The sequence below is a fragment of the Coptis chinensis genome, chromosome 2 (genome assembly GCF_015680905.1).
Source record: "Coptis chinensis isolate HL-2020 chromosome 2, ASM1568090v1, whole genome shotgun sequence".
Classification (NCBI taxonomy): Eukaryota; Viridiplantae; Streptophyta; class Magnoliopsida; order Ranunculales; family Ranunculaceae; genus Coptis; species Coptis chinensis.
The window spans coordinates 74,613,237-74,683,440 of NC_141457.1; the positions used below are offsets into that span (position 1 = coordinate 74,613,237).

At 38.1% G+C, this 70,204-nt stretch overlaps 7 protein-coding genes, 3 long non-coding RNA genes and 2 pseudogenes across 13 annotated transcripts; 8 read left to right on the forward strand and 4 right to left on the reverse strand.

The window, feature by feature from the left end:
• Positions 1-3,006: 3,006 nt before the first annotated feature.
• On the forward strand, positions 3,007-4,241 carry LOC147517793 (uncharacterized; annotated as a pseudogene).
• Positions 4,242-4,592: 351 nt separating this feature from the next.
• Positions 4,593-11,723, forward strand: LOC147517794 (uncharacterized). 3 transcript variants are annotated; one of them, XR_015211564.1, is made up of 3 exons: positions 4,593-5,097; positions 5,181-5,556; positions 5,661-11,723. It is a non-coding gene; the product is annotated as an uncharacterized LOC147517794 (long non-coding RNA). The 3 variants fall into 3 exon arrangements; XR_015211565.1 differs by having other exon boundaries at positions 5,181-5,551; XR_015211563.1 differs by having other exon boundaries at positions 5,409-5,551.
• A 4,928-nt stretch (positions 11,724-16,651) lies between these two features.
• LOC147517795 (uncharacterized) lies at positions 16,652-17,598 on the forward strand. The gene is made up of 4 exons (XR_015213945.1): positions 16,652-16,714; positions 16,849-16,917; positions 17,056-17,152; positions 17,274-17,598. It is a non-coding gene; the product is annotated as an uncharacterized LOC147517795 (long non-coding RNA).
• A 15-nt stretch (positions 17,599-17,613) lies between these two features.
• LOC147517796 (uncharacterized) lies at positions 17,614-19,072 on the forward strand. The gene is made up of 2 exons (XM_086594702.1): positions 17,614-17,994; positions 18,081-19,072. Exons 1-2 carry the CDS (start codon positions 17,732-17,734, stop codon positions 18,853-18,855), a joined length of 1,038 nt encoding a protein of 345 aa, XP_086450828.1. The 5' UTR covers positions 17,614-17,731; the 3' UTR covers positions 18,856-19,072.
• On the forward strand, positions 18,990-20,006 carry LOC147517797 (uncharacterized). The gene has a single exon (XM_086593713.1). It carries the CDS (start codon positions 18,990-18,992, stop codon positions 20,004-20,006), a length of 1,017 nt encoding a protein of 338 aa, XP_086449839.1.
• Positions 20,007-20,375: 369 nt separating this feature from the next.
• LOC147517798 (uncharacterized) lies at positions 20,376-21,749 on the forward strand. Its single transcript, XM_086593714.1, has 2 exons — positions 20,376-21,521; positions 21,636-21,749. Exons 1-2 carry the CDS (start codon positions 20,376-20,378, stop codon positions 21,747-21,749), a joined length of 1,260 nt encoding a protein of 419 aa, XP_086449840.1.
• A 2,180-nt stretch (positions 21,750-23,929) lies between these two features.
• On the reverse strand, positions 23,930-25,600 carry LOC147517799 (uncharacterized). The gene is made up of 2 exons (XR_015211566.1): positions 24,321-25,600; positions 23,930-24,156 (listed from the first exon to the last, which is right to left on the reverse strand). It is a non-coding gene; the product is annotated as an uncharacterized LOC147517799 (long non-coding RNA).
• Positions 25,601-26,124: 524 nt separating this feature from the next.
• LOC147517800 (V-type proton ATPase subunit d2-like) lies at positions 26,125-29,383 on the reverse strand (annotated as a pseudogene).
• A 7,973-nt stretch (positions 29,384-37,356) lies between these two features.
• LOC147517801 (uncharacterized) lies at positions 37,357-37,830 on the reverse strand. The gene has a single exon (XM_086593715.1). The coding sequence runs from the start codon at positions 37,828-37,830 to the stop codon at positions 37,357-37,359; it is 474 nt and encodes a 157-aa protein (XP_086449841.1).
• A 20,592-nt stretch (positions 37,831-58,422) lies between these two features.
• On the forward strand, positions 58,423-62,844 carry CHX19 (cation/H+ exchanger 19). The gene is made up of 3 exons (XM_086594703.1): positions 58,423-58,784; positions 60,041-61,042; positions 61,473-62,844. Exons 1-3 carry the CDS (start codon positions 58,584-58,586, stop codon positions 62,676-62,678), a joined length of 2,409 nt encoding a protein of 802 aa, XP_086450829.1. The 5' UTR covers positions 58,423-58,583; the 3' UTR covers positions 62,679-62,844.
• Positions 62,845-64,307: 1,463 nt separating this feature from the next.
• Positions 64,308-67,579, reverse strand: LOC147517803 (DNA-directed RNA polymerases II, IV and V subunit 8B-like). Of its 2 annotated transcripts, XM_086589886.1 has the most exons (6): positions 67,440-67,465; positions 66,019-66,052; positions 65,690-65,771; positions 65,174-65,331; positions 64,740-64,828; positions 64,308-64,600 (listed from the first exon to the last, which is right to left on the reverse strand). In XM_086589886.1, the coding sequence occupies exons 3-6, from the start codon at positions 65,763-65,765 to the stop codon at positions 64,489-64,491; spliced, it is 435 nt and encodes a 144-aa protein (XP_086446012.1). In that variant the 5' UTR covers positions 65,766-65,771; positions 66,019-66,052; positions 67,440-67,465; the 3' UTR covers positions 64,308-64,488. The 2 variants fall into 2 exon arrangements, with proteins under 2 accessions (XP_086446012.1, XP_086446011.1); XM_086589885.1 differs by lacking the exon at positions 66,019-66,052 and having other exon boundaries at positions 67,440-67,579.
• VPS25 (E2F/DP family winged-helix DNA-binding domain-containing protein) lies at positions 67,527-70,153 on the forward strand. The gene is made up of 6 exons (XM_086589884.1): positions 67,527-67,667; positions 67,750-67,889; positions 67,981-68,034; positions 68,681-68,769; positions 68,843-68,918; positions 69,850-70,153. Exons 1-6 carry the CDS (start codon positions 67,609-67,611, stop codon positions 69,969-69,971), a joined length of 540 nt encoding a protein of 179 aa, XP_086446010.1. The 5' UTR covers positions 67,527-67,608; the 3' UTR covers positions 69,972-70,153.
• The last annotated feature ends 51 nt before the right edge of the window (positions 70,154-70,204 follow it).

Sequence of the window (70,204 nt, forward strand, 5' to 3'; positions counted from 1 at the left end):
ACTTTTTCATGTTTTACAAAAACTCTAACTCTCCCCTAGATTTATGCAATTTGTGATCAAACTCTATGCAAAAAAGCTTTTTTTCGACAAATAGAATTTCGGAAGCATAGAATTGTCACCAATACGTTCGTTACAGGCTTTGAGCATATGACAAATTGATATAATGGACTACATAGCATAGTCAACCTAAAGCGAAGGCAACATTCAGCAACAATATATATTTTTAACAGATTGCAATAATCACTATCTTGCACTTAAAGAAAAGTAATCAACTAAATATAATAACATTAAAACGTACCTGAACATCCTGGGCATTAACATCAAGCTGATCAACAATAAGAAACCGAAACTTCGAAGAATCAAGATTTGTACCCGACCCAATCACACGGTTAGCAGGAAACCCAATGAAACAATTCGCAAAGAGTAAGATACTGTCCCTAGCCATTGGATTGCACCATTCAAAAATATCCCTCCATATTCATGTGGGCGTCCATTCGAAAACCTATGAATTAAATGAGGAATGTCTTGAATCCTCTTGTTTGTATTTGTTCGTAGTGAGTAAAGATGAACTTCTGATTCATAACATTTAACAATAAAACCACCCACACGATCACAAAAGTACCTGATTCTAATCACTTTGTACTCATCATGTGCTGACTCGTAACCAAATCCATAAACAACATTGAAATATTTGCTTTGATATTTTGAAAATGCCTCCGGTAACTCTATGTACTCTTTAGTTGATGGATTCCAAAGGTAAAATGCCATAAAAACCAATATACTGTGGCGTTCTTTGTAGTCGTAGAGGCATGTATGTTCCCCTACCCAGAACTATCGTAAATGCCAATCAAGAATATCCCGTTACATGAACCGAGGATCATTGCAGCAGTTTGAGAAAACTTGAAAGGATAATCAATCTCTACCGCTTACCGCTTTTAATAACTTTGCAGAAGACGTATCGTAGTCGACCAAGAAGTGTTTAAAGTTACATATCATAAAACTGAAATTATCGTCCTTTCTTTTCATTGATTCATTGAGATGCATTATGACAAAATCAGGATCTTTTAATAGAAAGTACCATGACTTGCATGCGCACTTGAGTCGTAAAACAGACTTGAAGGGTAGTCTTGAAAAGATATCGTGGATGATGTCTCGTGGGAACTCCAGTGTTCTTTGTTTAGTTCCTGTATGAACAGAACTGCATAGAGACATACTTCTATAGTTCTATGGTGGTGTTTTTGATTTTTGTGGTCTAAAAGATTTCCAACCTTAAGGATATCATGAAATTTTTTATTATCCTGCCCCCAAAAATGAAGAAAACTATCCCCAATTAAAATGTAGCACCGAAGATACTTTTCTTTTTCTTTTTTTCAAAACTCATCAAAAATAGGGAATTGGGTTTATCCTCTTTACCCTATCTCTTTCTAATAATTATTTTTTTTTTATTTTTTTATTTATTTTATTCTTATTATTAATATTAATCATATATTATAAAAATAATAAATAGAAATAGCCGGGTGTTATAATTTTACTACCTCCTTTAACAGTTTAACCCATTGTTTTGTTGGTGTTAATTAACAAATTTCTCTAATATTTTGTATTGGTGCAGATGGATATTTAATATCTGGAATGTTTGCATTGGCTAATGAAGTTCATTGCATCGTGCGCTCCTCTTCTTAGGATTACTTGATCTGATGAAATTTATCGGTATGTTAAGTTCCAAAATACTAAAGAGAGTGAACCAATGTAGCCAGCTCGGTCTAGAATGATTTATGTGACTCGGCTTTTCTCAGACACAACAATGTCACATTTGAATCCACAAGTGAAGTGTTCACTATAGATGTGGTCACATGGATCCAGTTTGAAGTCCCATGAGCTCACACAAGATCCAGGAGTCACTGAAGAAGAATCAAATATCTTTTTCAGCTGTTTTAAGACTTCTATATCTCCCCAATGAGTTCTTGAATCTCGCTTTATGAACAGTTCTGAAACTGTAATCACTAACACTAGAATGATAGATAGAGAGAAGTATGATGTACCCATTTCTTCTCTCCCAATCTTCTTTTTGTTCTTCATAGATTTTCTCTTTTTGGGTCTGTTAGATCTATATAGATAAGAGAAAGAGAAGTCAAGAAATGTAGAGATAAGGAAGTATTGTATGCATCATACACCCATGAGTTTGTATGACAAATGCTAATGATCAGAAAAACAATAAAACTAAACTACAATGCTGATATACAATAGTGGTGGGCTTTAAAGCTTTCTCTGCTTTTCCTGTCTTTGTTTCGGAGATATTTTGAAAGCTTTTCAATAGAAATTGTCAGGATACTCATATTCAAACCCTCTCCAAGTGCCAAGTGCTGCTTATGTTTGAATTTCTAATATTTGTTCACCACGATACCCTTGCACATAGACTCAAGAAATGAATGCAGCTATATGGTATGTTTTGAGTGTTATATTCCTTGATTGTTGTATTATATTTTGATAGTGAATTGTTATTTAGGACAATAATAACCTAGGTGAGGATGATAAGAATTGTTATTTAGGATAATAATACTTTAAAAAAAAAATTAGAAAAACATAAACCCATCAAACAAAGTATATATATATTATAAGCAAAGAATCATTAACTATCAATATACATATGTTATTTATTCAAGTGGACTTTAGGTTTTTAATTCATTAGCTATCTATATAGCAAGTCCGGCCATAGGCCGGGCCAAATGGCTAGTGGTTGATTATGTTAGAGAGAAAATAAAATTATGGTGAACAACCCCTAGTGACTACCAGAAGCCTTTTACTGTATTTGCATCTTCCCATAAGCCCATAAACATCAAAGACTTCAACAAAAAACCCAAAGCCCGAGAAAGATCAAGAGCCCGAACCAAATCCAGCCCTGCCCAATTCATATTCAGTACTTCACCCCCTTCTTTCCTTTTTGCAACAAACAAACAAATCATGAATTTCTTCAAATCAGTTTATTCAGATGACAAAGATCCCTAAAATACCCCACCACAATCACCCAAATCCCAATCACCAACTAACCCAAACCCAGAATCCTCAACCCCTAGATGGAATTTCAACACATTAATAAAAAGCATATCAACAAAATCCGACACATTAATCTCAACATACAAACGAGATCTAGTCGAATTCCAAACCGGCTTAAAAAAAGAAACCCAAGCCATTACTCAACTCCCCTCTTCACTCGAATCTGTCTGGCGTGGCACGTCACAGATCATTTTAAATACTGAAAATAATAATATTTTAAAGTATAATAGATTTCGTGCAATTAGGAATGACACGAGTGCATATACTGATGACGTGGATTTTATGAAATGGAAACTTGGGTTTCAAGTTTACGAAAATGAGGAGGAGGCTGAGAGTTTGGTTGGGGAGAACGGGGTTATGAGAAAGTTGTGCCGAGTTTGGTGGATAGGGAAGTGTTTTGGGAGAGGTATTTTTATAGGGTGTTTAAGTTGAAGCAAGTTGAGGATGCGAGTCGAGTCTTGTGAAACGAGCGATTAGTGGGGAAGAGGAAGATTTGAGTTGGGATGATGATGATGATGATGATGATGAGAGTAATAATGGGTATGAACCAAAGGCTAAAGAGGAGAATGTAGTGGAGAATAAGCAAGTTGAGGAATTAGAGATTAGGGATGGTGGCCCAGAGTGTTTATAATGAGAAGGTGGTTGAAGGGGAAGAAAAGGCGAGTCCGTCCGAGGATGGTGAAGCTTTGAAAAGCAGTGAGTTGCCAGTTGTATCATTAGTTTCTAAAGAGGAAGAGGATGAAGACCTTGGGTGGGATGAGATTGAAGACATTGAGGGTAACCATGATGAGAAGAAAGTGAGTGTTGGTGGGAGACTCAATAGGTCTGATTTGCGGAAGAGGTTGAGTGGTGCTGATGAGGAGGAAGATTTGAGTTGGGATATTGAAGATGATGATGAACCTGTTAAGCACTGATCTTCGTCGGCAGCCGTTAGCAGAAGCTTGGCCACTGATGAAATGTACTCTCCATTTGAATCATTTTGTTCTTCTTATATCTATTTCATTCACGTCTTTGACAATGTTTGTTCATATTTTTTTAGTTGGGTTACCATGTAAATATTTTGATGTACCCTAGAAAAAAGAAAAAAGAAAGTGAAGCAAGTACATGCTTCTTGCTTATCTGTGTCACTAAACATCAATTTGGAGATTTTGCATATAATAAAAGTGCAATATACGTAGTGTGTTGTATCACATTTGTCTTGAGATATCCATGTTTTCATTTTCCTATTATAGCAAATTCTGAAAAGTTGCTACTTTATGCACCATATGAAGTTCATCTGTGATTAGTGTATTACTGGATAGTAAGTGTTATGTGCACAGCTTCTTCGGCAGGAACGTTGTTTGTTAAGGAATGATCGCAGGCATGTGCTTTTGAACCTAATATTGGTGTTGTTTTTTGTTGTGAAAAACATTTCCTAGTTGATATGGAAACATTTGGTTGTTTTTTAGTCCATTTTTTTTTGTCCTTCACCAGCAACACCTGTAGAACAGAAGTTGTTTCCTAGCAAGGTTGTTTAGCAACAAGTTACTAGTTGTGATTGTTTACCTTTAGCAAATAAATGAATTGATCTCTAACTACTTACTATTATACTACTACAGTACCTGTATGATGCCTTGATTTGGTTACAAACAGTTGATTATTATTATAGCTTTGTAAGTTCTTTCCGTTTGGCGATTTTCCCGAATGGTTCTATGGTCGTCACCCATTTAGCAGGCACCTCTAGCGGTGGTTTAGTTAGAATTGCTCATGGTAGAGAAATTGAATAATTAAGCGTTTCTATTGTAAATGATCTGGGAATGTTGAACAGTCAAGCCTTCAATCATTCTGAACCACAATGCTATAAGTAGAGATGGATTTATGGTGCAGTTTTTGTCTTTGTAGAGTATATTAGGTTTTGCACCTTAAGAGCTCAGCTCTTCCAAACGGGAGTGCTCAATAATAGATCAGTTCTGTGACTAAGCTTTGGTCTACGGCTCTACGCACACTAGCTTCCTCGGCGACTAATGCCCTTCAGCTGGTCTTTCGTCCATTTGTCTATGGTCTCCGGTAAGTAGTCTATATTTCACTTTCATCTATGGCTTGCCCCGCTCTCTTTTTAACTTAGTTATTAGTACTTCCGAGTGGTGCAGCACTCTCCGGCTTGGCTATAGAATGAATCTGTTGCTTGTAAGGTCCACTCCTGGGTCTTTCACTTAGTAGAAGTTATGATGTGATGTACGAGAACTCGAGAAGCAACTATATAGGGAAAAATACGAACACCGATTGTGAAGTCACAATTTATGAATGAGAAGAGAAAAGATTGCAGCAATCTGGATCTTGTTGATGAACTACTTGTTCTTTCAATTCTATATTTTCAGGGATCTAATATTTTGCACAGAGGAGAGTAAAGACTCTATGGAATACACAGAAAGACATCGAGACACTTGAAATGCCTGAAAATTGTATTTTGATAAAAACGTAGAGAATGGGATTCAGTTAGCTGTGCCCTCGGACATCTAAGGTAAGGTATTGTTCCTTTCATACTATATCATTAAAGAAGACTTATTTACTTGTAATCATGAGCAACTACTGCTATTGTATTTCTATCATTATTTTTCTGGACCCTACAGTTGAATTTGTTTTGCGGTCATTCCCTATTTGCTGAGCGCTCATTCATCAGCACGTCCGATGAGTGGAAATCATGCTTGGATTTGTGCTGTCATGGAGAAGAGTTTTCCATGGACATGTAACACGACAAAAACACTAGTACCCTCATTAGCTACCGGTCCTTCACTTCTTCTGGGACCTGCACCTACTGACCTACTGTTTGATTCAGGTAAGATCCTTTCCTATTTTTTTTGTTCTATGATATAATGAACATTGGATTCTGTGTGGTTTAAGCAAGTTTAACCAGACTACGGTTAGCAGAGCGCAAGATAAATGGAGATTGAATGATCCCAACACCCCTACCCAGATGAAAGTAGAAAATTGATCCTAGGACCCCCTTAAAAGTAAACTAGAGTTGGTGAATGTATATCTGGGCTAAAAACTCATGCGGAGAAGTACTTTAATTTGTATTAAGGAATAGATGCAGGTTAAGTGAAATTTTATAAGAATATGTTGGACAAACATCAGTAAGTAGTATGTGGACCTTGTTCAGTGGAAATTAAAGACCAATTATCTAGGGGCTGTCTTATCTTATGTATTTTGCTTTTATACTTTTCCTACTTCTTTAGGGTTACTTCATGCATTCCGCTGTTTTTGCTAATATAATTGATAGTATACCTATCAATTTTATAGGGGTTATCAACTTTTTTATTGTGGGTCTCCCTCAATAATTTCAGCAGTCTGTGTACGAGTACGTAATGAAGAAGGGTCCAATGGGTTCCACGTTAGTCTAAGTTCACAACTACTTGCAACAACAGTTCCTTCCATTTTATTCCTTCAAGCATTACTGCACAAGCAGTTTTCATTAACTTGGAACCATTTGCCTATGAAGAGAGGAGATGACAGCAAGTACTGCTCTTCAAGTGGTAGTAGCTCCAGTGCTTGAAGTGATTTTTGACAAAATCAGTTCTCCTATTCTCAACGAGTTTGGTTTGCTGTCTGGAGTCAATAAGGACTTTGAGAAACTCTCCGACTCACTTTCTATTTTTATGACCTCGCCATTGAGAGAGAATTTCCTTTTAAGCGAAGGGCTTCCTGAGAGTTGAGCCAAAGGGTTTAATGTATACCATCAGACTGGTTTGACTCTTGAAACACAAGTATATGAGAGAGATGAGGACAAATAGAAGATCATAGAAATGTTTATGAGCAACGAGAGCAGTTAAATTGAGCTTTCAGTTTATCCTATACTTGGTGTGGGTGGTATTGGGAAGACTACCCTTGCTCAATTGAGTTATCATGATGATAGGGTATTAAATCATTTTGATACTAGAATCTGGGTATGTGCTTCAGATGATTTTATTGTCCAAAATCTTTTGAAAATATTCATAGAATCGTTATCACGTAACACGTGCAATCTGCACAGCTTGGATGCTATACAAAACCGCCTGAAGGCATTAGTCAATGGGAAAAGGTTTTTTTACTTGCAGTGGATGACATCTGGAATGAAAATCCCGATAAGCCGGACAAAGTGAAATTTCCACCAAAATTTGGAACTAAATGGAGCTTCATCATTGTAACCACTCATCAGGGAATAGTGGCTTCAATCATGGGCACCCTTCATGCATACAAATTGTACACTCTTTCAGAGGACGAGTGTTTGTCTTTGTTCAAGCAACGCGCTTTTGGTGTTGAGGATGAAGAGAGTAAAAGCTTAGTTGAAATTGGAAAACTAATTGTTAAAAAAATGTCTGGCGTGCCTCTTACTGCAAAGGCTCTAGGAAGCTTACTCTGCTTCAAAAGGGACAGTGATATCTGGGAGCTGCCACAAGACCACGAAAGCGGTATTTTACCTGCCTTGAGATTGAGTTATAATCATCTGCCTTTACTTTTAAGGCATTGCTTTTCATTTTGTTCTATATTTTAGAAAGATTATTACATGGACAAAGAAGTATTGATCCAATTATGGGTAGCAAATGCTTTTGTTCAATCTAATGGACAAATGTAGTTTGAAGATATTGGAAATGAGGTCTTCAACGAATTACTACAGAGATCCTTCTTCCAAGACTTTCAAATGGATGGTTATGGATATATAAATATTGTAAGATGCACGACCTCATACATGATCTTGCTTGTTCAGTTATAGTGGATGAACGTTGTGTCAAGGAGTTTGAAGAGGCAAGTGATTTCCCAAAAAGCATTCGATGTATATCCCTGATTGTGGATAGAATACCAAGACCAATTCTCAATTCGATCTGTCTAAGTCCAACATGGGGTTGCATGGCCTTTTCCTACAGCAAGCCCAAACAGCTACACTAAGTTCCAAGAATTTAATTTCTTGCAAGTGTTTAGTTTAGGAATTAGATTTTCAAATCCGCCAACTTGAATAGAAAAAATGAAGCATCTCAGGTATCTTGATCTGTCCTAGACTGCTCTTACACTGTTACCTGAAATCATATGTAACTTGAGAAATTTGCAGTTCTTGAAATTAAGGGAATGTCGTGAACTTCAAATGTTGCCTAAAGACATGGGGAGGATAGTCAGCCTCAAACACCTAGACATCAGAGGATGTCAGAGGTTAACACAAATGCCAATTGGGATTGGTCATCTGAGTTGCCTCCACACCCTGAACTTTTTTGTTGTAGGCCAGGAGGGTGGAGGCTGGGGCATAAGTGAGTTGCATGGGCTGTAGCACCTTGGAGGAGAATTGGGAATAATAGGACTCGAGCATGTGCGAGACTTAAGAGAGGCTGAAGAAGACGATTTAATAAGAAAGTGAAACTGCTATACTTGCAGTGGAGTAAGGCTTTTGGATAGGAATGGAAGGAGAACAATAGTGAAGGGGTGATTTAAAAGCTTGAACCTAACTCGAGTTTGAAGAAATTGGTGATCAAAGGATACTCAGGTGTAACACTTCCTAGTTGGATAACCTCTCTTTATGATTTGGTTGAAATTAAAATTGTCATTTGTAACAGATGCGAAACTCTGCTGCCACTTGGATAGCTTCCCCAGCTTAAGGTTCTAACCGTAAATGGAATGGATTCAGTGAAGTGCATCAAGGAGTTCTATGGAGAAGGGAGTACTAGAGGAGTCCAATCTCTGGAGAAGCTCTGCTAAGAGAAGATGCCACATTTGGAGAAATGGCCTCCTCGGGACGAGAACCAAAGAGAAGTATACCCTCACTTGAGAAAGTTGACCATTGAAGACTGCCACAAGCTGGTATCATTTGCGGAGGGGATGCTAGAAAACCCGAGAGCACTTACATTGTTGAGAATTGGGAATTGTGGAGAGCCGGTTTTTCTTCCAGACGGGTTACAGAAGCTCACCTCTCTTGTACATTTGGAAATTTTAAATTGTGATAGTCTAAAATCTGTGCCTGAGGAATTGCAATACCTATCATCAGTGGAGATACTTGAAATTAAGTACTTTAAGCAGTTGGAGTTGTCAAAGTAGGATTTTCAGCATCTCATTTCCCTCCGACTTTGCGTCTTGAACACTTGCCTAAGTTGACAACATTCCCTGATAGACAAAATCTCACTGCGCTTCGATCTTTGGAGATTTTCAGCTGCAAGAACCTGATGATGTTCCCAGAAGGGCTGCAACACCTCAGATGTTTTCATCCTTATCTATATGTACAATGCGAGAGAGATGGCTGGCCCAAGCTTTCGCACAATCCTGACTCCAGATTGATGCAGTTAGGGATCTTCGACGTCTATGAGCTAGAAGAATTGATTCGTTGTCTGTTCTCCACATTCATAAATTTGAAATTAGGGACCCTTGCATCATCAAAACCAACAGAACATCATGATGCTGCTATTTATACATGTAATTTCTATTTCTTTTGATCCAGTTCAGTGAGATTCGTTCCCCTTTCTCCCGTATGAGCAGTTCTATATGCCTAAATATCTACTTTTCCTTAAATGTTTTTGCTAAACATATACTGGTACACCATTAGTGATATTTTGTCCACAATTTTCTTCCTCAAAGAAGCAAGAGCAACAGTCAAGTAGACAAGTAGACAAGTTCTTCGAATGCCCCAAGGATGGAATGTTCAAGCAATATATTAATGCTGATTGGCAAGCCAGAATGCATACTTGCGTACAGAAGAGGATTTTTTTTTTTTTCAGCAATCCGTTTCTTGCGGGTGAACTACTCTTTTTCCTTTTTACAAGGAAGCTATTATCTTGCACAGGAAAGTTGAGAGTGCGATCAATTACCAAGACAGTTCAAATTTTCAGAACGAATGATTTCAATGGAGATGAGCAAATGGGTTATGATCAGCTGTCAAGGAGACATCTATAATACAAAACAGCTCAGTTTTTAAGCAAAGTTATAAGGGCTTAAGTGGTGGTCCTGTTTTCCTCGGAATCTGTCCTGCTTTCATCGGGATCTGTGTAGTATCGCCCAATTTCAAAAATATCCGAATAAATATTAAAATTTTCGGCTTTCAAAACTCGAAAGCAGGAAATTATGGAAAGACATGGAGAAGGAGCATCTGCATATAAAGATATTTTTCATAATGGGCCATAGATCTGCTCTTGAATGTAGACCCCGAACACCCTCCACCCACCCCACCCCCTGCGTGATGGTGGTATGAACGATGTCAGACCTGGGTACTTACGATTTTAAAGGATGAAGAGGAGCCTAAACAGAGCATTTGTTTCTTAGGAAGAAAAGATGGCTTCTTCAATTAAGGTAATTGTAAAAATCTAAAGAAAACAATAAAAGAGACAAGGACAGAATAAAAGGTAATAACCAAGGCGCGGATTAGGCTGTCCTTAAGGAAAGATTTCGCCCCTTCCAATGGTACAGAAAGGCAACAGTGGCGTCTTCCTCACAGGATTCAATGGTTAACAGCAGCTTGACTTTGCACTAGAACAGACTATCCTCTAGAACAGCAATATAACTCTCTCTGGCGGCTGACAGGAAGAAGAGAAGAAGAATAAGATGGGTTCTGTTTCTCTGTAGGGTGGGGTGAAGGTCTGGTATACACGCACGAGTTCTGTCTCTCTCTCTACGTCTGTAATGGATACTCATCTATGGACGCACACAACAGTGTTTATATAGAGAAAGCATCCGGTTACCAGATGGGAGAAGGACTCCTCATAGTCGGTTTCACAAACAGCTAAGGAAGCAGAAACCAACTTAAAGTATGACTCCAACTGAAACTTGCTGCAAAAGCAAAACAAGTTTAGGCAATTGGTAAGCCACTACCCACTAGACAGTAAGCCCAAGCCCAAGCCCAACCCGACGTGGGGCGGGCGTGGCTTTGGGTGAGTCCTCCCTCCTAACACAAAAGCCTTTGTACCCTAAGGGCACGCCCTTATGGTAGAAGAATTCCTCATATACCTCACATGCTAGTGGTGGTTCACCAATGTGGGACTAAACACAATGCACTAAAGTGGAGAGAACACACATAGTTCATCTCCTCCACTTTGCACACACACACACAAGTATTTTGAAATACTCTTGGAGATTCCAACAATCCCCCACTATTTCAAAATACTAATAGTCCCCCACTATTTTGGAATAGGATATTATAAAAGAAAAGGGTTAACGAAATGCCAGAGAGAATCGAAAAAACAATGCATAAGATACTGGTGCTTTTCGGGCTTAAACCAGTCATAGGATAACATGTTTTATAATACGTGAAAGTGGTGGATTAAAAAATCTTTGAACCAACATTCCCATGTAGTAAAATAGAGCACATGCACCCACATTATTCTTTCATTATATGCCTGTTCTGTGGTGTTGCGCTTTTTGGCCCTTGCGCTGCCTGTGTTCCATGAATACTCTAGAGTACTTGCCTGAATACTCATAAGAACTGACCCAGTTCTACATTCACGTAGGTGGATATCCATCAAGTGTACATTGCAGTTAAAATACACTATCTCAAAAAATAATGGACTATGGATTCCAATAAGAGAAAAATAATTCATCATTTCTCATTGCAATTCAAGTTATACAAAGTATACATAAATGATATCTAGTCATAGGGTGGGACGTCTCAAAGAAAGACAATAGCATACCAGAGCGACGAGGTGACTTGTTTTTCCCTTTGAACCTACTTCATGGGATCTCCAATCACATAGGTGGGGTTCGCCGTCGATTCGCCTATCTATCTAAAGGCAAAGTCTCATCCCCTCGACGTTTCAACCACTTGTCTCATGTTAAGCGGTTTTGTCAGAGGATCGGCCAAATTTAACTCTGACCTCACATAATCTAGAGCCACAACTCCAGATTCCAGCAGCTGCTTTATAGACTGTAGTCTCAGATGGATATGTCTCCGCTTTTTCCATTATACAATTTGCTCTTTTGCCTTTGCTATTGTGGCCCGACAAATCCAATGCATATAGTACAAATACCGAGGCGGTTTTGTACCAATAGGAAGATCGCCAAGAGGTTTCTAAGCCACTCACCCTCAACACTTGCTTTATCTAAAGCAATAAGCTCGGACTCTATGGTTGAGCGAGCTATCAAGGTCCGCTTAGAAGATTTTCAAAGATCGCACCTCCACCAAGGGTGAAAATATAACCACTAGTGGACTTGATATCATGAGAATCAGATATCCAGTTTGCATCACAATAACCCTCTATCACAGGTGGAGTTTGTCTAAAACGTATGCCGTAATTCATTGTTCCTCTCAAATACTTGGCTAGTCTCTAACAACACTCCAATGTTCCCGCTGGGACAATGAGTGTATCTGCTTAACCTGCTAACTGCATAAGCAATGTCAGGTCTAGTGCAATTCATCAAGTATATGAGACTACCAATAATTTGGGCATATCTAGACTGAAGGACACTATGTTGATCATTTTTCTGAAGTTCACTAGTTGCCTCATAAGGTGTCGACACAGGCTTACTATCATAAAAGTTAAACTTCTTCAAAAACTTCTCAACATAATGCTCTTGTGAAAGCGTATAGCCATCACTATTTTTGATAATTTTAATTCCAAGAATCACATCAGCTTCTCCCAAATCCTTCATTTCAAATTGGGAGGATAAGAACATCTTGGTGTTTCTCACAACATCAAGGCTAGGACTCATGATTAACATGTCATCCACATATAGACAGATAATCACATATGTATTCACATCAAAAGATTTAAAGTAAATACATTTATCAAAGATCATTTTATGTGATATCCATTAGACATCATGGCATCAAACTTTTCATGCCATTGTTTTGGCGCTTGTTTCAACCCATATAAAGACTTAACCAATTTGCATACTTTTTGCTCATTCCCTGGTACTATAGTACCCTCAAGCTGCATCATATATATTTCTTCATCAAGATCACCATTCAAAAATGCAGTTTTTACATCCATTTGATGAATAAATAAATTATGAATAGCAAATGCCGAGAGCCATTAGAACTCTTATAGAAGAAATCCTGGATTCAGGGGCATAAGTATCAAAATAGTCAATGCCTTTTACGGGAGAATCCCTTGAGTAGTAGTCTAGCCTTGTATTTCTCAATGGAACCATCTAGCTTCAGTTTCTTTTTGAAGATCCACTTGTAACGTATAGATTTCGCCCCAGGAGGTAGATCAACTATTTCCCATGTGTGATTAGCTATAATCGAATCTAGTTCTGAGTATATAGCATCCTTCCAAAAAGGTGCATCTCGAGAACTGATTGCCTCATTATACGTCACAGGATCATCATCAAGAAGAAACGTGTAAAAGTCATCACCAAAATTGGTGGATTTTCTGTCTCTTTTACTCTTCCGAATTTCTTGTTCAGAAATTTCAGGATTTGTTAATTGTTGTTCACTAGGAGCAACCAACCTCTCAACGCCAATTTTCAAAGGAAACAAATTCTCAAAGAAATCAACATTTTTACTCTCTATAATAGTGTTAGCATCGACAAGGTTATTATCAGATTTTACTACTAAAAATCTATATGCGGCACTATTATGAGCATAACCAATGAACATACAATCAACAGTTCTAGGTCCCAATTTTCTCTTTTTAGGTTCGTTCACTAGAACCTTTGTAAGACACCCCCACATTTTGAAGTATTTCAGGTTAGGTACATGACCTTTCCATAATTCATATGGTGTCTTATTCCCTGTTTTCTTGTTGGGTATCCTATTCTCTATGTGGCAAGCAGATAGGATTGTTTCCCCCCACAAGTTTAGGGAAGCTCCAGAACTTACAAACATAGCATTCATCATCTCTTTTAGAGTTCTGTTTTTCCGTTCGGCTACTCCATTAGACTCAGGAGAGTATAGTGGAGTAGTCTCATGAATAATGCCATTCTTGTCAGAAAAGTCCTGGAAGGGGTTAGACTCATATTCTCCACCCTTATCAGACCGAAGTCTTTTGATCTTACAGTCAAGTTGGTTTTCAACTTCAGCTATATTAAATAATGCTCCAATGGTTAACTCATTCTCTTAAGATACCGTACTTAACAATGGTTAACAATGGTTAACAATTGTTGGTTAACAATGATTCTCTGTTTCATTGGTTTTTTGTTTTGTGGAAAATATATTTTCTTAACTACAACTGTATCTGATAATTTATTGTACATTTGTACCATATGACTTCCCAAGTATATTTTGGTAACAGTATTTACTTACACATTGATCTACATTAGCTGAACCATATGACTTCCCAAGTATATTTTGGTAACAGTATTTACTTGCACATTGATCTACATTAGCCTAGATTCACACCGTTGACCTTTCACATTTTTTGTTTAGGTGTAACTTAAATGGTTATTAATTTAGAGGATCCTTGCCTTTACACATTCATCTGACTTTATTTAGATTCGCCAGTGTATACTATGAGCCTTTTAAGGATATACGCAGGTCAACATCTCTCCCAACAGAATCAGTGTCAAAGGCAGTGAAGGCGCTCAAGGCCGCTGATGGTGATATTGTTTCTGCCATCATGGAGCTAACAAACTAAGAGAGCCTTTTTGGAGCATATTCTCACGGTTTCCATTTTGAAGCTTTACACATATAGATATATTCTAACTTTATACCACTTTCAACATATGATATTTGTTATCGGCAGTGAGCATTGCGAGAAAATTTCAGCCTAGGGTCAAAGTAAACACACAGCCAAAAGACAAGTTTCCCGCCTCACATGCTATTTCTGTGGTAGCAGAGGGTTCCATTAATCATGATGAGGCTCCCAATTTTCATGCCTCCAATGTTAAGGACTTGGAGGGAGGACCTGGACTTGCATCACTTTTGTTTGGCTGAGGGAATCAGTCTTATAGCCTTTTAAGGCCTTTTGTGTCAACATCTCTCCCAACAGAATCAATGTCAAAGGCAGTGAAGGCGCTCAAGGCCGCTGATGGTGATATTGTTTCTGCCATCATGGAGCTAACGAACTAAGAGAGCCTTTTTGGAGCATATTCTCACGGTTTCCATTTTGAAGCTTTACACATATAGATATATTCTAACTTTATACCACTTTCAACATATGATATTTGTTATCGCGGTGAGGAGCAACTTGAGAAAATTTCAGCCTAGGGTCAAAGTAAACACGCGACCAAAAGACAAGCTTCCTGCCTCACATGCTATTTCTGTGGCAGCAGAGGGTTCCATTAATCATGATGAGGCTCCCAATTTTCATGCCTCCAATGTGAAGGATTTGGAGGGAGGACCTGGACTTGCATCACTTTTGTTTGGCTGAGGGAATCAGTCTTATCTATCGTGTTGTATTATTAGCAAATTTTCTGAGTGCAACTGTTTGCTAAAGATTATGGGTTGTTTTCCAAATTGCATATTTGTGTTGGCACAACACAAAGTTCTGCGACTCCTGCACCCATCTGTTAGTTATCGTTGTGGTGTTGTAGCCTGTAGGCCCTGTAGTTAATTATCTAAAAACATTATATTTGTAACGGGAGTTTCAGTTTCCTTGTGTTTCAATCGGCTGAGGCGGAGGCCTATTTTCATGTATGTGTTCTAAAAGATTTCTGAATAGATCTATAAATCCATTGTCTACTGACAAAAAAAAGGTCTTAGTATTGAACTAAAGGTTATGTATTTTTTAAGGATTGGAGCTTCAACACAACTGAAAATGCTTTGATCATCTCTTAAAAAGATGTACGTACAGGTACTACTAAATTGCATATTTACATACTCAGATTTTTCAGTTGAAAGGGACACAAATAAAGAGAATGGTAAAAACTAAAAAAAAAAAAAATCATTACCACAGTTGGTTCCAAGAACGTACAGTTTTTCCAAGTTTAAATGTTGCTCTACTGCTCTTAATGCTGCAGTCATAAAGAAACCACTCTGCATTAAAATTGTGAAGTTTGTAACACGAAAATTTGAACATACAAAGGAATGTTGAGAACATAACCCATAACCTTGCACTTGGCACCCTACACCACGTAAGAGAAGCCTCTTTACACTGCCACCGACATTGGAATAAAAGACAAAAAGGTCATCTTCAAGATGTTAAAATATATCCCACATTATTGAATTGTATTCTTAATGTAATTCTTTTCTTCCTATCTAATGCTAATTCTTAGCATTATCCTTGAATTTAGGAGAAATATGTGTAGTTAGAGTTTCCTAATATCTATTAGATTCTGATCGTATGAAGATTGCTATTAAAAAAAAGGGGATCGAATGGAATTGGCGACATTAAATCCAATTAAATTTGATCAGACAACTCTTATTCTAACGTAGTCCAATTAAATTCTTAATGTAATTCTTTTCTTCCTATCTAATGCTAATTCTTAGCATTATTCTTGAATTTAGGAGAAAATCTAGGTAATATATTAATACTTAGTTCTAGGATAATAGAGAGTCCTAGGAAATAGAGAGTCGTATGAAAAGTTACTACTGTCACCCAATGAAACAATCATATCTTGCCACTCATCTTCTATATAGACCTCCAAATATCCACACATATTCATCAACTTTAGCTGCTACTGTTAGTACTGCTTTTCCTGCTATTGGTGTTGCTGCTTCGTCTTTGTTTATTTATTCATCAACTTTAGCCGCTAATCGATGATAATCGCTTCTCCGCTATTGGTGTTCTTCGCCGTCTGTTTATTTTGAAGCTTGCTGTCTCTCTTTCTTTACTGCGATCTCTGCGCCTGCCCCATCGAGGTATTTGCACTTTTACATTATGGAATCGGCGTAGTTCTGTTCAAATAAGTTGTGTACACAATTACTGATTATATTGATGTAAAGTTGGCGTCCACAATGTCCACAATGTAACATAGAGTGTTTCCGTTTGGCAGGTCTGAAGGTAGTGAAAGGGATGAAAGAATCTGGCTTGACTCTGAAAGCCCTGGGCCATATCCCCATGGGTAAGTCTTCTTACTTTTCATATTGTTACGTTCTCTTGAATGAAACTTTTATGCATATGCATTATTAGTTTCTAATGAATACATGAGATAATGTACTCAGTACTTGGCTTGATAGGTTTAATTACTTTTGACTTTTAGAGTGTAAGACGAGGTAGGATTGGAGTGAGGTTACAGAGAAGAGAAACCTTCAAAACCTTCAAACAAACTTCACTAAAATCTTCAAGCCAAAGCCATGGTATGCGAAGTCCCCGATTACGTGCTATATAGTATTGTGTTTGTTTCGTGCTTTAACAATTTCTGTTTGTTTATACTTTGCCTAAGTTGCATTATTATTTCAATTTTGCAATAAACTATAGGTTGTTGCCCAAGATGGAAGACACCAAGCTGAACAAGAACCACTAGCTCATCCTTCTAACCTTCAATTACCTTCCAAACGCCAATTGGGACAGCGTGTAAGAAGACAACAGGAGCATATACAACGCACTGCAGTGTCCATCAACTCTGTACCTTCTTGACGCTCATTGGCACAACGTGCACGAAGAGAGAGAGAGCAACAAATGCAACAACTTATGCCAACAGGTCCACACACAGTAATGACACCAAATTTTACATCAAATGTTGGTTTCAGACATAATACTGGTAATCATGACCTTGGAAATGATTCTTCTAGCCAAAATACGCTTTCTGATCATTTGTAAGTTTTTATTTATCGTTCGTAGTACTCTTATATAGTATATTCTAATTCTATTATCCTTAACATATCATTTTTTTTTCTTCAAGGAATTCTCAAACACGCATAAGTCCAGAATGTGCTATGGGTACTAATGATGAACAACCTCCTATGGAAATTGATGATGTTGTACAACAACTTATGCCAACAGGTCCACACACAGTAATGGCACCAAATTTTACATCAAATGTTGGTTTCAGACATAATGGGAAGAACAAAGCGAGTGATGCAGTCTTGCTCACTCCACCCAAGCGAACTAAAGGTGCATGTTTTACTAGGTCACTATCGACTGGTAATCACGACCTTGGAAATGATTCTTCTAGCCAAAATACGCTTTCTGATCATTTGTAAGTTTTTATTTATTGTATGTAGTACTCTTATATAGTATATTCTAATTCTATTATCCTTAACATATCATTTTTTTTTCTTCAAGGAATTCTCAAACACGCATAAGTCCAGAATGTGCTATGGGTACTAATGATGAACAACCTCCTATGGAAATTGATGATGTTGTACAACCTTCTATTGATGTGCATACTGATGGTCATCATTATCTTGGCAAAATGGATGTGGAGTGTCCTTATTATGGAGCTCTTCATTGGATAGATGAGAGGCTGGCAAGGTCATCACCGAAACGTCCTCTTTTTGGATCATGTTGTAAGCAAGGAAAAATCAGTCTCCCTTTGCTCAATCCGCTGCCTTCCGCCATTCAAGATTTATACGTTGGAAACAATGCAAAGGCTAGATCATTTAGAGAACACACTCGGGAATATAATTTGGCTAATGCGTTCACCAGTCTCGGTTCCAAAGCAGATGACATATTTTTCAGTGGGACGGGTCCTATCCCATTCACTGTACATGGTGAGTTGCGCCATCAAATTGGATCCTTACTTCCAGAATCGGGAAAGGAACCTACGTATGCTCAGCTTTATATTTATGACCCAGCATCAGCACTCAATGTTTGTCACTGCAGAAATCCCCATTTGAGGCATGACGTTCTAGACATTATCCAGACCACGTTACTAGAGTGTAATAGATTTACGGATACCCTCCATCAAGCCCATGATATATTGAGTGCAAATGAGGTCGGGGATGATAGTGTCACAGCGTATTTGCACTACAATTCATTACGACCGGATGGAGACGATACAACCTTCCATCAGCAAATGAAATTGCAGTTGTTTTACCTGGGGATGGAACCGAAGTGAGTAGTACAAGAGATATTGTACTACGTTATAAAGCTGGCAATGCATTGAACCACATAGATGAATGTAATCCTGCTTATCTTCCGTTACACTATCCTCTATTCTTCCCTCATGGGGAATTGGGCTGGTCATGTGAAATGAAAATATATGATGTTGGAAACGATAACTCGAAGCGAATGACTCAGATGGTATTTTATGTGTATCGTTTGTTCCAGTGCCACACTGAGTTCTCACCAATACTCCATGGTGGAAAGCTATTTCAAGAATTTATGTGTGATGCTTGGGCTTCAACTCAGCAAAATTGCTTGAATTACTATAGAATGAATCAGGATAAACTTCGTGCGGAAGTGTACATGGGATTGACAGATGTACAGGATGGTGTGGATCCAAATGAGATTGGTCAGAGATTTATTTTGCCTTCATCGTTTACCGGAAGTCCGAGACACATGTTTGAGATTTTTCAAGATTCAATGGCTATAACACCTTACAACAAGCATCCAGATATATTCCTTACGATGACGGAAAATCCTAGGTGGCCCGAGATACAAGATGCCCTCGACAAACATCAAAATGCAACAGACAGACCTGAGCTGGTTGCCCGTGTGTTTGAACTAAAGAGAATAGCCTTAATGAAATTCATCAAAGATAAGAATGTGTTTGGTCGTGAAGTAGCACATGTTTACACTATTGAATTTCAAAAGCGTGGTCTACCACACATGCATGCACTCTTTTTCCTTCACCACGAAGACAAAATATGCACTCCAGTTCAGATTGATAATGTCGTGTCTGCGGAACTTCCTGATCCAAATACAGATCCAATGCTTTTTGAAACGATAATAACTTGCATGATACACGGTCCATGTGGTGAGAGAAACATGAGCTCGCCGTGTATGGAAAATGGCAAATGCACAAAACATTACCCCCATGCCTTTGCTGATGTGACAACTATAGCTGAAGATGGATATCCCCTCTATATGCGTCGTGATGACAAGCGTGTCTACTACGTGAAGGATAAAAAAGTTGATAATGGTGACGTCGTCCCATATAATCCGCAATTAGCAAGAATGTTTAACTGTCATATCAATGTTGAAGTTTGTGCCGGTTTGCATTGTGTGAAGTATATCCACAAGTACATATACAAAGGTCATGATTGAACAACATTAGTGTTGGCTGGTGGAGATGAGATTCAGCAATACATTGATGCTAGATATATTGGACCATCAGAAGCTGCTTGGAGGATATATGGATATTCATTACATGAAGAGTTCCCCACTGTTGTACAGCTAGCCCTTCATTTAGAGGGAATGCATCATGTTGTGTATAACCCAAAAGATCCACTCGAGAAGATTCGCTAGAGCAAAAACCAAAAGTCGAAGTCTAAGCTGCATTCTTTGAGTGTTGTGCTTCAAATCCACGAAGCCCGGCTTTATACTTACCGGGAATTTCCTCAGCACTTTGTTTGGCATAAACAAGACAAGATATGGACCAAACAGAAACAAAATAAGGGATATGCAATTGGACGAATGTATTTTGCTAAACCCAACGAAGGGGAGAGGTTCTATCTACGTTTACTCTTATCTGTTGTGAAGGGGTCAACATCATTTGAAAATCTGCAAACGGTTGATGGTATTCCCCACCCTACTTTCAAGCCAGCATGTGTTGCACGTGGACTTCTTGAAGATGATAAGGAGTGGATACAATGTCTAGAGGAAGCATCTATAATGACTATGGGACACCAGCTTAGAAGACTGTTCAGTATTATTTTGCTAGAGTGCAACCCAACACAACCTCATGAGTTATGGGCAAAATTCTCAGCAAGTATATGTGACGATTTGGCGCACAAGATATGCACTATCTTCCCCAATCAATATCCCAATCTAACAGAGGAGCAAGTTAGAGATTTTGGGTTGCATCTTTTGGAATCAGGTAAAACTCTAGAAAATTTTCTACCAATGCCACGACTAACTGGAAATTGGGGAATAGTGACTAAGAATAGGTTGATATGGGAGCAACGCCAACTTCAGTTTGATGTACAGGAGGCAGAAGTAAACCATAATATTGAACGCCTTAACAATGAACAACGAAATGCGTATGACGTTGTAGTTGACTCTGTGATTCGGAACGAGGGTAAAGCTTTCTTTCTAAATGGAGTGGCAGGCACAGGTAAAACATTTTTATACAATACAATTGCAGACAAATGTTGCACTCTTGGTCATATTGTTATTGCAGTTGCCTCATCTAGTATTGCTTCACTTTTATTACACGGGGGTAGAACAATTCATTATACTTTTTCAATTCCGTTTGAAGTATTGGAAGGCTCTATATGTGGGTTTAAAAAGGACTCACTCCAAGCTAAACTGTTCAAACAAACGAATCTAATAATTTGGGATGAAGTTCCAATGCAACATAGGTTCTGTGTTGAAGCAGTTGATCGCACGCTTAGAGCTTGCAACAATAAGAAACCATTTGGTGGGATCACAGTAGCACTGGGTGGAGACTTTCGCCAAATATTACTAGTGATACCGAAAGGCAGCCGAGAAATGGTTGTAGCGGCGTCATTGATAAGGTTATCGCTCTGGAAACATGTAAAGGTTTTAACTTTGGTGCAGAATATGAGATTGGATAGTTCGTTACTTGAAAATGTGGCATTTGCCAATTACTTAATAGAGGTAAAACATAAATTACTCAAATTCTTTTTAGTTGTCCATTATATTGTCCATTATAAATGTTTTTTTCAAGCATTCATTAACCTAAGAGTTTCCATTTTATTACGACTTTTTTAGGTTTGGGACGAGAACCGCGAAGAAGTTGTTCAATTGCCATCGAGCAATTCAGAAATGCAGAGATATTCAAGAATTGATATCTTGACTTATCCACAATTGGGGTCGGTGATCTAAAACTCGACCAAAATTTTTCTTACCGAGCGAACAATTCTTTTCGCATGTAATGATGATGTCGTTGATGATTAATTTCGCGCGCATTAGATTTATTTCGTGAGAGAACCTATTGTTTATTTGGTGATGACAAGTTGGAGGTTGAAAGCCTAGCGGCGACGGTGCTACTCGCAAACCGTTATCCAAATGAGTACCTCAACTCTCTTGATCCTTCCGGGGGTTGCCACCATTTTCGCTTCAAATCAAAGAAGGATGCCCGATAATGTTGCTAAGGAATATCGCGACCGAGAGATGGTCTCTGTAATGGCACTCGCTTGATGGTTGTGAGTTGCAAGCCACCCGTCATCCAAGTTCGAATTCCAACTAGCGTAAGGCAGGGAATTTTCATTTGCATCCCCGAGAATAGCTTTGCCGTCATCAAAAGAACTGCCATTTCGAATGACCAGACTTCAATTTCTAGTTCGCCTTTCATATGCAATGACAATAAACAAATTGCAAGGACAATCTGTTAAGTATGTCGGGATTGATTTGCGGAACCCTGTGTTTAGTCATGGCCAATTATACGTTGCCCTTTCTAGATGTACTTCTTCAAACAGAATCAGTGTCATCCTTCCACCGGATTCTATGGACGACACAACTAATGTTGTCTATCTGGAAGTGCTACTTTAATTTCTCTAAAGGTAATGTTATCAAAAAAAAAAATCACGTCTTCCTCAATTAACCTTTCCTTAGGAACAAATTGAGATAAGGTGTTGCTTTTCTTGCATTTATTTTTCTATGTTACCAGTGTTCTCAAATAAGCCGTATACATCCCATCGCATTCCTGCTGCTCTTGGATTGGTTTTTACCGTGGGTCGGATTTTCTACTTCATAGGTTACTCCACTGGTGATCCAAAGAACCGTATGAAGGCTGGGTGTGAAATTATGAATTAAATCCTTTTAATTTAGCATCATTTTCATCAATTGGATATTATGTCCCAACATCTCTTGGATAAAGAGTATTTGGGTTCCAGAGATACTTTACATTCAGAGTCAACAATCTCCATCTCTCATGGAGACTTGAAATCAGGTTTCACAAGATCAGGAAAAGAGGTATGGACTCATAAATCTCATTCCTGTGTCAAATTTCGATAATTGTCCTTTCCAGTTTTTCATGTTCTGGTGTCGACTTTAATGTACTCTTGGTAATTTAATTACTCTCAGACTGCAGAGATTTTTTTGGGCTTGATGACTTCATCCATGAATCTAGAGCTGCAGGTGGTAAGACATGAACCGAGTTTCCATTTTGAAGCTTTACACATATAGATATATTCTAACTTTATACCACTTTCAACATATGATATTTGTTATCAGCAGTGAGCACTATGAGAAAATTTCAGCCTAGGGTCAAAGTAAACACGCAGCCAAAAGACAAGCTTCCTGCCTCCACTACAACAGAAAGGCTCAATTGCAACGCCATCTGGTGTCGCTACAAGTACGAAAAAGCGCTGCCAATGATCAATGGCAACGCCAATGTGGGCGTCACAAAGGCCGCAAAAAAATTGGGTCACAAAAGCTAAATGAAGACGCCTTAACAATTGGCCTTAAAAGCTTGAAGGTTATTGCAACGCCTTGTCCCATTGCTATTACTTTATTAGCGTTGCTAAAGTATTTTGGGCAAAACTAAAATGATTTTTAAAATATTTAAACTATTTGCAGCGATTGGCGTTGCAAAATGTTCTTTTAGTGCACCGCTAAGCGTTGCAAAAGGGTTACTTTTAGTTGCACCCTCAAGGTCACAAAAGAAGCAAAGCATTAGCTACTGTGTCTTTGTCACATAAGGTTTGAACCATTAGGCTGCGCCAAAGGCGTTGCCAAAAGTGTGTTTTTAGCTGCCCCTAGGTCTTTTTGTCGCAAAAGGTTTAAACCATTAGTCATTTGCGCCAAAGGCGTTGCCAAAAGTGTGTTTTTAGCTACCCCCGCTAGTGGTTTTAGCCGCGCCTAAATGTATGTGTTGGTAATTGTTTAAACACATTTGCAGCACCCTAATTCTTTTACAACGAGCTCGGCATGGCAAATGGGTTTACTCATATATATAATAGGTATTACGCATTATTTTGAATCATTTCAATTTATATAAACCTGCCCAATACAATTTATGATTAAACTAAAAACACCGATCAGATGTATTCATTCACAATAAATTATAGCAAAATATATTTTATTAATTAAGATCATCCAAAATCATTATTTGAGCATCCATACAATTAGTCTCTTCCAATATACTGAATTACAAAATCTTCAAAGCCATCAACTAAATAATATTAGCTCTTCAAAAAATAAGATTTTGGCCAAATTCCCATAATCTGCCGATTCGAACAACATCCACCCAAGTTTTCTTTATCAATATACCGCCAACCAATCTGCCAATCTGATAAAAACAACAAATTGGAAAAGAAAAGAGACATTAGTAAGTATAATTATCCAAATTAAAAGAAGATTGAAGCAAAAATGCAAGTAATCAATGCATGGGAAATATTTTTATGTGGTCAAACTGGGGTCCCATTGGATATAGGACATGTTTGTGAGACATACATTATCAGTTGTACTTTGTTGTTGCTTCCTTCCAAAGCAGCTGAGCTGCAAGTACTACTTTTAGATATATATATACGCAGAGAAACAAAAAAAACCAGCATCACATAATGGAGCTACCCACTTTGTAATATCTCTTGGCAGTTTTTCAGTTCAGATAATAAAACTTTCAAAGGACATTCTAGACTTGCAATCAATCCCTTTTCTTATTAGGCTGAAACCGAAAGAAAAAGACCTCTTGGTGTGGGGGCACCAGATCTCAACTTGATCCTTTCAAACTAGTACTTTTTGTAATCGACTCTATTGCTTCTTCAATAAACGCTGGTTCTTCGATCAAGTTTTGAATGACTTTGTAGTCAGATCGTTCCCATCTGCTTTCCGCTGTTAGTTTGCTGTTTCTCGGATTAAAACAGATAAGAATAGATAGGATTGTAGCTCCTCTTCTTTGTTGATGTTGTTCTTTGTAGTTGGATGTCACTCCTGTATGTTTATATCAAGATAGGATAAATAAGAACCAATTAAATCGTCCAATGCTTCAAGCAGTGAAAGGCCAGGGAAAAGGCACTCATCTCCCATCGTCTCTACTCTATCCACTGGCGATAAAGCCCAAATCTTTGTTCTCATGGCCCCCCACCTCCCCGGAAGCAGTGAATCAAATAGCTCGCCTTGAGCCTTCATCTCGCCTGGAACAGCAAACATCCACGAAGAGTCTTGCAAGCCCTCCGCGAAATCACCCAGGCGGAGCCAGTTAACATGATAACTGCTGAAGAGGGCAAAGAAGATTGGCGAGAACCCTTCTAAACAAAACAGTGCATTACACTTAAAAAAAGTTAACCCAACATCCTCATAACCTAAAAAGAATAAGTCCCACAGAATCTAGTAAAAATATCCAATACACTACTGCAATGGAAACAGATGGCAAGGCATTGCATTATGGAATTCCATAGGGATTGAATACGGAGCTTGGCGGGAGATTTCTTGTTTCTTTTCTTCTGTCTGTTAGCCATAGCTTGCAAGGTGACGTCATGGGCGATAAAAAGGGCGATTCTATCACTTAAATTTCCCTCCCTTTTATGGCAAGTTTCAGCATCAGTAGAGCACCCACTCCAGTCTTCCTACTTGCTACATACCACATTTTAATTCTTCCAGTCCCCGTGAGAGTTAGGGGACTCAAGTTTCATTCTTATAATGGTGAGAATGTGAGATAACAAAATAGTAATAGCATAAACTACAGTGTTTTTTTACCCAATAAACTGCCCAAACCAGCTCAACTACAATCTCAACCGAAAGCGAACACAATATAAACCGGTATGGAAAGAATGATACAAGCATAGACTTTGATCTTATCAATAGACCCTCTACAATTTGAGTGAAAGAGTGGGCTTTTGAGTCAAAATTCATAGAGAACTCACTTGATCTATGTCTTCACAAACAGCCGGTTCCTCGTGGCCATAAGGAGGATGACTGCAAAGAAAAAATATGATACACCTCTCGATCAAGAACTCTTATCGTAAACAAACAAACAGAAATATGCTTGAGGAGCCACTTACGGTAGGGCCAAAACTAGAATAGAGCTTCCCTGCGGTCATCTCGAGTCGGGTTCAAAGGTGCCAATGCTGAAAAACGAAAAAGCACACTAGGTTTAGGTAAATGAATTAACGCATCACAAAATAATTGGAGAAAATGTCAATTAGACTTTTCAGTCCCCTCAATCGGACATGACAAAACTAAAGGTTAGTACGATTTATTTGAGAAATGGCGAGAAAGGGTCGAGGAAAAGTTTTTATTCAAGAATAAACCCACCTGTTTATTGTGATATTACAGCTCTTCTATCGGCTTCAAAAGCCAAGAGATCGACATAATCTCTGCGGTAGCTCCCCAAGTTTCGTGTTGAAATTTCAAAGTCCCGATTAAAAAGTGCAATTGCAAATATTCAAAAATAGCGTGTTATCAAAAGGCGGTGGCGTTTACGACAAAACCTATAAAAGTCTTCGAGGTATGCCTTGTAAAGTGTGTTCCTCATAATTTCAATGTTCATATCATCCAAGCCCTACAAAGAGTGTATTAAAGAGATATTAAAGAATAGCCCAGCCTATCTGAGAACCAAATGATATTATATATTCTCAGGTCATTGGTTTACTTTTTTGTCTTCTCATAAGATGAGAACGGAAAGTTTTGATTTAAAACACAAAAGCATTATGATGCCATTGTTGCAATCAAGAGAAAAGAATTAACATCACTTAACCTGAACGTGGCCAAATAAATTAGATGAAAATGTTTTCCTTATATAACTGAAATAAAAGACTTCATAGGATGATAGGTCGATGATGTCAATATCCAAAAATCACATTCATCTAAATATGATTTCAATTGTACTACCTATATCTGGTTGTTAAAATAGCAGAGAACACAAGTTCAATCATCACAAAACGTAAGGTGTAAGTGCCCATTCATCGACCAAAATACAAGTATGCTATCCAAAATGAAGGTCCTATTATCGGAGGTCCAAACCTCAAAGATTTTTTGAGGGTGCATGCGCTACACAAGAGAAGTTTAATTTATCAATTAAGGCATCCTTTTCAAACGAAATGTTAGAATCCACACTTAGCAGTCGGCCGATCTCTACATCAAGCTACTAATGCAACTCACGGTTTCGGGCGAAAGTGCTATCATCCTTGAAGGTGCCCCGTGAGGGATCCCAACTTGAAGCCGTGATAACCCTTCCTTGTAGCTCTGTTTTACTGGATACAAACCGGCCTTTCTTCCGGTGGCCGTCTATATGAACAAATATGAAGTTCAAACAATAGCTCATTCTAGCACAACACTGAATATCAAGTAATGTAAAATACCATCAGAAAATCAAATGCAAAACCAACAGATAACTTGCACTACCCTATAAGGGTATAATTATCAACAATCACAATGTGTAACCTTAATCAAGAATACAAGTACAGGGGCTAAGAGCCATCCCCAATGGTGTACTTAAAAACTATTTTGAGTTTTATTTGAACCATATATACTTCCAATGGACTACATATATCGCCCCAAACCTATATCAAACTCAAATTCTCAGCCAAATTTGAAGGCCATTTTGGTCATTTTCAAGTCGCAGAGCGCGAAGTTTAAACATTTTAAAGAGAAAACCACAGCTCAACAAGATCAATAAGCACATACAACAAAAGAAATCCTCCTTACCGCAGAGCTACTTCTTTGCGGCAAGTATAGCGAATTTTCTTCTCGAAACATCGTTCTTTCCGCTTTTCGCGAAACCTGACTAAGGAAGCAACTCTTCGTGAAACATTCGAACGCCGAGGTGTATCTCCTGTAGGCTGGAAAAGCCACAGAGAAAATTAAAAATGTGCAAAAAGTAAAATTACTAGAAGTGAACAAAAGGAATTGTACCCTATTGTTTTGATGGTAGGCAACGTCTACGCTAGGCACGCCAGTAGGAATTTCCGGCCCTCTATCCATGGCCCAAAGTCTGCAAGAACTCTAGGTAGTGCTTTTTCGAATCCTTAGTAACTAGGTGGGATCATTTGCTGATACTGCATATAGGGTGACTAAAATTACTGGGGATAATTATGTTTTTTCTACTATGTTTTCTTTGCTTTGGAGCCTACTATGTAATTATCATTTTACCGAGCGTAACAATTGTGGGTAGTGAACATACCTCGGATGTAATGCATTCAGAGAAGTATGGTGCCAAAGGTGTGTCAACAAGCACTAAGCGGAAAGCTCACGATATTTTTGAGCAACCGCAAGACTAGCAATCTTGAAAGAAAGAAAGTAGAAGATGAGTATTCATCCAAAGAGTGAAGCATCAAAAGCTATATAGACACCGTGGAACATAGACATTACCTGTCAAACATACCCAATGGATGACATTTCTCTAACAATTCATTCACATCTCACTCATGCAAAGTGTACCAAGAACAATGAGGACAACATTATCAATCATGTGACCATACCTATAAGAGTCAACGAAAAACCTTAATTATATTTTACATATACCGACGGAAATATAGCGTTGAGTAGAATAAACATCGTGATATACTCTAGGAATGTCGACAAGGGCTGCGTGGCTTGGCATAATGTACATGTGCTTATACTCATCAACCAGGTTTAAGAGTACATTTCTCCACAATCGTAGTTGTATGCAATGGGGGAAGGCTCTGTAAACCATTAAGTTGTATACAATTGGTTATAATAAACAAGAATTAAGGTAAAATTATATAAAAAAAAAGAGAGAAATTGAATACCGTTTTGTAGATAAGGGCCATATTGATGAGAGAGAGAGATGCATCTTAATATCATCAAGAGTTTCATTAATCGACATAAATTGTTATAATCATTTCTTTGTTAAAAGACCAGATCTATGCCCATGTACTATTGCTTCTAAATAACCTCCGTGGATGTTAAACGTCATAGCCTCGAATCCATACATCCTTTTTTACTATTTGGAAAATAATTGTTCAACCCCTAAATTTATTTTCCGGTGGTGGAGGATTAACCCAAAACCGTACCAAAACCAAAATTAAAATTAAAGGTTTAAACTTTAACACACGCACAGAGAGAGAGAGAGAGAGAGAGAGAGAGCTTACCATAGGTTTGTGGTGGTGGAGTAAGGAGGGTTAAGGGGATGCGAAACTTTGAGTGAAGAAAAAAGAAAATGGGGGCGGACGGAGAGAGACGTGTTTTCTAATTTTGTCATTTTTTTTAGCCGCCTAATAAATTTGGTAGAGAAATCAAATATCCCGCACATGAAAATCGTATATGCGACACTTGTTGCTACGGAAAACTTGTTGCTACTGAATACTTCTATGTGTAACCACTACAACCGCGTTGCAAAAGGTTAATTTAATTAAAATATATATATTTATTCTTATTTTAAAACAAATAATTAGACCATTTGCCACGCTGCAAGTGCTGCTACATTAAATCTAGTTAACGCCAAACCTGATAGAACGACAAACATTTAGTGACACTGGGAGGCATGGCAATTGATGTCTTTTACCAACAATTTTGTGGCGTTGCAAAATAGGGCGTTGCAAAAGACCCCTTTTGTTGTAGTGCTCACATGCTATTTCTGTGGTAGCAGAGGGTTCCATTAATCATGATGAGGCTCCCAATTTTCATGCCTCCAATGTTAAGGACTTGGAGGGAGGACCTGGACTTGCATCACTTTCAACTTTTGATTGTCCAACACTTAGGCGTTGCAGCTTTGCCCCCACTAACAGTTCCTCTCTAACTTCTCCCAATCGCACACTAAGCAACAAGGAGATTGGTTGCTTTGTTTACGAAGAAGACTTTTTGTTTGATGTTGAAAGCTTGGGAAGAGAGGTGAAGATCTGTTTCTTTTTTATAGCCTTCTGAAGATCGAAAAGATGATCACCAGTAAGCTTCGATTTAACGACTATATCATTGATATAAGCCTCCATTATTTTCCCCAGCAGATCGGAAAAAATTGTATTGACAAGCTTTTGGTAGGTTGCACCGGCATTTTTCAAACCAAAAGGCATAACAGTGTAGCAGAAAATGCCTTGGTCAGTGATGAAGGCGGTGAACTCTTGGTCATCCACATTCAAAGAGATCTGGTATTACCCGGAAGAAGCATCCATGAAAGATAGGCGTTGGAAATCCGAAGTGGCGTCCACCAGTTCGAAAATTCGTGGCAATGGATACGGATGAATCGGACAAGCTTCGTTAAGGTTTGTAAAATCAATACAAATTCTGATTTGTCCGTTCTTTTTTGGCACTGCGACGACATTAGCAAGCCATTTTGGGTAAGTAACTCGTCGGATAAAGTTAATCGCAAGTAGTTTATCAATCTCCTCCTTAACTTTGAGTTTCCGATCAGGTGCCATTCTTCTTGGTTTTTGGTGGACTGGCCTGAAACTTGGATCAATGTCAAGTTTATGATAGGCAACAGAAGGATCTATTCCCGGCATTTCCTCAATTTTCCAAGCGAAGATACGCTTATTTCGCTGTAAAAGGGAAACCAACTCTTTTTGTTCTACGCTCGAAAGTTTGGCGGAAATAAAAGTGGTTTCTTATTCTGAATCTCCTACTTGCACTTCCAAAAGTCGATCCACTATAGGCGGCCCTTTCACATGAGCCTCCATATTATAGATGGAGGGCACGTCGCTTGGTAACTGTAACTTAGGCAGGGCACTTGCAAGGATTGTATTAACACAAACTTCAGATTTTTTATAGTCATCCATTGCTTTGTCATGACAGGCATGGGCAGATACCTGGTCACTACGAACCTTGCAAATATGCCCAGAGAATGGGAACTTGACACACTGATGAAATGTGGATACTACAGCACCCATGGAATGTATCCAATCTCTACCCAAAATTGCGTTATAGTGGGAACGATAGTCCATCAATAAGAAATTGAGCTCAACTTCTTTGTTCATTAATTTGATTGGTAAGGTAATTCTTCCAACCGCTGAAGATGTTGTCCCGTCAAAACCGATGATAGGATTGTCTTCGGCGATGATCATACCCTCGCGAAGTTGCATCTGAGAATAACATCCACTGAAAGTGACGCTGGAAGTGGCCCCTATGTCGATCATTACCCGTTGAACACGAGAAGCACCAATAGACACAATTATTATGACTGCGTCATAGTGAGGGTGATATACACCAAGGAGATCATCATCAGTGAATCGGAGGGGCTCTTCTTCAGAAGTTTCGGTCTGGATTCCTTTGACAAAATCGACTTTGTTAACACGGTTAAACTCACCAACATAACTAACTTTCAAAAGCTTTTGATTCTTACTTTGACTTTTGGAAAGAGACTCAACATGAGAATGGGAAACATTAATGACATGCTCATAAGTTGCAGCAACTGCCTGTTGAGAGTTTTTAGTAAGATATTCGTTTAAAAGTCCTTTCTCCACTAATTTCTGAATCCGACCCCGGAGAGAGCGATAAAGTTCTGTCTCATGGCCATAGTCATTATGGAATTTACACCGCAAGGATTTGTCCCTTGTACCTTTGGTATCTTCTAAAAGTGGATATGGCGGGGAAAGAAGATTCCCACTTTTCAACTTCTCATATATAACAGAGTACTTGGCATTGAGCGGGTCAGTTTTAGCTCAGGTAGAGTCTTTCCATCACGATTGAAATTGACTTGCTTCTGATTGTCATTCTTTCTATCATTATGTTGTTGATCTGACTATCCTTGCTTCGGCTTAGAATTCTTGCTATCAGAAAAATCTTTACTCCGAATATCTTTGTCTCTTGCTGCCTTCGCCGATAGGTTTTCCTCGATACGGATGTGTTGTTCAGCCCTAACATACAGATCGTACCGAGTTTTAGGGACATCTTTAATTAGAGAGTGGTAAAGATCCCTTCCAATGAAATTCGAACTTCTGTCTCTTTCATAATATAATGCTTCTTTAAAGGCAAAAAGAAGCATTCCATCAGAAACTTCTGGAACATCTGCTGCTGCCTTTCGGAACCTAGTAACAAAAGTACATAACTTTTCGTCATGTTGATGTTCAGAAGTGAGTCGACATCCTTTGGCGTCTTGCAATTATGGCGGAAACGATTAACAAATTGATTTTCCAGTTCATTGTATTAGTGAATTGATCTTGAAGGCAACTCACTAAACCAGCGTAACGCTTCTCCCTTTAGAGTGGATGGAAAGAGCTTACACATGAGCGGATCATCTCCACCCCATAACACCAACTTATTTTTGAACGATAGAACATGCAAGCCAGGATCTCCTTCCGACTCATCATAAAGTTCAAAATCAGGTTGTTTGAAGTTGGGATGGCAGTAAGCTTTCTGAATGTCGAGCGAAAACTTATCAAGTACGCCATCATTGACTGTCAAGTTTTTCATTTTGACATCCCTTGACTCTCTATCGTTAAGTTCTTTTGCAATCAACTCTTTCAACTGTTGTTCTGTTAGAGTTAAAGTATTGGCTAGAACAACTGGACGCCCCCGGTCATGCCCATGTGGAGAAGAATACCTTCCATTATCTCTTATTGGAGTTAGAGATCTTTGGCGATGCGCGACGATCGACTCGACCGGGTGATTGTCTTTGTCTATCCCTGTAACCAGTCTGTCTAGGTCGGTAGTCACCCTTGGCAGGGTGGTCGATATAATTATACCGCTTCTCCATATTTTGTTGCTCTTGTCTGGGATGCCTGCCTTCCTAGTCATGTCGGACATATCTCGGATGGCGGTCTTCCCTGAAATTGCTTCTCAGAGGTAAATCTTCTCTTTGAGATCGGACATGTCTAGGGTAGTAGTTATCCCTGCCAATCCGATTCTCCCCATAAGTACGGGTAATAGGGTCATTACTCTTAGAGCGCAGTAATCGCTTTGTTTGGCGGTAGCTTGAGAAGTAAACATTCTTCGGGGATCCGATGAAGTGGATCTTCAAGACGGTCCCATACACTAGAATGGCCTGCGTCCCTGTGTGGTCGTCTTGATGTAGTTGAATTGGCAACATTGTCCACCGTCCTTTGCCTCTTTGCCAACTTCCTTCTCAAGTTCCTATTAAAATTTTTAACTCATCTTAACTCATGCTCAACCGTATTAGGGGTGTATTGGTTGTTACTATTCCCTTTTTCGTTAGTTGGTGTTAGAGTAATATCCACATCCATATCCATGTCAACTGAAGGATTGACACGGTCGGATGGCGGACCACGTGAGGGATTACCGACTTGCATGTTTTCTTGTTGCAAGACTGTTAGGGGTGGTGGCGGTGGCATTTGTACTTCCGTTTGCGGTGGCGGTGGTGGTGGTGGCGGTGCTGCTGCAGTTGGATGTTGAGAATTGATCTTACCACTAGGAGCAACTCGATTGTTCAACGGTTCTTGCATTGGCCGATTTGAATTTCGAGGATTGCGATTCCTATTAGCAAGAGGAATATGTTGACTATTTGGTCTGCTTCTTGTGCTTACCATCTTGATTGTTTCACGTGATAATGGATTCTAAATTCCCCACAGACGGCGCCAATTATGTTTCGGCAATAAACTGCTTCAACACAACGAGAGCAATGGTAAATAACACGCTAAGAAACATAGGAATTTGATGTTGGGGGAGATGAAACTGAACCAAGATAATGGCTGCCTACGTACCCAAGATTTATTCTCTAGGGATCAAGTTTCCACGTAGTTCACATTATTAGAATAAGTAGTTTTTATATGAATGAAGAGATTGAGTCCTACGAGGACTGTGTTTGTTTTTAACAAAAGAATTCTTATCCCTTTGAACCTCTATCATTATATTCTACAATAATGAACCTGGACATATTCTTACATAGACCAGTTGTTGGGTGTAGTTAGGATTAAGCCCTTGGGCTTAATTGAACTGGGCTGGATCCGTGGGCTTAATGAGCCACAAAGTGGGGGTCTATACAGTTTGATTATGAATGGAAATTTGACTGGCTGAGATAAATCATTTTATTGTGATGTCTAACTCTGTTTTTTGCAGGAGGGTAGGATCTATTAATCTTTTATGTAGGGACGTAAATATCCTATCATAAGATGACGTGTTGGCTTAAAGGTAAGGTGTATCAAACTCATATTTAATTAGGTTATCATATGTGCATTTAATAAGTGGAATGTAAGTGGTATTTATGTTGTGAGTTATTTTGGAAAGTGGGAATAATACTGTTATATGAGATTTTTGGAATTGTATATTGGGGGTGAAATCTTACTTGGGAAGAAACTACATGCCTTTTTGAGAAAACAGAACTAATTTGTCTTCCAAGTTGAAATGATTGTAATAATATATTCCTTTATTTGAAATATTGAACATATTGTTTTTATATTTAGTCTTACTCATACCAGCAAATTCGTAAATTCAATTTGCCGACCCATGTTTGCTTTCTTTTGTAACGTGGGTGTATTCTTGGAAACATAGATGGTTGAATGCAGTGGATGATGATGACGTTTGATTTGGATTCGCTTTTGGAGCCTTATTGGTTTAAGTTTTCTAAAGTGGTAAGTTTTGATTTGAAACAGATGTAATAAGTGGGTTAGTAATTTTTTTTTTATGAATGAATAGTTGTTCTTTCAGTTTTAATTTGATCTCTTTTTTCTATATCGTGTTTGGTAATGGGTTATTAGGGTTTCGTTTCATCTTGGGTTTTCAGAAGATGGAATAAGGTGACGATTGAGATAATTGTATCTTGGATAATTCCCTATTTTAATTTTCTGGAAATTTGGAGTGTGACAACATCCTTGTAAAAATTGGACTCATTTGAAAATTTCTAAAAATGCCAAAAGAATCTTGATCGTTAAAATAAAGCACGTTTTCAAATCAAGTTTTGAATGGACTAGAGATTTGATAATGATATTAAATTTTGTGGATGTGATCTCTATAATGGTAAGATCATACCCACAAAGTATTAGACTTTGGTTCAACTTATAAAAGGGTGGATAAACTGTTGTATAAAAAATGTTGTATATAGATCCCTGACTATATACCTTGTAAACTCATGATGCTAAATTTTATCATCCAAGTGTACATGATTAGTTAAGAGTTCGAATTTGTAGACAGACTTGTCCACAAACAGCACATTTCCATTGGTTAAATCCATTTTCGGTCAGTTACACAGTGTTTTTGGGCATTAACACAGTTTTTTTGGGCAGCCACTCCACCAATAAAAAACTGAGGTCTTGTGGACAGCAAACAGTTGCTTGTCCACAAATTTATTCTGATTAGTTAATAAGTTATGGTAAAATCATCTGAGTTTTTCATTGACCAAAGTTTTATCATGTACACTACAGCTCCAGACCTGTGCATGATTCGCAGTTCAATATGTTTGAGCGGAGGGCCCTAGCCCAAATGCCCAATGGACCAGGACTAGCTGGTGAGGGAATCACATACGGGCCTGGGCCGTGGATACATGGGGAAACGCAAGTTTCAGTGTAAAAGGGTTCAAGATTTTGAGTGAGGGTTGGCTCCTTTCATCTACTTTGTGCAACTTAAATTGCCTTTTTTAATCGAAAAATAGTATAGTCACACCGCCGCACATTACTGGGAACCTTACTTAAAGCTTTCTAAATGCATACTTTGATTCAATTGAATGCACTTAAAGCTTTCTAAATGCATACTTTGATTCAATTGAATGCAATGTATGTACCTTTTCTTTATTGTTTTGGTGGTTGAATTCATGGTGATTTCATGTGAAATTTGTTTTAATACTGAACTTATTGCACATGGTGTTAAGACGCTTTCATAGTTTATATAAGACTAGTTTGTAGGCTCGTGCATACGCACTGGTTCTTTTGAAAACATTTAGATTTTTTTTAGAAAATTGGGACTACCGTTTTAAAATTGGGATTACGTTTTAGTCGCTAACCTGTTTTAATTTTCTAACAAATTGTTTTTAATGAAATTTTAATTAAGTTCTAAAAACCCATTGTTTTAATTGGGAGAGAGATTTTGTTTTAATAGAAGAAGGATTCCCGAGAGATATTCCCATTGTAAAAAAAGATTTCCATTTTCAAATAGGAAAGAAATTTTTGTTTTAATAGGAGATGACGTGAAATTTTAATAAAGCTCGAAAAATACTCCTTGTGGAGCTTTGTAATTCTTTTCTTCCTATCTAATGCTAATTCTTAGCATTATCCTTGAATTTAGGAGAAAATCTAGGTAATATATTAATACTTGAAATAGAGAGTCGGAAGAGTCTTAGGATAATAGAGTCCTAGGAAATAGAGAGTTGTATGAAAAGTTACTACTGTCACCCAATGAAACAATCCTATCTTGCCACTCATCTTCTATATAGACCTCCAAATATCCACGCACATTCATCAACATTAAACTAACTAGACTATCAAATTAATACAACAGAAGTGGCAGCCCCTTCAGACTTATGTCACTCTTTCACGACATTTTCTGCTCAAAGCAAAGGGAATTAGATTTCCTGGAACCTTTTTTTAAGTTGGCAATTCTGCTACAACTAAACCTCGCTATGTTTAATTGCTAGCCCTTAAGAAAATGAAACCGTAGCATGCTTGCGTGGAAATTATGGAGTTCCCTTGGCGATCGACAAATGTAGAGAACGGTTTCATACTGAAAAGTATGTACTGTAAATAGTTTGACTGTGGATAGATTCCATGAGCTTTCTACAAAACAAATTGTCTTTATGGTTTGAGAGGGAAGCTGAATCTGAATAGTAAACATAGTGTGTTTTTTAAGGAAAATATAAACGAACGACTGGAAGTTGGACAAGGTTTCTTCTCCAGTGCTTTGAAGCTTTTCTTGGGGTATACCACATGGAATATATGATAGGAAAAAGAAGAGGAGGAAGGTGAACTGTTGTTGTGGGCTTGATGCACCATCCCTATATATTGTTTTTATAATGAGGTTATGAGGGTATCCTCTCCGATTCTAAACCTATATAGAGATTTTGCTGCACCATGAGTATTGTTTTCCAGAAATAGGTTAATAGATGTAAGGGGAAGGTAATACTTCTCTTGCTCTTATGAAATGTAAAACCACTGGCCCGTGTGATTTGTTTGTACGGGAAGCTTTATTGCTATTTTATAAGCAGAAATTCAGTTATGATTTCAATTAAATAGCCTGGATGTTGAAGTTGTGATATCATGCCCAAAATAGTTCATTCAATTACGCTTTCTGAGCGTTATGTTAAATAGTAAGCGAAGTTCCTGTTATATTTTGGAGAAACTGCATGTTTCTTATTTGTTCAGTTATAGCCTGTCTTCTCATAATTTTAAACAGGGTGGAGAACGTGGTGCTGTGTAAGCTTAGGTCTGTGTTTGCCATTTCAGGTAGTCCATTACTACCAGTTTTGGGCCTTTTTCATACTAGCTTAATTTATCGCTATCTCATTTCAGGGATCTGTCATACAACAGTTTCACTGGAGATCTCCCTAGCTCATTTCAGAATTTAACGAATCTCACTGGCTTGTGGCTTGTGAGTCATATACTTATACCAATAACTAATTACTTCCTTTAACGAGGCATCATTGTAGTGTTTGTATTTTTGGTTCTTTTTTTTTTTTGAAACGAGTTAATAGGGTTTGGCAGACCCTTAACCTGTATTAACATCTTACATAAATCATTCCCTTTAGATCATTCGAAACTAGTTCAAAGAGTTTACTATCTAAAGGAGGACCATTACAAACATATTTCTCATCAACAGACATAGATAGATTAGCTAGGTAATCCGCACTATTGTTAACTTCCCTATAAACATGAGAGAAGATGACATCCTGCATTCTTGAAATTTGATATCTGATCGCAGCAACTAGATTACAACAATACCATGGAGCATCTTCTGAACCTTTGAGTATTTGTATTGCTCTAAGGGAGTCAGAGCAAACTTTGATCTTATGAAAGTCATGTTGTTGGCAGAGGATAAGTCCCACTTCTATAGCCTTAAGCTCTTGGAATATTATTGAGCGTTGGGTACCTCCTCCTGTGTAAGTGAGTAAAACATTCCCATGTTGATCAATGACGATACCACCATATCCTACACTGTTCAACTTCATAGAACCATCGGTATTCAGTTTCATGTAACCTGAAGGAGGAAACTTCCATTTGCAGTAAATTGGTTCTTTAGTTTTGAAAGAAACTTGAATGTCGATCTAGTCGAGGCATCGATGGCGCGCGGTGTCTTGAATAGAGTCGATCCTAATCCCCAAATAGATTTTCATTTCCTTAAGGATAGAATTAGCAACATGTCTCCATGAATTTATACTGTTCCTGAATCTTCTACCATTTCGTTCCTTCCAAAGATGCCCTATAGTGGCACATACATAAACCTTATAAATCTCAGCTTGAGTGTTTGTTGTTATGCGCAAAGGTTGATTATATCACACCATTCCGCATTGGAAGTTTTGACAGATCTTCCTAGACCAATAGTATTCTTCACTAGTGACCAAACATTTGTAGAGAATTGACATTCAAAGAAGAGATGCTTCGAGTTCTCCCTAGCTGAATCACAGAAGCAACATGAAGAAGTATTGAGGACCTTTTTATGAATAAGTCTATCTTGAGTCGGTAGACTTCCAGAGAAGAGCTGCCACCCATTGAAAGAGTATTTTGGGTGAACTAACTTTCCCCAAACCATTGTACACCAATTGGGCTTACTCCGTTTTCTTCTTAAATCTTGGTATGCTGCTTTAGAAGAGAATGCCCCAGAAGTTGAGTCCAGCCAGATGACTCTATCTTCAGTTAAGAAGCTATTAATCTCGGTTGCCAAGATAGAGTTCTTAAGGCATGCATCAGACAAGTTGTGAACAAAGTGATTCCACACTCCGTTTGTGATGAGAATCTTGACCTTAGCATTAAGAGGAAAATGCCGGTTGGCTTTTTCTTTCTTTGGTATGTTAATTAAAGAGTTAAGCCATGCACCATGGGTCGAGTGCCATAAAAAAGTCTGTTTCATTGTCGTAATCTTTGTATCTCGAAGCTTCATAGCATTTTTTTCTGTTGTTAAGTATTGACCTCCAAGTCCAAGAGCAATCTCTAGGCACAAGCATGGTCCAAAAGAAGTTTTCTTTTATATGTTCTGCCCAAGTCCATGTGATCCAAATCCCTGAATCTTTGCATGCAATCTTGTAAATGAGACCACAGTAAGCTGCTCTATTCCAAATGATGGGGTACTGAATCCCCAAACCTCCCTCCATCTTAGGGTATTGAATATTCTCCCTACTAGATTGATGCATCTTTTTCCCCATTTGGGATCCACTCCATAAAAATTTTGCACAAATCTTTGCAACCTTAACCAAGACACCTTGTGGAAGAATAAAGGTTTTGGCCCAGTAAATGTGGAAAGCAGCTAGGACAGAAATGATTAGTTGGAGTCGCCCGGCATGACTTAGAGTTCTGTTCTTCCAATTCTCCACCTTCATAGTTGTTTTCTCAATTAGAGGTAAGCAATCCTTGATGCTAATTCTTGCCGAAACCAGGGGGAGGCCCAAATACTTTACAGGAGGAGAGACAAGCTGCATGCCCAAAATTTGAGCAAGGCGTGTACCATCTTGATGAGAGAGACCACCAGTGAGAATAGTGGACTTATGTATGTTCATATGTAGACCTGTTGCTCTAGTAAAATCTTCAAGAATAAGCTTCAGAGCCCATATAGAATCCTTGTGACCTTTAATGAATATGAGTACATCATCAGCAAAGCAGAGATGAGTGACTTTAGTTCTCTTGCATGATGGATGAGGCTTAAATATCATTCTTTGCAGTCCAGTTTGCAAGAGAGAGTTTAGAGTTTCCATGACCAGCACAAAAAGGTAAGGAGACATAGGATCACCCTGCCTCAACCCTTTCTTTCCTTGGAAGAACCCCAGTGGCTCTCCATTAAAGATAAGAGAATAGAAAGGTGTAGTGTAGCAAACTTTAATCCATGCTATAAGCTTTTCTGGAAAATTCATTTTGTGGAGCATGAATAAGATAGCATCCCAATGGATAGAATCAAAAGCCTTCTGCAGGTCCACCTTAAGAGTGCATCTGGGAGTACCATGTTTCCTTGAATAACTTCTGAGCATCTCATGAGCTAAGAGCAGATTGTCTTGAATGCTCCTACCTGGTATGAAAGCGGATTGACTAGGAGCCACTAAGTCATGTATAACATGCTTAAGTCTGTTAGTGATGACTTTAGTAAAACATTTATAAATGACATTAGTACAAGAAATAGGCCTATAATCCCCTACTTTCGATGGATTTTTTTACTTTAGGAATTAAACTGATGAAAGTAGAATTAATGCATTTGGGAATAAACGAATGAGAGAACATGTACTTGATTGCCTTGATGAAGTCTTCTCCCACAAGATTCCAGCATTTTTTGAAAAAGAATGCATTATATCCGTCTGGTCCAGGTGCACTATTATCCTCAATATCAAAGAGAGCTTCAATGATTTCAGCTTCTGAGACCTCTAATACAAGGGCTACATGTTGATGTTGTTGTAGAATGCCATTTACTGCCAAGTCTTGAAAAAAAGAAGCATTTACATCAGAATTATCTTGGTGGCCCAGAAGCTCTGTGTAGAAGTTAAGGAACTCATCTGCAACCTGCTTAGAATCATTGAGCCTAATCCCTTGAGAATTCTCCACAGACCAAATACAGTTTTTGCCCTTCCTTTCTTTTATTGCATTAAAGAAGTAGGCATTACATCGATCTCCAAACACCATCCAATCACAATCAGTTTTTTGTTGCATATCTACCTGCTCCATCTTTGACAATTCAACATAAGCTCCACGAGCCTCTCTCTCTTTCTCGGCAAGAACAGTGTTAGAAGAGTCAAGTTGTAGCTGCTGCTGAAAATCAAACATGTCCTTTCTTGCTTTAGATATTCTTTCATGAAATCTAGAGAACTTGCTTTTAGACCATCTCTTTAAAACTTTCTTCAATTCTGAGAGCTTAGAATAGAGAATGAAAACTGGAGTACCATAATGTTGTTTCTCCCACACATTTTTAAGGACATCCTGAAAGTTAGTATGCATGAACCATATATTACAGAATCTGAAAGGGAAATGGACCTTCTTAGAATTGTACCATTGTACTAGCATAATAGAGTGATCAGAAATGCCATGTGGAGCAAAGATAGCTTCAGAATTGAATTTGGAGATCCATGTAGCATTTACTAGCAACCTGTCAATCTTGGACATCTTTCTGTTTAGACCTATAACATTGTTTGACCAAGTGTAAAAGAACCCAGAGAACTTCATATCAGATAAACCTATGCTAACTATGCAGTCCATGAAGTCTTCAATCTCATTTGGATGAACGGGTTCACAACCAACTCGTTCATTTGAGTATAACACATTATTGTAATCGCCCATGAGACACCATGGCAAGGATATAACAGGCTGCATGCTTCTCAAAATGTTCCAAAGAATCTTTCTATGTTGAAGCTCATTACTAGCATAGATAACTGAGAGTTCATACATTGTTAAGGAGGACAATACCTTAACTAAAACATGAATATGTTGTTTACTCTCTGCTATTTTCTGTACCTCAAGGTAACTGGGATCCCAACAAATCCACACCCTTCCATGAGGATCACTGTCATAATTATCAAAGAATACCATCACGGCAAAGCATAAGTTTCTAATGAAATCAAATTGATCCTTTTTACCTTGGTTTCAATCAATCCAAAAAGACTTAAGTGGTGTTCGATCTAATTTTATTAACTTCTTTGGCTTTTCGTAGAATGAGTTAATCCCTCTAACATTCCACCACGGTGATATTATTCATCATTGGGAAAATTATAATGTGGATTTCTTACCTCCCCCCTTGGGCCTTCCTCTAGTATTCTTCTTTTTTCTTGTTTGTCGGTTTTCTGGTGGAGTAGAGGAAACCGGAAGCTCAGACAATTTCTTGGTCTTTACGATTGTCCCAGATTGAGGACGAGAGTTCAACATTCCAGCAGCAACATGCTCTTCATCAAAAGGATCGTTGTGATCTGAAAAATATTCCCTTTCGATCTCTTCTTCACTTGCCGTATTACTATCTTCATGATATTGGCTCCTTTTCTCTGCATAATGTCTTTTATCCTCCTCACTACCTTCAATAAAGCCTTCATCACCATCTGTAGTATAGGCAACCATTTCATTGTTGTCAAATTCTGTTTTAACTTCTTCAAAAGGTTCTTCTAAAGTTTCAGTTTGGTGATTAGCAGAAAAAGGGACTACAGCCAGATTATTCAGTTCCACGACATGCTCTGCATCATTCGTATGATCTGCTAAGACACCAAATCGGTTAGCTGCTTGTACTTCTTCATGTATTATAATCTGAGGAAGATCATGTATACTGTTGTGTTCTTTAGATAAATTCAGATCTTCCGAACCTATTGAAAGTGTTGGGTTTTGTACACCTCGAGCATCTCGAATGTTGCTTTCAGGTTGTTCAGTGTCATCAGATATAATAAGTGGAGTGCCTTCATGTTGTCCTTCATGCTCATGAATAGGTTGGCCCTGGTCATCTCTGTGACAACTCGTTTGCCCTTGAACAATATTCTTCTTTGGAGTCCATCTCTGTTGGGGTTTGCGTTGCTGAACCTTTTGTACTCTAGCTGGCTTTACTACCTGAGTAGTTGTAGCTTTATCTGTCACAGGCTTGTCTTTGTTCTTATTCAATGGGCAGTTTTCGTCAGAATGCCCAAATATGTTGCAAGCTCCACACTGATCTGGGATCCAATCATAGTCCAACCCAATGTCTTCTCTATTCCCTTCACCAAGATTAACTGGAATGAATGAGGGAAAACCAAACTTGATATCCACCACTACGCAAACCCTTGCATAGTTGATTCTTGTTCTCTTAGCCGTCGCATTGTCCATGCAAATAGGCTCACCAAGAAGGCTAGAGACAAAATCAATCCCATTTTTAGTCCATAGCTGTTTAGGTAAGTCAATCTTGATCCATAAAGGAAGGGCCTTTATTTTACTTCTATATCTTTCAACTGCTGGTGACCATGCTCTGACTACAAATATTCTGCCTGCAAGGAAGAGGGATACGATCTATATTTGTTTGCCTATCTTCATCATTGAAGAATTTAAAGTAGAACAAGTCTTTGTGCGCTATCATGTCGAATCCCCCCCTTAACTTCCATTGTTTAGTCACTTCTTTGCCTTTACAAACGGATAAGATAGGCGTTTTTCAATGAAAAACCCACAACATGATCCTTCCAAAGTTCAACACCCTCCTCCGAATACTCACTTTGGTACATCCGCTATACCATTAGTAAAGTTAGGAATTACCTTTTGGAGGTTTGGTTGGAGCCTTGAGTTTTTGCTAGAGGTAAACAAAGAGCTCCACGACCTCACTCCTGAAGAGTCAGGGCTTGAAAGCTGGACTTCCACTCGATCTGTTGTAGCCATATGAGAACTATGGTTTTCGGTGGATCGAGATCCCACCATCTTCCATGCGCCTCTTGATGTGAAGTCAACGATCACCGCCCGGAGAACATCAGTCAACAGTTGCTAAAAGAGGTAAGTTTCCCTCCTAAAGGAAGTTTCGAACCAAAAAAAGTAATAAAAGGTGGAATGACAGAACTACCCTCAGGAGTCACAATCGCCTCACAATCGCCTCACTCTTATTCCGAAATTAGGTGTACTTTCAAGAAATTTAATTGAATTGCAGAATTGGTTCTTACTGTGGACAGAATTGCAGGTACTTGCAGAATAACGAATTCACTGACTCCGTTATTTTCCTAGCGAGCCTCCGGCTTATTGATATGTATGTGCTACACGGAAAATACCGCGCATTTTACTACACACTGTTGGTGCTTCTATTAAATTTCTGATTCAAAATGTGTTGTATTTGTCAGTAACATCCAAAACAATAGCTTTGTTGTGTTATTCCAACGTAATTTCAACATGTGCCAAATCTATGGTGTAAGGGAGTGATATCCTCCTTCAAGAATATCAGGCGCGTACTCAGCATGATGGAAATACCACACCGACTTGTAGAATCAGATCGCGTCCCCAAGCTAAGAGAACGTTCTGAAACAGTTCGCGCCAGCACGCGAACCAGGCTATAATGTGACTCAGCTTATCTTCTAGAAGCAATCATGAACAGAGATGCACATGCACAAATCACTGCCACCAGCTACTGACCACTGCCGCAAGCTACTTGCCCAGACTAATAATCCACATCATCACAGCAGACCTATAAAGGTAGTACTCACACGCCTCCTTAATCTAGACCCCACGTTTGTACACTTTACACGTGGTGGGCGAGAATTCACTCTCAACATCTATAAATACTCTTCCTATGAACTACGCCAGACCTGATTCTTCTCTCCCCTCAGAATCGAGAGCAAGATACGTAGGCAGGTCGCTCCTAAGCCGAACTCGGTCCCAATAATAACCTTTTCCAGTTCCCATTCAACTGTGTATGTAAAGGAAAATTGAATCACGCCTTTACATTGGCGCCATTTGTGGTCTCGATTACTTGAGACACTATCTTCACACAAACCAAAAGAACCGTACCAAACACCAAAAACCAAATATCTCAAGCCCACGAAGCATGGCAAGCCTCGAAGCTCATGTTCAAGGCCTCGCAAACCAGCTCAGGCAAGAAAATGCTGCTCTTCGTGCACAAGTTGACGCTCAACAACAACCAGCTGGTAACGTCGCTGAGAACGGCATCAACGAAGTTAATCAACAGATTAATGAGTTGTCACAACGGATCGACCAGAGCGCAGTACGCAAAGACGCATCCCAGATCGTTCAGAAAATGCTCAAGAATACCGCGCTTCCCCGTTCACCACAGAGGTACTCAGTAAACCCTCTCCTCAAGATTTTGTCTAACCACATTTCCCAATGTACGATGGCAGCACATGCCCCGGCCAACATGTAGCCCGCTACATTCAAAGCCTGGCTCTTTACAGCTCCCCGGAGTTTGACCATCTTCACTGTCGGCTCTTTCCCACCAGCCTCAAAGATGGCCCACTTGATTGGTTCTTTTCACTCAAGTCATATTCGATCAAGACTTTCTAGCAGCTCACTGATCTGTTTGCCAATTAGTACGTGGACAACAGACGTAAAAAAGCAGATCTGGATTCACTCTTCCAGTTATCATTTGGAGACGTAAAAAAGAGTCTTTTGCCACACTGGCATTCTCCAACGCTTTGTCGGTGCGTAAATACGGACCTCTCCGTGTCGATGAGGTCGGCGTCGAAACCCCGCCGAGTCAGTATGCTTAGGTCGACAAATATATTAAGCAGCAAGAAGGTTTGCGACACCACGATCTATCAGACGACCAAGAAGTCGCGACGATCTCTAACGACACTCCACTTGCCAAAAAACGGTCCAGGTTGCAAGCACCCAAATCAGGCAACCGCTTGGATAACAACAGAGAGTTCACTGTCCTGACACGCTCTCCCAGCTACATACTGGAAAAGATCAAGCGAGCCTCATACTTCCAGCCTAACGTACGGCAACCCACAGACCGACCTGACATGCCCTACTGCGCATTCCACAAAGCAAAATGTCACGAGACCGACGCTTGCTGGGGGCTCAAACCTTATCTCCAAGATCTCATTAAAGCCGGACAGATAAAACAGTACACCAACATTGCTGACGGCGACTTGCGCCACAAGCTTATGGCCAGCCGAGTGCATAGCAGATCTCCACCCCGCCGGGAACGCCAAAGCATCCAAGCTCGCTCCCGTAGCAGAGGATGCCCCATCGACCATTCTCGCATGCACTCATAGACTACGAGGTCCGTTGGGGCAGCTCAACCTGCCGTGGACACGATTTGAGCAGTTTGTCCATGGAGGGCTCATCCCCGTCGCGGCCTATCTTTTGGAGTGGCTTTGCCGACCGCTGGGCTTCTCTCTTTGCCCCCGGGTGCAGCGTATGCCTTTCTTCCGTGGATGCCTCTCCCTGATCCGCGGCTCTAATTTGAGGTGGACCTCTAGAAATCTGTCACAATATTTTCAGTAAGTACATTTTCTGAAACAATATCCTAAAGATGGACTGAAGGAATTCAAGCAAGAACTATTCCAATCAGAAAATTCGGAGTTGCGGAATTCCTTGTACGACTGAAACGAGGAGAGAGCGATCAAGGTATGCTATTGTCTATTGCATCTTTGCATATTATTAAAATCGGTTAAGCGACCATATAATTGCATCATTTCGAAGCATTAATATTCCTTTAAACTTTATTCCATGAGATCAATGGATTCAGACAAAATCAGGCCTAGGTCCACCTTTAACCATACCAGTCATGTTGTTGATTATCTTCTAATTTGCAAGTGTATGGAAAGAGAAAACTTCTGCGCCTTGGCATAGCTTTCTTTGCTGGTGTTTGCTTCTCCCTGTAGTCACCAACATTCAATTAGCAACGAACGACACTGGTACACAATGGACGAAGGAATACCACACTTAGTCGTCTACAGTGCCCTGTTATACTTTTCAGCTTCCTATTCCATTACATTAATAACTCTAAACCTAAGATTTCTTTATCACCCAATCCTAAACTTACCCAGGTCATCTTTAAGGGCTTATTTGGCTGGACTTTTGTCTGGGTTTGGTAACTGTCTCCATTTCATGGCTGGTCAAGCCACAGGATATGCAGCACAACTGCAAAATTATGTTGCGTGTTCTTTATACCAAGAGGTGCTTCACTAGGGGTGACTAATAATGTTGGTTTTGTTCCTTGAATTTACAATCAATGGTTGTTGATTAATAGGGATCTAGATTGGTTTCTTGGAAGGTTTTGGTCATATTAAGATATTGAGATTTTTTTTGCTAGGTAAGTTTGAATAAGAGAGATAATAAGATTTGTCAGTTCTTAATTGTTCTCGATATACATCTTTTCATCAAAATATTTTTACATGGTTTGTCTAATTTTTACATCTTTTCATCAGTAATATTGCTACTGTGTATCATATATATTGCCTTCAGTAATTATATACGATAGATTAAAGCTATTGTTTATAAAAGGATAGTGGAGGATATGAGTTGTATTTAAAAAAAAGAGTAAAGAACTAAAGATATGAGTTGTATGCATACTCAAAATTATAGGTCTGCATTAATTTAATATCAGTCAAATAATACTCAAAGCTATATTGTGATGAAGGTGTGTAGCTCTACAACTTACCATTAAATCTGATTTAAGGTTGGTATTCAATTATTTTACCTTTCTCACCAGCCTTCAGGAGAATCTTTCTTTTTTGTTCTTTTAAAGGTGGGAGGGGACCATGAAAGTTATAGTTTTCTTCTTAGGCAAAACCAAATTTGTTGAATAAATTCAAGATATTGTGCTGACTTTGTCCAAATTTATCTTATTTTGTTGTTGATGTCTAGCAGAGAGAAGCACCTTCCAATCCATCTATTGGTTCCCCACGCCATCATATCTCCTTCACTTTGCTATGCGAGATCCGTTATGGAGTTCAAGGTCACTTTGAAGCGTCTTCGTAATGTGGTTTCTACATCTACTCGGCATTCATCTGTGGATGATCAACCTCAGAGGATAAGCTCAGTTGCAAGATTTCCAAGTGCTGTGACAACTGTTTTCAAAGCTGCAGCTAAAGCGATTTAATGTGTGGTGCACATCTAATGGGGGTGGGCCTCTCAAAGTTTGTGCCATGGGAAGTGATGCACGAAAGAACAGTGGTGGCTGCTACATATGGCTACCTTGCTCCAGAATTTGTTTACAGAAATGAACTTACTACAAAAAGTAATGTTTATAGTTTTAGTGTGCTGCTACTTGAAATTGTCAGTTGGGGCAGGCCCAGACAATCGGTTGATTCTGTGGGTTGGCAGAGTATCTTCGAATAGGCTACGCCATTGGTGGCGGTGGTTCAAGTGCAAGTACTGCCTCTCAGTCTCCCATATCTGTTTTGCAGTTCGTAGAGATCAATAATATCTAAGATTTTCAATTAGAATTTGAAAACTATTTCCAGTATTTTATTTTAGTTCTCAAGATGTAATGCTTAGCCGCTTTTTTCCCCCCGTTATACGATGTAATGCTTATATGGGGTCGTATGTTGCATGTCATTTGTTGCATCATAAATAGGATCTTTGGCCCCTTCAATGATACACACTCGCAGAGTTAATTTTAATTGTATAGTGTTGTTTGGTGTAACTTTTGATTTATGGTTGGTTATGAACAAGAACTTGATGGAGAGAATGCAAGATTGACACAATGATTTCTGTTTGATGGAGAGGATCATATTTTTTGCTTTTATCTGAAAACTCTATTCTAATATTTTTTGTTTTCATCTTCTGACTTTCTTCCTCTTCTATGTATTTTACTCTCTTCTTGGTAGGAACACTCCTTACAAATACGGTTTTATCAAATGGTTAGATACTCAATTCAACCATGGACACAACATGATTCTGGAAAGATTCAACATTAGCATTCATTTTAACGTAACTAATTTGTTTTTCTTTTTTGCTCTTGATTTTTTCCCAATAAAATTGGGGTTAAAATAAAAAATTGACACGATTTTATTTTGCTAAATTCACCCATAATGACTCGAGTGGCGTAGCCACGGGTTAAATTCTAGTGTACATACATTCCAAATCGTGTTACTTAGTATGTTGTCTAATTTTGTCGATTTCGAAAATTATGGTTGTACTTGTTACTAGTTTGCACGAACCGTAGGTCTTATCAAAACCCTTTTTGGTTTTTTCCTTTCATACTTACGTTGTAAAAAAGATGTGGGTAGATGAGGGTTGAAAGAAGTTATATTCAATTTGAAGGAAACTATCATACGTGTATCGCTGTGAAGAGCTTGCGAGTCAAGCAAATGTGAGGAACAATGGGAGTTTGACATGGTTCATCGTGGTATTTAGGTGAGAGGAAATGAGGAATGCACTGGCCATTAAGAGTTTGAACTACTATGATTACATTTTTTTCTGTGTTGCATGGATACGGGACGAGTGTCTGGTTTGGACACGGGTACGACGATTTGGACACGGCGAGATTTGAGAATTAGGGTACTGTTTTGCTTGTGTCCGGGTGTCCATGTCCGTATCCGTGTTTGCACGACACGGGTACGCAATACAGAGGAAATTAGGGTGTACCCATGCAACAGAGCATTTTTTTAATCTTTCACTTTCAATCCTATATGGACAAGATACTTCTCTCTATCTTCTTCGTCTGTCTTGCCAAGTGACAAACTAATGACGTGTTTTTACTGACCGTGCTCGATCTTAATTGTAAATTATGTAGGTGTTTCACTCTCATTATATTCCTTGGGCTATTGTGCTGCCCCAGGACACCAGCTGCCTTATTCGGTCATGCAGGAAGTCTCACAGCTTTTCTGCCGTCTCTAGAGACATCAGAACAATACTAGTTTTTGAACCCGTCCTACGAACGGGTGTCATTATGTTAAATTATTCTGAGAAATAATTACAACTATATATACATAGCTATGAGATAAGAATATTATGTTAAACACACATCCAAATTTCTTATAACGTGAAAACCCTACTCTCTATGAAAATAAAGAACACACTTTTGATAAAACTCTTCAACTTTTTGCTACTGTTTAAGAATAGAAGTTTGATTAAAATTCTGTGAGAATGCCTAATGAGGCGAATATCATATTGAAACTACTTAAATAGAAAAACATTACGAATCATATATATGAAAAGAGATATGATAAACACCATTTTAAATGCAAAACTATATTTGTTGAGACATTCCCACTACATATAATACAAATATATTTTGAGGTTAGTTTAATACATTTGCATTTAGTTTCTGATTTTCCGTCAATTATTTTTTGAATGTATCCAGCTTCCGATTTTCCGTTAATTATTCTTTGAGATTAATTCGATGCATTTATATACATTTTTCGATTTCCGTTAATTATTTTTAGAGTTTAGTTCGATGCATTTGCATCCAATTTTTGATTTTCCGTTAATTATTCTTTGAGGTTAGCTCAATGCAGTTGCATCCAATTTTCAATTTTCCGTTAATAGGTTAATTTCATGCATTTGCATCCAGTTTCCAATTTTCCGTTAATTATTTGTTTATGTTAGTTCATTGCATTTGTATCATGTTTCCGATTTTTCTTTAATTATTATTTGAAATTAGTTCAATGCATTTGCATCTAGTCTTAGGCCGATTTCATGTTTTTTTTTGTTGAGGTTAGTTCAATGCATTTGCATCCAGTTCCCGACCGATTTCTCGTTAATAATTCTTTGTGATTAGTTCAATGTAGTTGCATCCAGTTTGCGATTTTCCGTTAATTATTATTTGAGGTTAGTTCGATGTATTTGCATCAAAATTGTTAATTATTCTTTTAGGTTAGTTCGATGTATTTGCATCTAGTTTCTGATTCTCATTAATTATTCTTTGAGGTTAGTTCAATGCAGTTGCATCCAGTTTCCCATTTACCGATTTCATAGTTAATTATTCTTTGAGGTTAGTACAATGTATTTACATCTGGTTTCCCATTAATTATTCTTTGAGGTTAGTTATATGCATTGTTATCATGTTTCTGATTTCCAGTTAATTATTATTTGAGATTAGTTTAATGCAGTTGCATCCTGTTTCCTATTTTCCGTTAATAATTATGTGAGGTTAGTTCAACGCAGTTGCATCAAGTTTTTTTATTTCCTGTTAATTGTTCTTTAAGTTTAGTTCAATGTATTTGTATCTAGTTTCCGATTTCCGGTTAATTATTTTTGAGGTTAGTTCGATGCAATTGCATTCAGCATTCGATTTCTAGTATAGAAATTCAAATGGGAAATAAAAGAACATATCACCCAAAACTAAGAGCATTCCCAATACAAACAACTTTGAGGGAAAATAACAACTTGTCACCCTTGTTGACCAAAAAACAATGCCCTAATGCAAGGGTGACAATGAGAGTAGCTTTTCACTAAGTAACAATGAGAGTAACACTTGCTATCGAGATTGTCACTGAGTTGTGAGTTTCAGACGGAACTTTTTATTCCATCTCGTGTGTTTTTTTGAAATTTTTCGTGTGTGTGTGTGTGTGTGTTTTTTTTTTACATTAAGATGGAATGAAACATTCCATCCGAAGTTTAAGAGTGCGTTTGTTCTGAAGGAAAGACTATGGAAAGGAAAGGAAAATAGGTGTGGTCCACCTTTTCCATAGTTTTTTGGCTATTTGTTTGTCCCATGGAAAGGAATAGCCCATTCCGTATGGAAACAAAACTAGGGAAATGGAAATGGTTTTGTGTCCGTGCCCTACCCCTAAAAAAATCGCGGAAAGGAAAAGAAACAAAAAAAAAAAAAAAAAAAAAAAAGAGGGCGAACCACTCAAAAAAAAAAAAAAAAAAAAAGCGACAGCTCAAGCCACCACACCTTTCTTCTTCTCTTCTCATTACACCACTCAAACTTCATACTCAATTTCAGGTACTTTCTTCTTCTCTTGTCTTTCTCTTTGTGGGATAAACATATTTTTTAAATATACAATTTTTTTCTTATTATGTTATATAGGCATAGTATTTATTTATGTCAAATAATTTGAATAAAAAAAGAAACGCGAAAATACCTGTGCTTAAGCAAAGAGAGCCAATTAATCTGGATAGTCGTCATTGAATTAGGTATTATATATAAACAATCACGGGTTGAAAGACTGTTTATTAAACTTTCTGACAAGGGGAGCTGTTCGATCAAGTTAAGTTTAACTATATCGTGATCTACTACAATTTCTTATCTGTTGAAGTCTAAACATGTAACTGGCGTGTTCTTAGTTTCAATTATGGCGATGTTATTAATTACATTTTTTTCCTAATGAACGTTCATTTCTATTTAGATCGATTTTAGATCTGTAATGATTATGCCGAATTAATTGTTATGTTATTGTTATACTTTTTAGATTAAAAGTTTGCTGTTTCACGGTTATCATCAATATGACAGAAGCAAAATCAAATTGTAAACATAAACAAGTTTGCTTTAATAAGGAACACTTTACCCTTTTTTTTGGGTAATATAGATGAGATAAGCGAATTTGGGAGTAAATTTGGAAAATATAACGTGAATTTTTTTAGCCAAACTTGTTGAACCAAAAAACCGTTTTTTTGTGGGGAGTTCGCTTTCTTTATTAGAATAGATTAGTAATTAATTAACTTGATAGGACTAACATACTATAATTCCTTGATAATATACAAGATCGGATATCGCAAACATTTTCATGTTAGTTAATATTATATATGTTGTTCTTAATATTTATCTGTTAATTAATTGTATTAATATTAACTCCTTGATAATATTATATGTTTATCTGTTAATTAATTGTAACTCTGTTGATCAATAATGACTGTCTTAGGAATATGGATGACTACGAAATAGTTGCAGTCTTTTGTGTAATTGCTGCATATTTTGTAATGTCACGTATGCTTGAGAACATGCCTATTGAGAGGGTGCCACGTAGAAATCGGGACTACGAGAGACATCTAGCTCTAGAGAGGCTGTATTCAGAAGATGATAATAATTGTCATAAAATGCTCCGGTTGAATAGAGTATGTTTTAATACCTTATGTGAAGCGACTTCAAGAAAGAGGTTATTTGCTAGTAGGTGGGTTTTACGTGAAAAGAACAAGTTGCAATGTTTCTTTACATTTTAGGCCCACGATACACATTATGGGGCCTCTTGCTTGGACTATGATAAGGTCACAAGAAACTATCCACAGACATTTTCATGGAGTTTTGCAATCTGTATTGAGGCTTGGTAGGGAATACATAAGGCAGCACGTCAAAGCGAACTCCCCAAAGAACGAAGTAATATAAAGCCTTGGGCCATGAGATATTTTAAGGTAAACCGAGTAAAATACTTACTCTTAAACCTAGCTAGCATTTGCCTTAAAGGTATAAAGTTAGTCGTAATTTTTTTTTTTTTTTTATTTCCTCGTTTTATAGGATTGTGTTGGTGCAATTGATGGTACTTTCATACAGGCAATGGTACCTATAGCAGACCAACCACGGTATCGCAACCGGAAGGGGAATTTAGCGCATAACGTTCTAATGGCTTGTACATTTGATATGAAAATATCATATGTATTAGCCGGATGGGAGGGTTCTGCTCATGATAGTCGGATATTGAGAGCTGCTCTAAACCATCCAAGGGAGAGCTTGTTTGTTCCACCGGTAAATATTACTTAGCGATGCGGTTACCCACTTGCCCCGGGCTTCTTAGTTCGTCGGGCAACAAGGTATCATTTATCTGAAATTGGAGAAATGGCAGCACGGAATGAGAAAGAGTTATTTAACTTTAGACATTCTTCACTGCGTAATGTAGTCGAGCGTACTTTTGGACTTCTGAAAAAACGGTTCGCTTATTTGAGGACAACTCCTTTTTACAATGTGGATATACAAGTTGATTTAATCATAGCTTGTTGTATACTACATAATTTCATACGAGAGGTTGATCCTGTCGATGTTGGTGGATGGCCGGATGAACCGGATGTGGAGGAACCTAGAGATATGGGTAGCCAAGTTCGGGGATTATAGTAGTGCGAGGCCAACTAATGAGTGGAAGTTGTTCGGGACCAACCTAAGCGAGAGCATGTGGAATGAGCGTCATATGTTTCAAACACAAAGAGAGTGATCGACTACTTTTATGTTTTTAGTTATTTATATGTTGTATTTGTTTTTGGGTGGTAAGAATATGTACTTGCATCTGACATTTATGCAAAGTGTGAATTGCAAATGCTATGGTTTGATTATATGTTGTTGATTAAAATGATGAAATCTAAATTTTATGGATCTTTTCAATTCCTATGTACTATATTTTTTAATAATTTATATTGTGGAAATAGATGTGTTATGATCATATAATAATTTTAATAGGGATGACAACACAAGCAACACCTCAAACACCACAAGCACCAGTACGCGATCAGAAAGGGAGACTAGTTTGGACTCAATCTATGGATGATGTCATGTTAGAAGTTTTTTTGGAACATCTTTGAAGGGTTTAAGGGGAACCGGTGGATGGAAGAAAGTCAATTCACATTCTTGCTGTCACCGAGGCAATGAGAGATCAGTTGGGTTTTGCTATCGATATTGAACATGTTGAAAACCGAATCAAGACAAAGAGGGCTGCGGTTAAATCATTCAAAGATTTGAGATCTTTTTCTCATAGTGGTTTTGGTTGGGATCCGGATACAATGATGATAGAAAGTGATGCTTCAGTATGGGCAGATGCAATTAAGGTAAAAATGTTTATGCGAACAAGTTTTGTTAGTTATTGTAGTATAGTGAGTACTTTAATTATTTGATTTTTTGATAACATAGTTATTAGTGCCCAAGCTAAGATTTTATGTTCCTTTAATTTTGTGACAAATAATATATTGTGTAAGCAGTTTTTGTTGGTTTAATTTCTGGTGTTGGTTAAGAAGATTCTTGAAAAATTGTGCTTGAGAATTTGGTCTCGGGCTTGAATAAGATTTTTAGATCTGTGAGTCTGCTTTCCAATACAATTGGATTCATCTTGTTTCGATATTTGCACGATGAAGTTCACGACTTAATTGTTTTAGTACATAATGGTCAGCCTGGATTTTTTTGACGAAGTTCTGTGTTTGGTGGCGTTCTGTGCATTTTCTATTGGGAACCTCATTTCATGGCCTGAAAGTTAGCTGTAGAAAATCTAGTGTAGTTTCATACCCAATTTACCTTGTACTAATCCGAGTTATACAAATAAAGTTATGATAGTTTTAGTGCAGATAGGTCAACCAGAATTTTTTTGACGAAGTTCTGTGTTTGGTGGCGTTCTGTGCATTTTCTGTTGGGAACCTCCTTTCATGGCCTGAAAGTTAGTTGTAGACAATTTAGTATAGTTTCATACCCAATTTACCTTGTACTAATCCGAGTTATACAAATAAAGTTATGACAGTTTTAGTGCAGATAGGTCAACCAGGATTTTTTTGACGAAGTTCTGTGTTTGGTGGCGTTCTGTGCATTTTCTGTTGGGAACCTCCTTTCATGGCCTGAAAGTTAGTTGTAGACAATTTAGTATAGTTTCATACCCAATTTACCTTGTACTAATCCGAGTTATACAAATAAAGTTATGACAGTTTTAGTGCAGATTGGTTCAATATTTTTTTCTTGAAATCCAACAAATATTTTTTTATGTCGCAGGCAAACCCGAAAAGGAAGACCTATAAAGGTAAGCAAATACCTAGGTTGTTTGAGTGGGTTGAAGTGCTTGGAGACAATATTGCTTGTGGTAACATACAAAAAACTGGTCTTACGGTGGATGAGGACGCTACAGTGGCAAGTGAGATGGACATGTCATCACAGGTTTAGTATTCAGATACTTTTCTTAGGGAAGGCATGCGTATCCATGTGGATAACTTCCCACCAACTAATAACGAAGGTGGAGGCTCCCACACTGCTACTTCCCAACCATCAAGTCAGTCTGCCCGTCCAAACAAATTGCCTCAGAAGAAGCGCAAGAGCATGGAAGGTGAAGGCAATGATGTTATAGAAGGCATGAGGCTTGTTATGCAGAATGTGGCAGATTCTTTGCGTGTGAGGAGTGAAATTGAGCGTGAGAGGATTGCAGTTGAGGCTAGTAAGAACAATGCTCTAGCCCTTACTTGGGACCAAATTTGTTTAGCCATTGATGAAATTGATGTGTTGGATGAGGAACAAAAGATTGCAGCTATGGAGTTGTTTTACAAGATGGTCTTTGAAAACCTAAAAATGTTTTTTTCTCAAGATGAATACCAACAAGCGTGCTAGTTGGTTATTGAAGAAGCTTGGTGATAATTGAGTGGATGGGTTCTCAAGTTTTTGTGGTTGTTTTAGATACACTTTGGATATGCTTTCATGTGTTCTTTTTCTTTTTGATGGAGTGTTAAAGTCTTTTGTAGTATTTCAGATCCATTAACTATTTTGGATGTTTTCAAGATTATTGTAGTATTTTATTATTGTTTTAGTGAATGCAACAATAGTTTATGTGTTTGAGGGAGTTCTCTATTATTATTGTTAGACAATATTGTATATGAGTTTGCAGGTGTCATACAAGTGTTCATACTCCTAAAACAGGGTAGTTTTTGTCTTTTTTTTTTGGTTCTATATGCTAAATTCATTTTAATTTACAAGTTTCATGTATATATATGCAAAATGAAAAAGGTCATGCCATTTGTTTTTTATTTTATTTTTCCGAGAGCAATGAGTTTTGGAGAAAAATGATAAGTAATATTGATGAAGTATTCATGTTTCCATCTTTCTTTTCCTTTCCACAGCTTTTGCATAACAAAGAGGATTATTCCTTTCCTCAGTTTTACTTTCCTTTCCACAGTTTACCAAACAGACACATATTTAAAACTCTTTCCATTCCATTCCATTCCATTCCTTTCCACAGTGGACCACTTTCTTTATTTCATTTCCTTTCCATTAGTAAAATTTTAACAAACACACCCTAAATTCACTTCTGCTTTGGGCAACTTGGGAATGCTCTAACTTCCATAGGTTCTGTGTGCTATGGGAGAATGTAGCAACAAATTGCTAGGTTTTACATGAATGCACTACTAATCAATGAGCTGGACAAATCTGTAGAACGGATTCTGCAGTGTAGTTATATCAATCAGTTAAGATGTATAAATGTATTTTGAGTGGAATTTGATCCAAGACAAAAGATTGTATTATTAGTATTAATATTACTTGCTTGTGCCCATAAATATATTTTAATGCATGCGTTTAAAATTTGACCAATTTGACCGCTACAACTTTTCATCAGTTAGTTGTTCCTCCTTTAGAATTTGAGATTCATCATTTATGGACTGCCACTACCAACCTTGGGAAGCTATGAAATTGAGTATCGACCCTCAACCCAGCACACCCGCCTCACAAATTCATATGCCCTACGCTCAAAGCGTGTGAATGGTAATGGGAATGCACAGCTCAACCCGGTCCCCCCAATACAGTCAGGCCCAATTCATGTTGACATTTGACAACCATAGCGGTCATAGTCTGTGAAAGCTCGAAGTATTTGCAAATAGTATGCAGAATCTGTCGCTAGATAATGTTGGACGCTCAACATTGTTTCAAATTAAAAAAAGTGAGAAAGATTAAAGAGCCCTTATACTTCACAGTTTCTGATTCATATATTTAGAAACACGCTATGGCGGTTATCGCTAATGTTTTCGTAATTGTACCTTCCTGATTATTTTTGTATTGTAGTTAGCAAGGTGTTTTGATTTTTTTTTAGACTCTATAGACCCTCTCAAATTTTTTCCTAATTGTACCTTCTTGATCATTTGTAGTGTAGCTAGCAAGGTGTTTTGGTTTTTTTGGAGACTATATAGACCTTTTTCCCTTAATTTGTATCTTTCCTATTTTCTCTCCTATTTTATAATAATTAGCCATGACACTTCGACACTCTATAAACGCTTCCTCAATTAACTCAATTAAGGAGATAGAGCTTTATCTCCAATTTTTCTGTAATTGTACCTTCCTTATTATTTTTGTATTGTAGTTAGCAAGGTGCACTGTTTTGCTTTTTTTGGAGACTATGGACTCTCCAATTTTTTCCTAATTGTACCTTCTTGATTATTTGTACTGTAGCTAGCAAGGTGTTTTGGTTTTTTTGGAGTATCTATAGACCATTTTTCCTTAATTTGCATCTTTCCTATTTTCTCTCCATGTATCAATCCCTGACCACCATCAGTCTTCAAATGTAGTAGTCTGCAGTTAATAAGTTGTTTCCAAATACACCAACAAAGTGGATCGCAATCTGTTTACTTGGAACCACTGGATGCCTAGTCAAAAAATTTGCGTGTGATGACTGCTTGTATGCACTAGAAAGGCGTGCGAGTACATCATGCTCAACGCCATGCTAGAAGGTTCCATCTGGAGATACGTTGGATGCTGTAAAGTCTAGCTGCTGGGAACACAACTCACTTAATTTCAGTTGTGTAAGTGAGGATTCTGAAGTCTGAACAATGAGGATTAGGATCAATCGAAAATCATGTTTCTTTCATTTTCCTATATGTAATATCAGCTTTAGAATTTAAAGTGAATGAAAATGCTCTATATTTCAGTGATTGTTTATTCATCGACTGGAAATGAGGAAAATTCTGATCTTATCTCCAGTGGGTACTTTGCTAGAGCTTCGTTTGCTTGTCATATCCTTTCTGGCAAACATTGAAAAAAACAGCTTTTTTACTCGTGATTTTGGTGTAAAACCATGGTTCACAAAGGTTGGGAATGCACGGACATTGTTCCAAATCACTGGGAAAGCTAATGAATTATTGAATACAACCCCATTGCGATCAAAGAAGGAAATAGCTTGAGTTTAATTGTCTGAGCAGATATTACAGATTGTTAGCATGAAAACTATATACATCAAATAGCCGGCCCGTCGATATCGTGGCTGCTAAAACAATACTTTACTCTATAGACTTTCGAACATTTTTATGAGCACGTTCATGACTAAGACGAACAAAGCACTACCTTCATCATCTGATTTGTCTGGCTAGGAATGTAATATGAACAACATCAGAAGACAGAAGATAATGATTATATAACCCAAGGGTACTTTATATTAGACATGATTTTTGTATGTTGTCCACAATGACATACTAACTAAATCCCCCACATGATAAGCCAAAACTTTAGGCGATCCACCACTTGTAAAGGTTGCTAGGCTAAAATTAGCATCACTTCTCAAAATTAGAAAATGAGTCTTTTTCTGGACAAAACTAATACCAAATTTACAACTGTAAACTATATTACACGATTCCAGAATTCATGACAAATACCATTTTTTTTATAAGTAAGAACGACACCATCTGCTGTAGGGTAAAGGGTGATTGTTAAGAGGGAAAAGAAAGGAAGGGAAGGGTGTAAGGTGGTGGCGTGGGCATAACAATCAAAATGGCGACAATGAACAACGTTACAAAAGCATGCCCAGCACCAATGAAAGCAACATCAAATGGTGCATTTCAAGGTGATAATCCACTTGATTATGCTCTTCCGCTTGCTATCCTTCAAATATGTTTGGTTGTGGTCTTTACTAGAGCCCTTGCTTTACTCCTCAAGCCTCTACGGCAGCCAAGGGTCATTGCAGAGATCATTGTATGTAATTCTCTCTCTCTCTCTAACACTTTTTTTTTTCTTGATTGTGAGGGAGTAGTATTCACATCCAATGAATACCACACACGTGTCCAACACAAACAGAAATACCGCACCGACCTCATGTCCTCGTTCTCCGAACTTGCTGCATAGCAATTCACCGCACGCAAGTGGTATACTCAGCTCGCTTCCGAGCTACTTACACCTTCAGCTCGAACACACGATCTAAGATGTTCGTCCTATGAGCTCGCTCCAGAGTAGCTCAACTCGCACACCCTCATGCGGAATGTTCCATCTAATGACATCATCCATTATCTAGATGCAATCATTACCAGAGCCGTACTGGCACAACCCAACCACTCCCCATCATTGCGGGATTCCTACTAACACTAGCCATACACGCATCCTAGATCTCAACCACACAACTATACTCATTTTTACATGTGTTGCGCAGATCTTCATGCTCAACAACTATAAATACCACCTGCATGAACTATGTCAGACCTGATTCTTCTCTCCCCCCAGAATCAAGAGAAGATACGTAGGCAGTTCGCTCAACAACGAACTCGGTCTAAACCAATTCCCAAATCCTTTTCCCTCCATCACCTTATTTGTAAGAGACAAATAAAACACACCTTTACATTGATAATGGGAAATGTGAATTAGGGAATGTAACTAATTCACAAAAGAAAAGGGAGTCTAGTATGTAGTGCCTTTTATTTTGGTCTGTCCACTTTTTGTTGTGCGTGCACTCCAGGAAAATTCATATTCGGCATATACTGACGCTTCATTAGGAGTCCTTTTCGAAAACCCTTGACCATTTAAATATGGTTTATATAGACAATTGCCAGATTGAATGTAGGTCGCATATGGATTTATCTTTAGTTACATAATTTTAAGAACGGTGAAAAAAACATAAACGAATCAGGTTCTGAGGCAATTCTTTGCGCCTTACCTACGTGGTAGAAATTCCCTATTTGGTCTGTTATGTATAGGTGTAAAAAATACTTTAGGCGAATCTATGTTTATAATTGTTTTCCTAAACAGTACTTTTGCCATAAGTTTCTTTTTTAAACAAGGGAATGACATTTTTCAAAAGTTTTGATGGGCATTAGTCGACTAGTTACCTGTTACGCGCGGCGTTCATCAGGGGAAAGTTTAGAAATGAATTTTTCCTTGTAATGAAAATATATGGAAAAATGGATAATTATGGTATCTGATTGTTAAGTGCGTCACTAATGATCAATATACATTTGCAGGGAGGAATATTGTTGGGACCATCTGCAATTGGGCGTAATGAGAAGTTCCTACATACAGTGTTCCCAAAGCAGAGCATGACAGTGTTAGACACACTGGCCAACTTGGGTCTGGTGTTTTTCTTGTTCCTCGTTGGACTAGAATTGGACATTCGTGCAATAAGGAGAACTGGGAATAGGGCACTTGCCATTGCTTTGGCTGGAATCAGTCTTCCATTCATACTAGGCATAGGCACATCGTATGTACTTCGTGCCACTGTATCTAAAGGAGTAGCCCAAGCTCCTTTTCTCGTATTCATGGGTGTTTCATTGTCCATAACTGCATTCCCGGTCCTTGCTCGGATTCTAGCTGAACTGAAACTCCTCACCACCGACGTGGGGCGCATTGCAATGTCAGCTGCCGCCGTCAATGATGTTGCTGCCTGGATACTTCTTGCCCTTGCCATTGCTCTATCAGGCACTGGTACCTCCCCACTTGTCTCACTGTGGGTTCTACTCTCTGGGGTTGCATTCATCCTATTTGCAATATTTGCCATCAGACCTGTGCTTAATTACATGGCTCGACGGTCCTTTGAGGGAGAACCAATTAAAGAAATATATATATGTGCTACACTATCAATTGTTTTGGCAGCTGGGTTTGTCACTGACACTATAGGCATACATGTCCTATTTGGCGCGTTTGTAATTGGGATAATCGTACCAAAAGACGGATCCTTTTCAGGTGTCTTAATAGAGAAGATCGAGGACCTGGTGTCCGGCCTTCTCCTTCCACTCTATTTTGTGTCAAGTGGTTTAAAAACAAATGTTGCCACCATAGAAGGGGCAATGTCATGGGGATTGCTTGTCGTTGTCATAGTCACAGCCTGTTTTGGAAAGATCGTAGGAACAGTGGCTGTGTCCATGATGTTTAAAGTGCCCCGCAGAGAGGCACTTGCACTCGGCTTACTTATGAATACTAAAGGATTGGTGGAGCTTATTGTTCTCAACATTGGCAAGGACCGAAAGGTATGTACATCTGTAAGAAGTCAATCTAACAGGACCGCATCCAATATGAAAAATATCTTGTATGCCTATACATTAACTAAAAACAAATGCTAAGAAACAGAATTACCTCACACTTGGATCCCTAGGCGACAAAATTCCTTGTCTTCTTGGGGAGGATTATGATGCAATTCATTGAAAGGTATCTCCTTAGCAGTCTTCGTATACATGTTAGGTAACATATATGCAACCGCCAATGTGCATAGATAATTATCAGTTTATCATATCATCATCATCTAAATCAATTTTTAATAGGTTGCTCGACATACCGACAATACTAAATGCATGATATGCCATATTATCGTTCACGCACATAGCACAAGATCAAGTTATAACGGAATCAACTGTTACTCCACCAAACTTAAAGGTGTGTGTGTTTGTGTGTGTCTTGCAGGTTTTGAATGATCAAACCTTTGCCATCTTAGTTTTGATGGCATTGTTCACCACCTTCATTACTACTCCTCTAGTGATGGCAGTATATAAACCTGCAAGAAAGACTAAATATTATAAGCATAGGACCATCCAGCGCAAGGACCTTGATACTGAGCTCCGAATACTGTCATGCTTCCATAGCAACCCGACAATCCCTAGCTTGATCAACCTCATTGAGATATCTCGTGGGACCAGGCGTCGTGGTCTCTGTGTCTATGCCATGCATTTGATGGAGCTATCTGAGAGATCATCAGCCATTTCCATGGTCCATAAGGCACGCAAAAATGGACTTCCCTTTTGGAACAGGAAGACCTCGGATACTGATCACATTGTCATCGCTTTTGAAGCGTATCAGCAGTTGAGCACCGTCTCCATCCGCCCCATGACTGCAATCTCTGCTTTCAATACGATCCATGAGGACGTCTGCATGAGTGCAGAAGGAAAACTTGTATCCTTGGTTCTTCTCCCATTCCACAAGCATCAGAGAGTGGATGGTGCATTGGAATCACTTGGTCACGAATTCCACCTAATGAACCAACGGATCCTAAAGAATGCCCCGTGTTCTGTTGGCATTGTCATTGACCGTGGCCTTGGTGGGACCAGCCAAGTTTCAGCCAGCAACGTTTCATTCAGAATAGTAGCACTATTTTTCGGTGGTCGCGATGATCGTGAAGCACTTGCCTATGGTGCTCGAATGGCTGAACATCCAGGCATAAGCCTTACTGTGATAAGGTTCCTTCCACAACAAGGCAAGTCTCTGATGGAGACTAGTAAGAGTACTAACAATTCTACTACTGCCACGATAGGGATAGAGGATACAACTGATGAGAAGAAAGCAGATGAGGAGTTCTTGAAGGACTTAAAACTCGCCTATACTACCGACTCCATATCTTATGAGGAAAAGGTGGTAGAAGGTAAGGTTGATATTATAGGTGTATTGAAGGAAGTGAGCAAGTGCAATCTATTCTTGGTGGGAAGAATGCCTCCGATAACACCTCTACTTGATTCAACTGATTGCCCGGAATTGGGTCCAGTTGGAAGCTTGTTGGCATCATCTGAGTTTTCAACAATGGCATCTGCTGTAGTGATTCAACAATATAACCCTTCTGGCAACCAAGTGGTGCTCGAAAGAGCAGAACTGGACGATGAGTCTGATTCCGCTGTGTAATTTTTGTATGCTGATACATACATATGTTTATTATCTTTCCAGTTACTTAGATCACACTAGTCAGTACAGTTACCTTGAAACATAATTATAAATTTTTGTACATTCTCCAAAGACTGTATTTGGTAAATCTGTATGCTGGCTGAGGGGACCATTTCATTTTTTGGAATTACAGACTTCCCATTCGTCTCTCTTCTTTGGGTCTCTCGTTAACCAGTTTTGAAATGTTGGCAAATTATAACTTTATAACTTATAAGACTATGGATCGCTCAACAAAGTTTTGATCCTGATTAAAAAATAAATTAAAATGAAGTTTTTTTGAAATATAATCGTCGATATTTTTTTTAAAATGAAACCGAGTGTACTTGGGTGGAAGGATTGCAAATTAACAGGTGAAAGTTTTGCCCATCTATAGCATCCCCACTGTACAAAATATAGTCTCGATTACCCACCTAATTTGGATATGTCCTGAATCTAAATAACCATCAATTGTATAATCAGCTGCATAGTACAAAATATCAGGATATGGATATTTATCGATATTCAATTTCTAGATATATATCGTGGGATATCTGACATTGTTTCACATGCAAATATCGTAAATATATCTAAAATATCAACAAATATCATAAATATTATAGATATTTCTTGATATATCATGATACATTATTTATATTTATTTGAAATATAATAGTAAATATTAAATAAAATAATTATATACACAAAATATCGCCAAATATCTCTAAATATCACAAATTATCTACAAATATCGCAAATATTGTCAAAATATCACCGATATTTGCAGTCGTATATATCTCTAAACATATAGTGATATTTATATATCTTTCTCTGAAATCTAGATAGATATCCCCAAATATCGCGATATATAGAGATATTTTGTACTATGATCAGCTGAATAAATTGGGCATGTCCTGAATCTAAGTAGCCCTCAATAAACGTATAAGCAGTTGCATACATGCCAATCGACCACGATTGAGATTAACCTATATGGAATTCACCTTTATAATTGACTATCAATATGATGGACGAAAAGAGTTGGAATTAAATTTGAAATGAAACATTCCACGATCCAGACATCCAGAGTACATACCAAACACTAATGACCCTAATTACCCTATTATTACAGGGACCACACACAAGGAAGTGAAGGAACACTACTATAAAAAGAAGAAAACCAAGGCTATCTTGGGAAAGCTAGCTAGGGGGGTAGGCAGACATCTACCGGACTAACACTTTCAATCTGGGACATCTTGGGATACCACCGATACCTTACCTTGCTTCGCCCGACTTCTAAAGCCTAGCTCCTCGGAGTTTCTCTCACGGGTACCCTTCTCTAAAATACATCCAGTTAATGGAACCCTAGAGGCTGGGAAAAGGTGGGGAGAGGGGACTCCCCCAAGAGGAGAAATGACATACAACCAACTCGAGCAAATTCAGGTAAAAGAGCCATGCCTTTTGGAAAATTTTCCAGATCATCCACAAGAACTATCTAATCCGCCGGACGAGAAAACTATACATTGAACAATGAACTCCAACGAATCCATACATCTAATTGCAAAATCATTCAATACAGCCAGCATATGCAGAATAAATGGTTTACAATCTAAGCCCTCCAAAGAAATGTGAGTGTATATCAGAAAGTATTTCGAGTACCATCACAACCTTAGAAAACAACTAACCATGAGTTTGAAGTTAACAGGGGAAGATAACACAATTCAACGAGCAATACAATGTGCACAAGTTTACTCTGGATAGATTTAATTTCCGATGCATTGAATCAGAACAAAGTTATTCAAACTTTCTTCATAAGGAGGAACAACCTCTGATCTAACTCACACTTAGCAGCATGGGCGACTGGTACACTGAGCTTCATCAAAAGGCCACCAAAAGAAGCATACACATCCCTAGACCAAATATGATAAAAATAGAATGATCATTAATAATAGATAACAGAGATGGTATTCAACTCATAAGTACTTGGAAAGGAGGTATTAGTGAGCACAATAAGCATTTGTACATAAATAAATTAGAATAAATACATACACTATTGTTCCTGGGGCACCGTCTGTAATCTTGTAAAGCTTTCCATGCATCACATACTCATATTTGTCAGCAAGTGTTTTTCTTCCACCCTGAATGACATGCAATCAACTTAGATTTATAACTCAACCAACGCGTCCAAAGTACTCAAGAATATTAGCTAAAACTAATTGAGGTACACATATTTGAGCGGCTGATGATGACCCCAGATTTGAAACAAGAATAAAAAATTTAGGAAGAAAAATGATAGTAAGAGAACTCCTAGGGAAGAAACATGAGTGCTACGATTTCAAGTAAACGCCATGGCATGAAGCATCAAGCATGACCAGATATTTCATTCAATGATAAAGGCCCAACTCTTCTAAAGGTTATATGTTAAATGAGATTTCTTCATCATCATAAATTCTCAAAACCAATACATCAAAACAAGGAATTACCTGAGTAAAATAGCCAGTATCAGGAGTTCCATCTGAACTTAGTGTGGAAGCTAGCATCATTGTAAATTTATCATTAACACCAATTCGATATATCTCCGTGTTCACATCAAGTTGCATTTTTATAGCGGACTGCTCGACCGATGCTTCAATGCGAGAGACTGAAAAAACAAATGTCCCGAAAGTTTTGCACCAACAAATTATTTTGATATCTAAAAAGTGAATAACCTGTGCCTAAGATTCATACTACAATGAAAGAAAGAACCCAAGCTTTAGAAATGCAGCAGCTTATTAAACAATTTACTTCAATGTAACACTAATGGCAATAAGTTTTGCTAAAGAAGAACTAATACATAATGCGGACTTAGTACAAAACTTAACAACGATGCAGCGTTGACAAAGATTCTTATCCAAGAAGACATTCTGCATCAAAGACCCATTAGCTCCATACAAACTTACAATACTGCATATAAATAACTTGACTCCAATTCTGATTTATAGAGAAAAACACATTATTACCTTTGTCAAATTTTTTGCCATCTGGATCCATCTTGTCCACAGTGAATATTTCATCAAAAATAGCTTCAGCGGCCATTTTTTTCTGTAGTGTTAACACGTGGATAAGAAGAAAATTTCATGTTTCAAACACTTGATGCAAACATACACACTTTGGGGTTGCTTGGTTCTAGCTATTTTCATACTTGATATTAGCAAAAACAGGTTTTCCGTATTAATGATATTATTAGTATTTGCAAAACCCTAAAAAAGCATGGACATTAAAAAGGTAGCAAAAGAGAAAACCAATTATAAGAAAACCAATAGTTAAAGAAGATGGTTGGACAACTTACTTGATTTTGATTACTAGGCTGTGTTTGATAGGAGCTGTGGCAAAGGCAAATTTTGTCATCATTTGTCATTGGCAAATTTGTCATGTGGCAATTGCAAATAATTTGTGAGAGTTTAATTGTCACTGTTTGATAATACTGTGGCGAATTTCATTTGCTATGTTTTGCAACCATTTGTTGTTGTTTGATTATCAAAATTTGTTGTGGCAAATATTTCCTTTTTTCCTTTTTTTGTTCTTTTAATCTATATAACAAAGAAGGGAAGTGTGGGGACCGCAGGGCCTCCATCCTACGGCTCTAACAGTCTAACCCTATTTTATGGGCTTATGACGTGGACGAATGTGGGGTTATTTGGTGGTATGCTGTTTTAGTGATCTCAAACAGGCTCATAGGATCCCCTCTTTTGTTTTCTTTTCCAAACAAACCCCCTATTTTGTTTTCTTCTCCAAACACCGCCGTCATCACTCATCGCCTTCGCGCCGAAGGTGCGCGTATCTGTGTCGTACGGCACGGGCAAATACTAGTCTATATAACAAAGAAGAGAAGGGTGGGACCAACCACCCCAATCTCTAAGTTTTGGATTTTGTTTATGACGTGGAACATCCAAGAGTGCTAATGGGGGTGTGTTGATAGTGGTCAACAAGTGCGGCTGGGCTTCGGTTGCAATTCGGATGGGTTTCTGCTGGGCTTTTGTGGGACTGGCCTTCAGTTGCAATTTTTTAAAAAATCAACGCCGTACGGCAAGGGCAATATACAAGTATATTTAAAAGTTATAGCTACTCTTATTTGTAAATGATTTCACCTATGTCACACTAAAAAAAATTATAAAACACTTACCACAAAAACAAAAAAAAAATAGTTTGTCTTTAACTTAAACAACTATTGTACCATTGTAACCATAAAATCAAAATATCAAAATTGGTAGTACTACTATCATCATAGACTTCAATGTTAAACTATATTCTTAAACCACTTGGAAGGTTGTCCAAAAGCCATTCCTTCCTAAAATCTTCATTCATAGTAAACGCAGCTAATTAAATGGACAGTCACGCATGAGACAAAATAAGTATAGCTTTTAACGTTGGAACCAGACAACAATACAATTTTCAGTTTCTGGATACGTCTTACAGTGCATAACCTTTTCTATCCTATTATCACCCAAATACAGTGAACCAATTTCAAGGATTGCTGCAACTTAATTAAATTGAAAACTACTACACCATTTTAAAATGGAATTCGAACTTATAGCAATTTGCTCAGAAAACGCAATTAAGCAATACCATTCTAATAACGTTGGATTAAAAATTAAAAAACCACATTCACATCATTAAAAACTGCAAAAGATGATATTTTTACAACAGCAGCAAAACATAAAGGAACTAGATGATGAAATTAAAAATACAGAAGAGAGAGAGAGAGAGTACCTGGTTCCTGGTTGTTGAGAATAGGAGGAAGAAGGCTCTCTAAAGAATGTGTTTGACTTTAGAGAGATGAATTGGGCTTTATTTTATTGGTGGGCGTTGGGCTTTTTAACAATACCGAACAAATTCTTCTCCTCCCTCACAAGTCACAACAGCAGCAAAACAATTACCGATGCAGAAATTGGGAGAGTTTAAGCTACCGCCTTTCTTTAATTACCCGCCTTATTTCACGTACGCGCCTTTTTTTTAACTATGGGCGTTGGTTTATTTGTTCATGGTATTTGATTAACCATTTTGTCCACTATTTTATTAGCTTACAGGCAGTGAAGGATACTCGGGAGAGACAGGTGCAACTTTGGAAGGAGCTCATACTTGATTACTGTAGGACTCATAAGATATTTCTTATTCCACTGGAAGAGGACTTCCTGCTTTTCACAAATCCACTTATTCAAAGTATCTCTTTTTCTTACTTCATGTTCTGCAGCCGCATTAGTTTCATTATTTTTAATTGTAACATACACTAAAGCTCTCTGTTTCCTTACAGGATCACTCAATCATGAAGCAAAAGAGGTCTTCCTGTCGGCCTTGGTCTCAGAAGGTATCTCGCTTGACATATATATACACTCACAATTATTAAGGAAAACTGTTACAATTTCCGTTTCTCTATTGACTTGAGACCTGTTGTTGGGTTGGAAAGATCAGATTTATCTTCAACCTGGGTCCAAAGTATCCAATATATCGGACCAATATTTCAATGGTAAGGGAAAAAAAATGAAAACAAAAGGTTATAAAATCGGTCGACATAGGTTGAATAGTATTGGATTTTGGAAATTTACCTATATAACAGTATAATTTTGGGCCTTCCCTCATCAACCAATTCTGAGAGTGTATATATATTTCTTAGGAGTTACAGCCTCATCAAAACTTGACTCATATTTCTAGGCTGATAGGTGAGGTTTGTCTCCTTCTGAGAAGAAAGTATATGCTCATTTTGTTAGCCTACAAGAAGAGGATCAGACAAGTTGAATAATTATGTACCACCCATTTTCACTAGTAACACGAAAACCTCTGCTGGTATTAAAATTCCATACTTGTATGAGAGTCAATCTATATTGTGAGTAGATAATCTTTAGCCTCCCTCCAAAGTTTTCATTTCTGTTTGTGTGTCTTTATAGGACCAGTCACATGGTCTCAAGTTTAGAAGCGTCCATATTAAGCCTTCAAGTTTCAATTTTATCTTACAGGGCGAGCTGAATGGATAGATAAAGGACACAAAAAATGTCTTATCCTTTGGCTTCGAATCCAAGATTGGGCTGACTGTATATTAAGCTTTGTAAGTCCAGGTTATACTATCCTGTATTTTCAGTTAATAATTTTATTCTGATTTTCCTCCCACGTATGATTAGGTGAAGGATAATGGATTGGAGGACAGTGTTATGACAGTGGAGGAGATACGTACCGGAATCGAATCTCGGGGAACAGGTAACCTATTTACACTGTTGTTTCAATAGAGAAATTTTTTGTTGCTCTCTTGGAGCAAGCCAACGAATATTGGTCAGAAGGTGTTCCATTTAATGGATTAGGCATCTCCTATGGGATACAAGTAGCACAAACTTAAGATGTTACATTATAGCTTCTGACTAAATGAAGGAAGTTTCTCCTGTGCCAGATCATGCAGTATGATCTGGGTTTTAGTTATCATACTAAAGGTTTACTGACTGCTATATGATCTGGATTTTAGTTTTTTTTTTTTTTATCGGTAAAATGAGAATTTATATTAATATAGAATAACTATTACACGAAGAAGGATGAGATATCCTACAAAGGATTTTAGTTGCTCAGACATGTTATTTGTTGCGTCATATGTATCTTTGTGTCTGTACTTTTGATAGTAAAACTCTATTGTTGGGTTTTAACCTTGATCTCAAGTGTAATCCAAATTTCTGTTATTTTCAGCTATTGTAGTAGATACTTTATAGTACCACACTTGCTTTCTTTTCTTTCCCTTATTGTAGAATAATTATCTTCATCTATGCTTATCCCACACATATTTGGGCTTGTAACTGTCTTGAGCCTATATCGTTGCTATGGTGAAGGCATGTGTCTTGTGACCATACTTCCTCTTGGCAATGAGGGCAAATAGCAAAATATAAAGATGCTTGGATAAGCAGCTTCTTTGTGTTGTTATATTCATAGATTCCCCCCCCCCTACATTAAGTATTATGCATATTAGTACATTGTATCCCTTTCACTATCTGAAGTTTTGAACTGTTAAACCTTCCGAGTGCAATGCACCAATTTGGCCATTCACCATCCTGAATGTCTCTCTGTCCTCATCTACCAAAATTATCTGGTTGGATGATATGCTCGGAAGTGGTCTACTGTGGTACTAATTTTTCACTATTTGGTTCAGAGCTTCATGGAATGGACCACAATGTGCTGATGCGAGCTCTGAAATTACTGGAAAACAAGGGGAAGGCTGCAATTTTTAAGGGGACCTCTGCCGATGACGAAGGAGTGAAGTTCTCAGTGTAATTTATTCGCTAGTGTTGTGCCAAATTGAACTGCTTACTGAGGGTGCCAGTATTCCAGAACACAATGGCAAGGCTGGGAACCTACGCCGACGACAATAATGTCATATTGTTGTCCAAGAACTGACACTGTATTTTTGACTTATTTCATATATTTTATCAATAAACATTGAGTTATTTAATTCAGTTTTGTTAGTTGTTCTCTAAACTTTATCAGGAATGCAAATATGAATGCAC

Coding starts and splice junctions, on each gene's coding strand:
- LOC147517796 (XM_086594702.1), top strand. CDS start 17,732: ATGGGTACTAATGATGAACAACCTCCTATGGAAATTGATGATGTTGTA. Junction 17,995..18,080: donor AATACGCTTTCTGATCATTT/GTAAGTTTTTAT, acceptor TTTTTCTTCAAG/GAATTCTCAAACACGCATAA.
- LOC147517797 (XM_086593713.1), top strand. CDS start 18,990: ATGAAAATATATGATGTTGGAAACGATAACTCGAAGCGAATGACTCAG.
- LOC147517798 (XM_086593714.1), top strand. CDS start 20,376: ATGTATTTTGCTAAACCCAACGAAGGGGAGAGGTTCTATCTACGTTTA. Junction 21,522..21,635: donor TTGCCAATTACTTAATAGAG/GTAAAACATAAA, acceptor CGACTTTTTTAG/GTTTGGGACGAGAACCGCGA.
- LOC147517801 (XM_086593715.1), bottom strand. CDS start 37,830: ATGAAACTGAATACCGATGGTTCTATGAAGTTGAACAGTGTAGGATAT.
- CHX19 (XM_086594703.1), top strand. CDS start 58,584: ATGGCGACAATGAACAACGTTACAAAAGCATGCCCAGCACCAATGAAA. Junction 58,785..60,040: donor GGGTCATTGCAGAGATCATT/GTATGTAATTCT, acceptor ATACATTTGCAG/GGAGGAATATTGTTGGGACC. Junction 61,043..61,472: donor ACATTGGCAAGGACCGAAAG/GTATGTACATCT, acceptor TGTGTCTTGCAG/GTTTTGAATGATCAAACCTT.
- LOC147517803 (XM_086589885.1), bottom strand. CDS start 65,765: ATGGCCGCTGAAGCTATTTTTGATGAAATATTCACTGTGGACAAGATG. Junction 65,332..65,689: donor TGGCAAAAAATTTGACAAAG/GTAATAATGTGT, acceptor TTGTTTTTTCAG/TCTCTCGCATTGAAGCATCG. Junction 64,829..65,173: donor ATACTGGCTATTTTACTCAG/GTAATTCCTTGT, acceptor CATGTCATTCAG/GGTGGAAGAAAAACACTTGC.
- VPS25 (XM_086589884.1), top strand. CDS start 67,609: ATGCAGAAATTGGGAGAGTTTAAGCTACCGCCTTTCTTTAATTACCCG. Junction 67,890..67,980: donor CACAAATCCACTTATTCAAA/GTATCTCTTTTT, acceptor GTTTCCTTACAG/GATCACTCAATCATGAAGCA. Junction 68,770..68,842: donor CTGACTGTATATTAAGCTTT/GTAAGTCCAGGT, acceptor ACGTATGATTAG/GTGAAGGATAATGGATTGGA.